The sequence below is a fragment of the Panicum virgatum genome, chromosome 8N (assembly GCF_016808335.1).
Source record: "Panicum virgatum strain AP13 chromosome 8N, P.virgatum_v5, whole genome shotgun sequence".
In the NCBI taxonomy this organism is placed as follows: domain Eukaryota; kingdom Viridiplantae; phylum Streptophyta; class Magnoliopsida; order Poales; family Poaceae; genus Panicum; species Panicum virgatum.
In genome coordinates this window covers 4,998,296-5,069,949 of record NC_053152.1, presented here as the reverse complement: position 1 = coordinate 5,069,949, position 71,654 = coordinate 4,998,296, and the positions used below count along the sequence as shown (strand labels likewise).

At 44.3% G+C, this 71,654-nt stretch overlaps 3 protein-coding genes and 1 pseudogene across 4 annotated transcripts; 2 read left to right on the top strand and 2 right to left on the bottom strand.

The window, feature by feature from the left end:
• Positions 1–30,166: 30,166 nt before the first annotated feature.
• On the top strand, positions 30,167–41,996 carry LOC120684616 (fatty acid amide hydrolase-like). Of its 2 annotated transcripts, none has more exons than XM_039966499.1 (17): positions 30,167–30,500; positions 30,602–30,711; positions 30,798–30,858; positions 30,969–31,174; positions 31,716–31,839; positions 39,192–39,269; positions 39,535–39,795; positions 39,905–39,980; positions 40,071–40,142; positions 40,260–40,302; positions 40,425–40,496; positions 40,573–40,653; positions 40,779–40,882; positions 40,985–41,077; positions 41,195–41,263; positions 41,402–41,466; positions 41,570–41,996. In XM_039966499.1, the coding sequence occupies exons 1-17, from the start codon at positions 30,401–30,403 to the stop codon at positions 41,791–41,793; spliced, it is 1,839 nt and encodes a 612-aa protein (XP_039822433.1). In that variant the 5' UTR covers positions 30,167–30,400; the 3' UTR covers positions 41,794–41,996. The 2 variants fall into 2 exon arrangements, with proteins under 2 accessions (XP_039822433.1, XP_039822432.1); XM_039966498.1 differs by having other exon boundaries at positions 30,168–30,500; positions 40,422–40,496.
• Positions 41,997–44,197: 2,201 nt separating this feature from the next.
• Positions 44,198–45,385, bottom strand: LOC120684700 (annotated as a pseudogene).
• An 8,934-nt stretch (positions 45,386–54,319) lies between these two features.
• Positions 54,320–56,631, top strand: LOC120685446 (V-type proton ATPase 16 kDa proteolipid subunit). Its single transcript, XM_039967370.1, has 3 exons — positions 54,320–54,573; positions 54,882–55,167; positions 56,185–56,631. The coding sequence occupies exons 1-3, from the start codon at positions 54,495–54,497 to the stop codon at positions 56,315–56,317; spliced, it is 498 nt and encodes a 165-aa protein (XP_039823304.1). The 5' UTR covers positions 54,320–54,494; the 3' UTR covers positions 56,318–56,631.
• Positions 56,632–57,288: 657 nt separating this feature from the next.
• Positions 57,289–62,515, bottom strand: LOC120686031 (long chain acyl-CoA synthetase 9, chloroplastic-like). The gene is made up of 12 exons (XM_039968189.1): positions 62,288–62,515; positions 61,133–61,638; positions 60,724–60,804; positions 60,191–60,463; positions 59,848–59,979; positions 59,593–59,766; positions 59,269–59,498; positions 58,976–59,093; positions 58,481–58,612; positions 58,266–58,400; positions 57,988–58,194; positions 57,289–57,766 (listed from the first exon to the last, which is right to left on the bottom strand). Exons 2-12 carry the CDS (start codon positions 61,577–61,579, stop codon positions 57,602–57,604), a joined length of 2,094 nt encoding a protein of 697 aa, XP_039824123.1. The 5' UTR covers positions 61,580–61,638; positions 62,288–62,515; the 3' UTR covers positions 57,289–57,601.
• Between the last annotated feature and the right edge of the window lie 9,139 nt (positions 62,516–71,654).

Below are 71,654 nucleotides of genomic sequence, written 5' to 3'. Positions count from 1 at the left end.
AATACCTGGGTGTTACAAGCAACAGGGCAAGTGGGCGTTTTGGGGACAAAAGATGGTTGCTTCGTTGGAGAGCAAGTAGGCTACATACTATGACAAAACAAATGCCAAAATAATAACGGTAGCATTAGATATAGCATCTCTCCGTTGAAATATAATTATTTAATTAATTACATCATTTCTATCGTTTAGATGTCCAGCTTAATTATACTCAAAGCAATGCTAAAACAAAAGGAACAAATTTATATCACAGGTGCAATAATGTAATCCGTGCAAAAAAAGATGCAAAAACAAAAGAATAATTCATAGCGCAGGGATCATTATTCAAATTTGGCCGGCCATAGGCTCAGCTATCATCCTCAAAATATTATTGTAATAGACTTCTATATCTAGTGCTACCGGCCAGTCTGATTATTTTATAAAAGAAGTACATATTTATAAATAATGTTATAGAAAATTAGCACATATTCTGTCCATAGACAAGAATGTTAAAATTGTCAAATATGTAGAGTGCACACATGCTTGCTGTTCCCTTGCAACACAAGGCTACCTAGCAAGTAAATATAAAGAATTAGCATGTGTTCTACGTCACCTCTATTTTGTTTAAGAAAATATCCAGTCCATTCGTACGTAGTTAGCTAGTTTTTTCTTAAAGAAATCGTGTGCTTTAAACGTTCAAAATCCAGTTTTAGCTACAGTGCATCAAGAGTGGTACTTATTAGACAAATGATTCTTTGCTAAATTCGAACGGAAAGGTTAAGGGTTAGCTTCTCGTCCTTTTGCTTGTCTACAGCGCATGGCATTGATCCCTGCTTCTCTAATGTGGTCCTAGCTAGATCTTGATGCTGAGCCTTCGACCACACTGGGTGCACGCGTGGAATCAGTTCTTTCTTCATTGGCTATCTTCGGAAATTAATATAATTTTAAGTTTGCTCATGGTGTACATGCATGCATCGTCATCGCTGGCTAGGAAATATTGGGGATATTAATTATTAGGTTATGAATATCGGCATGGTCTACGGAATGATGACACGTGCATCTTGTGCTTCCAGTTGCCTGAGATCATTGATCACTTGCTTGTGGGCTGTCCCTTTTCACGGGAGATCTGGTTCAGAGCGCTACGAGACGAATAAACGATGAAGAACAACAAGATCAACCACAAGAGACACAAAAATTTAACGTGGAAAACCCCTCCAATGTGGAAGGGAAAAAACCACAGGCGCCAGCCAGCAAATCTTCACTATATCGGGTTCGGGTGTGTGTTTTACAATGCCTATCGCTCCGGCCCAAGCCTCTGGCGATGGGCCTCCGCTTCGCTCCGTCGGAAGCCGGCCTTTTCTTGTGCAATAAATTTGGATTACAATATAACACTACGGTCGCTGGGCTGGGAACTGGTCGCTCCCTCCATGCACACGAACAATCTTTCAGATTGGTGGCCGGCTGCAAGGAAAGGTATTCCAAAGACTGGTCGTAACTGTTTTGATTCCATGGTGGTTCTCGTTTGTTGGCTTCTTTGGAAAGAAAGGAACAACAGGACCTTCGATCGGCCGGGTGCAGACTATTCAGAATGTGGTAGCGAGGGTAGCTGATGAAATTGTTCTTTGGGTTCAGGCAGGTTTTAGGCGTTTAGATGTTGCTGCTAGTGCTTTAGGCCGGATCCCAGGTCGCAACACATTTGATATGTAATCGTTCAGTGTGCTAAGACCGGGGTTGGTTCCACTTCTCTGTAATTAACCCTTTGTAACTATTTTTGCTTCCCCTCTTAATGAAAAATGTGCTCAAGCACGGTCGCGAAAAAAAATCTTGTGACAACTGTCTAACGACTTGACTGGATATATGATTGTAATCTTTTCTCGGGTTGTTGTAATCTTTTTTTAGGGTCAACGAGGGAGAGCGTCCACACTCGAAACATTTCATTGTGGCCCCTAACAGCCCGAATAATAAACCTAGTTTTACACTATTTGTCTATCATAAGGCGAATTGTGACATAACCGCATAAAACAACACATCCTAGCTCAAGAACTCAACCATGGCATAACCATTGATACAAGAACAACAACTACAACTCACACCATAGGGCATTGAGTTTGGATGCAGCGAGCCTATAATAACTTGATGTGCGGAGGTGGGCTCAGGCACAACGCTTTCACTGCACATCAGTCGTCGCTTTGAGGTACCAGCCAAGTGTTTGGGGGGGGGGGGGGAACTGTAGTGACGACGCCTCCAAGGAGGTCAACGGCGCCAAGGATCTCACCGTCATCAAGGCTGGCTATATTGTCACAAGGCTTTCGCCAGCGACTCTACTGTCCATGTACCTCATTGCTTGAGCCCTTAGCAGCTCGCGCATTGCAGCGAGGCACACCACCATGACCATTGCCGTGCCCGCTATTTGAATCCATGATTATTTGCACAAGCAGCAAGGTGTAGCATCTTGATTTGTAGCCATGGTGCCGCCCGACCGCCTTCTCAGAGGGGGTAAGTTGTACAACAAACTCTAATATATATGTTCTGTTCGGCTGACTGTGGCTGGTGGCTGATACTGATTTGTTATGGGAGAAAAATACTGCTATCTTATTGGTGGTTGGTGACTGATGGTGATTTGTTGTGATAGAAAAGTACTACTGGCTGGCTGATTCGAACAACCATAATGTAGGCTGACGGGCTGAGCAGGTTCCAGCCCTATTTTTAGCACGTAGGCACACACGAGACAACGTGTGTTGCTTTCTCCATTCCTCCTCACGGCTGATCATGAAGAGCATGCATGTAATATACTACCAATTCCACTTCCTGAAAACAACAACTATGTTGTCACTAAAGTCATAAGAAGAGCACAGGGGAATTATTTTATTTTTCTGATGATAAAGAAACACCTTTAATTTACAATATGTGTTCATTTTTAGTTTGCCAAAAATACCTGGAAAATATTTTTGGTAAAAAATTATTGGGAAATAGAATTTTAAAACTTTTGGAAATTTTCCAGTTCATTGCATTGGCACCTTAAAATAAATCTATACTATAAAGTAAGTGGTTCACTTGTCAGATCCAGAGGTTTGACGAAAATAAGTGGTGACCCATTTTTTAATAGAAGGAAATGATTTCACCAAAATGCTAGTACTTTTTACACCAGCAATTTCCTATACCCAACTCTTGTACCCACGTATTACTTTCCTTTAGCACACATTTTACATTATTTTGCACATGTATTCACCGATAATTGCATCATTATTTATTTTCGAAGGATAATAATTGACATCACTGTTTTATGGAAGGAAAAGAAAGATATGTATTATTTTCTGAAAGAAAATATTTGCTTGTTGGAAGAAAAATTAAATGCTCGTACATTGACACTAGCTAGAAAGGAAAAGGTACATATTACTCCCATCAAGTATTGTCAAAGTCCAGACATCCCTAAACTATTTTTTGGTTCAATTTACCCCCTAAACTATAACATTTGGTCTAATTTACACTTAATAAGATTTATCTTTTTTATTTATCCATGCACAAGTGAAGTCTCAAGTTGAAATTTTGCAGGATGATAGTGGACATTGTATCCTAGTGGGATGCATCAATATTAGAAGACAGAAATTAAAGACTATAGGACTAGGTTTAATAAGGATTAGGTTCTCATTTGGTACAGTAACCTCACGCCTCCCAGGTTTAATAAGGGAAGGGTAGAAAATTTTTGTTTATTTTTAACAAAGAAGGGTATGGGAGGAAAAGCAAAAAAAATGCAAGTTAGTTGCTGAATCTGATAACAACAATTATGAGGAAGGGTATTTTTAACCTGAACATGGCTTGGGGTAATGTAAATTAAATGTTCAATGAAATTGCCTAATGAGATGCATGAATTTGCCTCTGCTAAAAAAGAATTATTGCCTAAGTAAGAACACATAATAGTATTCTAGTAATAAAGGTGGAGAAAAAACATACTGCATTGGATGATAACACATCACGACTTGTGTTTATTTGCTCTTGGCATAGTAATTGGTGCATGTTTGGAAAAAAAACTGCACATTAGCAAATGAAAAAGTTAGTGATGGTGGGGGAGCCAATGCAACCTTCAGCAGAAAAAATACCTACTGTAACTCATACTATTGCCTATCTAGAATAATATTATTGCCTACTCTCTACCTATATTATTGCCAAAGTAAAGAACCAGATATGCTTATATCATAAAAATGTAGGATCTAGCACAAATGTTAAATATGTGTGCTGGTAGATAAGAATCATATAATGATGCACGAAACACTAGAATCGCATTTGCTAAATTAGGAAATGATTGCTTACCAAAAGCTATAAAAATGCTACAAGAAATAATTATAATTGTTAGTGAAAATATAGTAACATACTGTTTTGAACAAAAAAATGGATTAAATTGCTTGCGCACCTAATAGCCATGACGGGATATGCGCCAAAGAGCTGCAATTCGTTCATCAGTGCATCGCTGTGGAGGTTGTGACGGATAGAGCTGCTCACCAGCCTAAGAGCTGTAATCTGCAATAGTTGAAGGAAACTAGTTGCTAGCTCATTGTCTCGTGCATAAAAAATGGAGAGGGGGATTCGAAATGATGGAAAGTGGGCTGCGAGAGAAATAGAGAGAAAAATGGAATAAAATTAGTTTCGCACCTCATGCACTTGAAAAATCCGCACAAGAGGAACCTCTGATCCTCCGCACCAGCCGCCTCGATCCTTCCTCTTTTCCAGCTGGATACCAGCAAAACAATAATCTGATTAGAGAACTTGTAACAGTGGAAAAATATTATGGCATGAGAGTTAAAAATTGCTTAAAGACTTGCATTATTCTGTCTAGTTGTTAACATATTGTTGCCTGAATACATATATTGAGTTACATATCTAAAAAAAATCAGAAGAATTGCCCAGATAAAATACACCGAGTTTGCCATATTCTTAACCATTATTACCTTGATAAAATACACTAAGTTGCCTACTGGAAAAGTGCTGAAATGCTTCTAGTAATTGATAAATTGCCTATAGAAAAGTACTGAAAATGCTTCTACTATTTGACAAAAATGCAAATTGTAAAGTAATGAAATTCTTATGACGATGAACCCAATGCAGATGATTGGGGACGCGTGTGTCGTGAACCCACCCCTACCACCCCCGAGTTCCTGAATCTGCACTTCCACTCCCTCTCCCCTGCCGATAATAGGTTGATGAAATCCAAATTTTGGCATAGGTTTATCCCGTGTGCAAATCGATTTTGGAAGCACTCCATGAGCTACTGAAACCTTTTAATGATATCTTTTACTAATTCCATGTTTTCAACCAATCACCAGCCTTTTAAAATTCTGGTATAATATCATAAGCAATATGTCATAAGCATTTTGATTAGTGTTCATTATGCATTTTAGTGACAATAGTAGGGCATCTCATAAGTTTAATCAGACTTCCTTACATGTATCATCAACAACTTTATATGTGGGAGGAGCACACATATGCAATCCACAGACCCTCTAAAACTAACACAGTCAGCTCAAAAAAAGTGGGAACTAGAAAGCAAATGCATCTGTTACTCGAATGGGTCACTGACCAGTGACCACAAGGATAGAAATTGTAGCATTGCATCCAGTTAAATATATGTGAATGTAGATCAGAATCATATAATAGCATAGATTACATCCAATTCTAAAAAAAGTGAAGAAAAGCTGAATCATGGACGGTGCCACCACTTGTAAAAAAAATGCAACCTATTGGTTTTGCTTTGCTGGTAAATACAATGGAGTGATAATGACATCCAGTCACCGACCATGAGTCCATGAGGTCTAAGATAACATCTAAAATCCTGGGCGGCCATAACCATTAGACTAATCTCCATCTAAATGGAGGGGCACCAAATCCTATAGGTACAGCCCCAACCTGCTCAATGAAATGGTTTCGAGAACCCAGGGCTTTTGGGTTGCCTACATTGCAGCATACACACCCCCCACACACACACCAACCGTTCCGAACAACGGGCAACATTACAGATTAAAAACCGAATAAAGGAAGAACAGCTGAATCGAAAAAGCCCAAGTTGCCCACCTAGATGCAGTGTCGGGATCCAATCAAAAATCGATGGGGAGAGTAGCGATGCAAAGAAGTGATGTGGGTAGCTCACCTGCGATTCCAGCTCCTGACGAGAACCAACTAATCCTCGCGATGTGCTTTGCTGATGGATGCGAAAATCGCCAGGGGTAAGCACGAGTTTCCCCTCCCCATGAACATCTCCAAAAGCACACAGAAAAGTTCCAAAATCAAAACCTCGATTAGAAAAACAGAGGGAGTGGATTTTCATGTGCGTGGATCGGGAACATGGGAGAGGGGAGAGAACACACCTTGTACGGATAGCCACCAGCCGAGGACGAGGAAGCCCCCTAGTGCTGGGATACGCTGATCCGCACCTAGAGGTGGCAGATCCCCCCCCCCCCCCCCCCCCCCCCGCGACTGCGGTCGATGGTGGGATGGCCGCTGCTCGGCAAGCCCACTCAACCCAACTGGAAGCAAGCGCGGCCAGGGGGTGTGAGGTTTGGCGGGGGGACAACGATGACTTGGGAGCGTGCAGATCGAGATGGGGGAGGAGCGTCCGGTGACCTGACGAAGACCGGCAGCACGACCAGCGACGAGCTAGCATCCATGGCGGCCTAGGGTTTCTAGGGTAGGTGGTGAGGTAGAGAGCCAGGTAAGAGATAAGGAAGAGAGAGAGAGAGAGAGAGAGAGAGAGAGGAGGGAGGAGGCTGTGGTCCGCGACAGCGGCTGGAGCTAGCCGAGAAATGGGGGTGGGGCGGCGCCGCGGCGGGAGGAGGGAGGAGCGAGCGAACCTAGAGAGAGAAAGGCGGAGACGAAATGAATCAGCGGGAGGTGGGAGGAGAGGATCGGTGGAAATGAAGCGGCACGTGTCCAAAGTTTTGAATACTGTGCGGCAGTGCGGGAGGAGGTGCGTCATGTGATTAATGATGGACGATGGATCGAGCCAGTCGTTTCGGTGAACAAAATTATGGCCGGCTGAAAAGAAATCATTACCAAAAGTTTTTGTTATTGGAACAATTGTAAATTGTTCTGAACAAAAAAAAACTATTGTTCCAACAACAAATTTGACTGGATCATATATGTAGACATATTAATTGGGCTGATTTTTGGCCCAAAACACGAAATCGTGGCTGGAATTGGAGCTTGGGGGCTGGTGCGTGCTTATCAATTGGATCGTAGTAACGCGCGTTACCTCCAACACGACCCTTTGGTAAAGCCTGAAGAAGCTGTATCAAATGGGCTCCACATTTGTAAATCAATGCGCATAAAATTGTTGAAAGTACATAACCATGAGTGCATGTACATATGGATGGCCAGCAGCCCAGCACACACGTATAGGTCTAAGAATAAAATCATAGTCGTGTACCCTTTAGGGTTTTGGACCCTCGTTCTACAGGCGCTTTTGGCCGGACCTTAAGAACGACATGTACCAGCTTTTCTGCGCTTTCCACGATGGGTCTCTGGACCTGGACCGTTCTCTTGCCCAAAAAGGATGGGGTACGCACTGCTAATGGCTTCCAACCGATCTCCCTGCAAAATTGCCCAATGAAACTCTTTTCGAAAGTCATGGTTAACCGACTCAAGCCCCATATCGCCTCATTGGTGGACGCTGATCAAACTAGCTTTGTTCATGGGAGGAGCATTGCTGAAAATTTCGTCTACGCTGCCGACGTTCTTAGTTGCTGCCACAAACGCAAGGTTCCCACGGCTGTACTCAAACTTGATTTCAAGAAAGCCTTTGACTCTGGTCCAGCCTGGATGCAATTCTGCATGCTCGAGGTTTGATACCTGTTGGAGGAACTGGGTCTCCAACATTCTTTCCAGCGGCAAAACTGCTGTCATGTTGAATGGGGTGCCGGGGTGTTGGATCACTTGCCGTCGTGGGTTGCGACAGGGTGATCCTCTCGCACCCTTTTAATTCATAATTGTAGCGGATGTGCTACAACGCCTAATCCAACAGGCATCGGCAGAAGGGGAGTTGTGTCACCCGGTTGACAACTCCCTACCGTGTCCCGTCTTATAGTATGCGGACGACATGCTAATTCTCGCTAAAGGTGACGTCCACTCCATGCATGTCCTGAAGAAAATCCTTGACAACTTTTCTCTTGCAACTGGCCTCACCATCAACTTCCACAAATCCACTTTCGTCCCAATGAATGTGGATGGTCCAACCGCTACTACAATGGCCACGACACTTGGTTGCGCCTTGTCCACATTCCCCCAAACCTACCTTGGGTTGCCTTTATCACCACACAAGTTGAGAGTCTCTGATTATCAACCTCTCCTCACCTCTTTCGACTGCTACCTGGCTGGCTGGAAAGCTCGTTTGCTGAGTATAGGTGGACGCATGGGTTTGGTCAACGCCGTGCTTGGGAGCCTCCCCATCTACTTCATGTCCTCAACTCTGCTTCCAAAAACGGTCACGGATCTGCTGGACGCCAAGAGACGTGCTTTCTTCTGGACTGGGGAGGATAAATGCAATGGAGCTAACTGCCTGGTGGCTTGAGACCGTGTGTGCCAAAGTCGCACGGCTGGTGGGCTTGGGATCAAAAACTTGGAGGACATGAACCATTGCCTATTGCTGAAGTTCGTCCACAAACTCCAAGAAGCCCACCCCTTACCTTGGAAAAGGTGGCTCATCTCACATGCTGGCCCCAACTTCATTTGTGCCCCGGACTCATACCTGGCTAAGCTGGTCCTTGCTGAGTTGCCACGATACAGGGCCCTAACAAAAGTGCAGGTGGGCGACGGTACCACTGTCTCCTTCTGGCACGATAGATGGCTGATGGACACATCCTTGGCTAATAGCTTCCTTGCTCTCTACTCCTACAACACCGACGACACGGTTACCGCTCATGCGGTGGTTGCTGGTGGACTTCGGCAGCATCTGCGCCCCCGACTCACGCGTGCGGCCGCTGCTGACTGCACGGTGCTCTCCGACTGCCTAACCCAAGTCACCTTGACGGGGTCAGGATGTTCGGGTGCTTGCAACAGGAAAACCACAACTTTTTTACTTCGCGTGCAGTGGTGCCTACCACATGCTTCATGACTCAGGGACTATATCTGACGTGGTTCGCATTTGGGGTATTCGGCTACCGACGAAAGTCAAGTTCTTTGCTTGGCTGTTACACCATGGCCGGCTCAATACCCGTGCCCACCTTTTCCACAGAAACATCAAACCCCGCGAGGAATATAATCATGGTGCGAGCATTGCCCCAACATCCTGGAAACGGACGTGCACGTCCTTTGCGAGTGTCCCAAGGCCCAAGCTATTTGGAGCCAGCTACGTTTCGCTGTACAGGAATTCTCCTTGAGACGGCCTTGGGATTTCACTCTTGCTTTCCCCCTCCCTAAGCGATTCGGGCTGATATGATGATCCTAATCATCTGGCACATATGGAAAGCTCGCAATGCCATGATTTTCGATCATCAAGACTCCACCCCCTCGGATGTACTTCGCCGTGTCGACACTGACATTGATGCTTGGAGCTGCCGATATATACAAGAAGTTGGCTGCTGAGCTTCATGCATGCCTGTTAGTTGCTCATCATGTATTCACCGGCCCCCTCGGTATGCGAGGCTCTGCTTGTAACTGAGCTCACAAGTTTCAATGAAATAATAGGTGAGATCTCCCCCCGATATATTAAAAAAAAAGAATAAAATCATAGTAAACTCACGTGGCCTCGTAAAATTGTACAACGACCACAGAGCTGATGGCATCATACATACAGTTATTATTATTCCATTTCTTTTCCACCAGCACACACACACTTGGTACTTGGTAGTACATATTTCAGAAGTTATTAGAACTTAGAAGCATCCCAACATGACTGAAGAAGCTAATTAAGCACCTGGGGGTGGTAGAAAAGGCCCAAGCTGATGCATGAGGACCAGGACATGCGTGACGAACTCCCCTCCGGTGCTGAGATGCTCGGCATGGAAGTCGCCTCCGCAACGAGGCGCGATGTACGTAGTAGAGCATCTCCAGCCACACAGCGGCGATGAGACCCCAGCGGCGGCCACAGGGCATGGAAGCCAGCTCGTCGGCCACCGCACAGGCACAAGGCACCCGAGAATTGAGAGCTTCTATATTGTCTTTCAGAAGTTGCAGCTGAGTTACCTGTTGGTGGCGACTGCTGGAGGCAGAATTGTTGGCTGAGTGATGATGCTGTCCTTTGTTTGCTTCATCATGCACCATCTTGTTGATTGCCTCGTTGCTTGGAAGGACGACCTTACCTCCAAGAGCTTTCTCCATGCCCTCCATAGTCGTCTTATGCATGAGCTTGGAGTTGGTTGTGAGCATCACCCTGCACTCAAAGATGAGGTACATGATGTAGTTGGATAGCTTCACGGCTATCTCCTTGTTCACCGGATCAGATTCATCATGTTTTTCAGCTTGGTTGTCGAGGCGGTAGCACATGTCTGTTGCAATGTGCCAGGTCAGGACGCTTGTTGGGAAATCCACGCCGTGGATGCTCTCGTGAATTGCAGTAGTCCTGGTTGGAGATGGAGTTGATGAAGAGAAGAATTCTAACGTCAGAACTAACTGGCCACGGGAGCTGGCAAAGGACCAATCTTTCTTGAGGCTTCCAAATTCTAGCAGCTTGTCGAGGACAAGCATCATGAGATCTTCTGTGATCCCTGTCACTGCTTTGTCGCCGAGGAGCTTGACCCAGAGCTTGCGGATCCACATTATTGGCACAAACGACCTCTTTGCTTGAGCTTCTATATTGTATGCTTCCATCAGGTTGTACTGGGCCAGAACTTGAGACCACTGCTTCCTACGCCCTGGAAGGCGCTGTATGCATTTGTCTGCACCAGATTCAGAGTGTGAAATAATGGACATGGTTAGAGACACGATCTCCAGGACGATTGCCCCTACGAGCAAAACGTAGGACACGACGACATCAACCCTGTTGTAGAGTTGGTGCTTGTCGGTGAACACGAAGAGCAGTAGAGCACCAGCGTCGCCGACATCGCAAGGGATGGGAAGAGCAAGGCCGACAGGAAAAGGAGAAAAAAGATTCTGTCTTGGGTGTCGCTGCACGAGAGGCATCCGATTTCTTTGAGGGCGTCGATCCAGAAGCCTCGAAGCCCACCCTTGGTGTAGAGGTTGTCGTAGCAATCGGAAAGAAGTGCGGCGACGTAGCGGTAGGCCCCGATGCGGTGTGAATAGGACCTGAAAGCCTTGAGCAGTTCTGGCAGAGCATCGGCACCTGCAATGGTGTTCAGATCATTGGCCAGAGCATCCGATACCAATGTCTTCTTTGCCTCTAGAGCTGGAGGTCGCCTCCCATGGGCATCAAGCATCTTCTTGATTCTTCTTTCTAGTTCATCCTCTGGGGTTTTGAGCCCACACTCACAATAGTTCGACCTTCGCCTGCCACGGTGGCGGCGTAGATTTTCAGTGAAACCAAGGAGTTCTTTCGAAGGCCCTCCGGCCTCGGCGCCTCGCCGAGAAGAGGCACCAGGACCAGGTGCGCTCGCCGTACTTGAAGAGGCCACAGAGGAACATGAGCGCCGTGGCGGCCAGGAGCCGCCGGTCTGGCCAGGACGACCTGGAGACGACGTAGCCGGCGGCCGCCGCCTGGGTGACCAGCACCAGCAGGTGGCGCCGCCACAGCTCTTTGTCCTCCATGGCGAAGGCGGTGATGGTGTCCTGGCCGCCCAGGTGGAGGAGCACGAAGGGCGCCCAGAAGAGGAGGAGCTGGTGGCGCGGCGCGCTCGCGCCGACGGCGAGGTGGCCGAGGGCGAAGATGGCGATCGGGTCAGCCATCGTGTAGGCCAGCCATAGGAGCAAGATAGGGATGCGCGATACGCAGTGGCGCCGCATGTCAGCTGCCAAGAAGAGGAAGACTTGAAGGCCAAAGCTTACGAGTATCAGGGATTGGATCTCCCAATCGTTCCAGAGCTCCTTGATATCCTCCAAACTGACCCAAAAGCAAAATATAGTCAAAACGGTTCACATTACTGCTGCAATTGGACATGTCATTATGCCTGTATATATAGAGATAGATTGAGGTCACAGTCTATATATAACTAGATACAGATTAGTCCTACTCTTTCTGTCTTATTACACCCATGTATCTAAAACAACACAAAACTTAGAAACTAACTCTCGGTTGAGTGGGATCACAGTGTATAACTAGATAGAGATTATTCCTACTATTAGGGCGCTCAGATGCCACCTCATGGCAGTGGGTCTTGTGTGTAAGACAATTTTATCCTACTTCTTCCATCCTAAATTATAGGTCGTTTTGACTTTTTCAGATACATAGATTGTGCTATGTACCTAAATATATGCTATAACTAGATATACTAGCCTATCAACCCGTGCTCCCGCACAGGGTAATCAGAATTAATATAAAAATAAGGCTTATAGCTAATAATTATATTTATCTATCTTACACTCTCTATCATCTATTAAATATTCTAACACATGCTCCAAAATATATGTTTATCATTATCTAGTTACAATAGATTTCATATTGCATCACACCTTCATGTGCGTTTGATCTATATATTTAACTGAACCATTTTGTTTGTGAATTGATATTCTTATCTCTTCCATCATATATGAATACATGGTGATACATATCATGGGTAGTATTTTATATAAACAATAATATAAATAATATATTAATAATGATAAAAATAGTAATTTAGAATCTTATATTGGTGCATTTTAATATTTTATTATAATTATATAATTTAGATTCAAATTTAGGGTTTATTTTAAATTTTAATAATGATATAATTGGATATCTTATATGCAAATTTAGGGGGTTATTTGTATTATTTTTATAATAGCATAGGTGGGTAATTTACATGAAGATTAGGGGGTTACTTTAGGTTTTTTATAATGGCAGAGGTGGGTAATTTAGATACATGTTTAGGGGCAATTTTAGTCCATTTGCATAATAGCAGAGATAGGTAATTTATTAGAAAAGATAACAGATCCAATGGCTATTATGATTAGAGTTGTCGGATTGAGGGCCGGATGTTTCTGATTTTTGTGAGAATTTTTATGATTTCTCTATTTTTTTAGAGTGTCCACTTAGGATCCTAGGTTGCTTCACGTGGAGTCTCAAAAAGTGTATCCAATTAATAATAGTAAGATGATAAAAATTATTATATATCTAGATTTATCAAAACGATCTATAAATTAGAACAGAGTGAGTATCTCTCAACACATTGTCCAAATTTTATATGCAGCACACATGGCAGCACCTCACTATCCAAAGTTTATATGGAGCACAATGCCAGCAACCTTCTCTCTCCATGGGTGGCCGGAGTGTATGTGGTGAAGGCTTGAGAAATGTGCGAGCTAGCACACCATCTTTATTTTTTCCTTGCCCACTCTCTCTGGGCCACATATGCAGCAATCCTAGTTAGCTGGCTATATATGTAGCCAGCCATTGGAGACGCCATTAGACCATGGGTCTAAAGTTACAAAGAACTGACAGAAACTCTTGGCTTAATATAACCATATATATGAAAGTGATCACTTGTCCTTACCCCCCCGCATGGCGATCCAGTTTTGGGACGCACTATTTTTTGTCTAGAAATTAGTTCGATCTGCTGCTAAATTTATACGAAGAAGATTGCCAACTAAAGCATATATTCAGCCAACTTAAATATTTCAGCATGCAGGGTGAGATATAGCTAGCTATATGATATGCAGATATATTTTTTTTTGAAAAGGGAAATTTTGTTGATTTCAAGCACAATACATCAAGGTGATACATTGTCTTGAAATTTTCCCGACCTCTGCCTAACCGACACACAGCCTAAAAGAGTTTGACAAAGAGCCTTCGACACCAATGACTGTCAATCCTAAGTACTAGACCGCCACCCATGTGCCCGGGCAAAAAAAAAATCCTTGGCCACCTGTTCTAAGAAATGAGATGCCGCTACAATCTTGTCCTGCAAAGTATGTTTCTGAAAAATAGCCCACGTACGGAGCCAGTGCGTTGTTGAGTAAATCACCTGCAAAAAGGAAGATTTTTTGTTATCGAACACCACAGCATTTCTGCATAGCCAAACAGACCAACACAAGGCTGCCGCGCCCAGAAGTACTAGTGGCTTATATTCTTTAGGAATTCTATTGAGCCAGCTCCCAAACATACTAGGCATATTGTGAGGTTTTGGTATGTCCCAGACCGCATAGATCGAAGCCCATACCATTCTCGTGAATCGGCAGTCAGAAAACAGATGTTGTATCATTTCATTTTCATGACAGAAATAACACTGTTGGTTCCCCTGCCAATTCCGTTTTGCAAGATTATCTTTTGTAAGAATAACGCCTTGTCTAAGATACCAGAGGAAAATTTTTATCTTGAGTGGGGATTTTAATTTCCATATTCTTGTATTTAGGTTAGGAGTGTTCTGATTGATTAATCCCAGATAATGTGATTTTACAGAAAAGACACATTTGTGGTCTAAGTTCCATTTGAAGCCATTCCTTTGTTGGCTTAGAACGATAGTTGATAGACGCGAGATAAGATTGTTCCACATTACCAACTTATTGCCAATTAGATCTCTACGTCAGGAGAGGTTCGGGATCTGTGTACTTAGTACGTCAGCCACCGTATCTTGCTTCTTTCTGACAATATTATAAAGTTGTGGGTATTGATCCCGTAAAGGACTATTTCCTAACCAAGTGTCTTCCTAGAATCTTACTTGAGACCCATCATTTATTATGAAAGTTCCGAATCTTTAAAAAAATCACGTTTTACCTTCATCAGGCTCGCCTAGAAATGTGAATCTCCGCTCTTCTATTGGACCTGTACCAAAGGTTTAGATCCTAGGTATTTATTGCGTAAGATCTGCTGCCATGTACCATCTATTGTTAACAGACGGTATAGCCACTTACTGAGCAAAGCTATATTTTTTAATTCCAAATTGTGAATCTCTAGTCCCCCTTTATCCTTTGGTCGGCACAGGATGTCCCACCTTGCTAGCTGATACTTTCTTTTATGTTCACCACTTTGCCAAAAAAATCTAGATCGAAAATAGTCCAACTTTTTACGAACCCCCTTTTGGGATTTTGAAGAAGGACATCATGTATATGGGCAAACTGCTAAGAACAGAATTAATGAGTGTTAAATGACCTCTAGTTGAAAGATGTTTACATTTCCAACTACTATGACATTTTTCAAACCGTTCTTGGATCTTCAGTCAATCACTATTAAACAATTTCCTATAATGAATCCGAATACCTAAGTATCGGATTGGAAAAGAACCTGGGTTACAGCCAAACAGTTCCATGTACTGAATTTCGTAATTCTTCGCTTCTCCAAAACAGAAAATTTCACTCTTATGGAAATTAATTTTGAGGCCGGATAGCTGCTCAAAAGCACAAAGAATTAATAGTCTTCATGTTATGAGCGCGCTCCAAGTTATGGTCCATAAAGAGGATTGTATCATCAGTATATTGTAGTATAGATAGCCCATCATCTACCAAATGAGGCACCACACCACTCAGCAAACCTTCTGATTTTGCTCTCTTAATGAAAAGAGTGAGCATATCGGCTACTAGATTGAAAAGGATGGGTGAGAGTGGGTCACCTTGCCTAAGTCCATTCTTTGTCTGAAAATATGGACCCACCTCATTGTTGACGTTTATTGCTACACATCCACCTGAGATGAAAGACTTAATCCAGTCAATCCACTTGTGTGAAAAGCCTTTCAACCGAAGCGTCTGAAATAGGAAATTCCACCAAACTTTATCGTAGGCCTTTTCGAAATCTATTTTGAAGATTTCCCACTTTGATTCTTGCGATGTAATCCGTGAACCGTCTCATGCAAGATCACAACTCTTTCTAAAATGTTTCAGCTGCGCATAAAAGCTGTCTGTGAAGGGCTAATTATGTTATCTGCGACTGAGTTCACTCGAATTGTCGCCACTTTCGTGAAAATTTTGAAACTCACATTCAGGAGGCAGAGTGGCCTATATTGTTGAATTTTGTTGGATTCTTGTGTTTTTGGCAATAACGTAATGACACCAAAATTTAGGCTGAAGAAATGAATATCACCGTTATGCAGATCATGGAACATTTGCATAAGGTCTCCTTTGATGACGTCACAAAATTGCTGATAGAATTCAGCTGGGAAGCCGTCTGGACTTGGCGCTTTGTTATGATCCATATCAAAGATTGCATCCCGAATCTCCTTTTCAGTGAAAGGGGCTATGAGGAATGCATTTTCTCCATGACGGCCACAAAGTCGAGTTTGTGATCCCTGATTGCATCTGAGATGTATCTATATTTAGCCAAGTCTGAAAGACCTCTGCTATTCCAGTAGAATCCTTTCACGGGGAAACACTTTTATTTAGTTTTTGGGTCTTTTTCCGCACCTTGGCTTTTTTAGCTGATGATTTAGACTTACGCCCGGTCGCCTTAAGATCACAGATTCTCGTGCCTAGGTCCGGGTCATCCAAATCCACATCAGTTAAGTCCTTGATTAAGTGGGAAAGGAACTTGTTATCATATGCAGATATGAATAGTAGTTATATATCAGACGAAGGCAAATGCCGCCAGATGAAAGAGAAACAATCATATTATGCAGTGTGGTGTTAACTCCATGGTACATGCATGCTCCGAGAGTTTTGGCGTAAATTTCTAATAGAATAAACATTAAACAATAAATGATAATATGGTAGCACCTTACAATAATAAAAAGTATTTTGACAAACAGAATGAATGCGAGAATTGTTTAATCATGTTATTATTACCTATAGTTTTCCATCAAATTTCCCCCTCCAACTTGGTCAACATTTCTTATTGGCCTCATTGTTGCAATCAAGTATATGAATAAAGCATGCCACATAAGCATGTGTGGTGTTGTGTTGTGCCTTACTGCACGCACATTTAAATATACACACACTGAGAGTAAATGCCAAGTTTTCGGTACCAGCAGATGCTTTCTTACATGGAGAGCAACAGGGCAAGTGGGCGTTTTGGGGACAAAAGATGGTTGCTTCGTTGGAGAGCAAGTCGGCATCTCAGCATGTGTAGGCTGCATACTATGACAAAACAAATGCCAAAATAATAACGGTAGCATTAGATATAGCATCTCTCCGTTGAAACATAATTATTTAATTAATTACATCATTTCTATCGTTTAGATGTCCAGCTTAATTATACTCAAAGCAATGCTAAAACTGTTAAGAGTAAAAGTGAATGGAATGATTGATAGTCTTTATTGATGGTCTGCCACACGATACGCTATAAGGACCTCGCTGATCGATTGGTCGCAGCACCAACATTTTGGGTTGATACGGAGACAGCACTTGGCGCAGGCAGTGTGACCGTTGTTGCACTGAAAGCATATCAATGATCACGCTGCATGTGCCAAGTGCTGCGTCCACATCAATCGTAAATGTTGGTGCTGCGAACAGCCGATCGGTGAAGTCCTTGTACCGCACCGTGTCGCAGACTTCATGTTAGCCCTCGAAAGGCAGTGTCATCACCGCAGGATCGAGGTTAACGACATATGCATTTTCCGAAATAAATTTTTTTTCTTCCAAATGGTGTTTGGATATTGAGCCTGAAACAAAGTGTGTGAACCATGATTGCATCCCATGGCGCCGACCTGGGACGAAGAGTGTTCGCCTCAAACTGAAGAGTGTCAAAATAATTAGGGAATAGAAATAGTGAGTATTAGTATATTTTTCATTGCAGATTTATGAATTTATTCAGTTTTTTTTCGAATGAGGTGAGTATGTGGATAGTAGAAATTTTTAGAATGATTTTAGAGAGTTTGCATTGTAGATCATAGGCACTTACCAGCAAGTCTGAAATGTAAACAAATTAGTGTTGCTATTGGGGCATTAGTCACATCGTGTTGGCTATGTCACAACTTTTTCTAGGCCCTTGATTATGTAGATAGGGCCAGGCCAGGAGCGACGAAGAATAAGAGTTTAGGCAAAGTTGTGACATTAGCACGGCACACAGTGATGATTAATGCCTCAATAGCAACTCTAGTGATGATTAATGCCTCAATAGCAACTCTAGTTTATTTACATTTTCCGACTTACTGGTAAGTGCCTGTGAAACTTGAATATGAGGATATAATGATTTATGTGTATTTATTGTAATTGTAAGAGTAATTAATATTTCTTGTATATGTTTTTAATGTTAATTGTAGGATTAATTAATATTTTCGCTGTATGTAAGAGTAATTAATGTTTTCTTGTTAACGATGATGTAATGAGCTGTAAGTAATGTTTACTTCTTAGAAATGCCTTTGCAACATGATGCTTTCGAGCTGTGCGTCCGCTCCGGTGGCGGTACGCAATATATTGAAGCGCACTGGACATTCGCTTGAGTTCCGTCTTGAAGAGCGAGTTGGTCTTGTTAATAGTCGTATTCATCATTGGATTAAGAAGGCTTTTCATTACTTCTCACTTGCAAAAGAAGGTCACAAAATTCACCATGAATTTAATGTCGAGTTGCATGGTACTGATGATGATCGTGAGTTGATGTCTCAATATAATGCTAGACGTGAAGAGTCGAATATGGCAGAATATGACCATTCCATGTCGAGACTTCGTGAGGTAGTTCCCGAGGTATTGGTCAGAAAGTCTCGTAAGTAGTTTGTATTAGCTTGGTAGCATGTAACTTGATCTGCATTTAAATTTGGACAATGTAAAATCAAGTTCAGTGATGGATATTCAGACTTTTGGTATTTCATTATTTAATTCGTATAAATGGCTTTGCAGCATGATGCATCCTTCATTATGTAAATTTTTAGTGTGAAATGTGCTAAATAATATTAAAAAAACTTTGAAGCTATTATCCATTGAATTAAATTGCTTATCGAACGAAAAAATATTATTGTAGATGGATCGACAATGGATGTACGGCGACCGGTGCACATTGGCGTGGATTAACGATGTAAAGTCTTTTCTCGATGCTGCTGAGGCCCACAAGTCATCGAAAGGTTTCATGTTCTGTCCATGCCGCATTTGCAGAAATAATAATGAGTTCTCAAAAAGACACACTCTACATGTCCAGTTTTTTTGAAAAAGGGTTTCATGCATAACTATACTCTTTGGACCAAGCACGGTGAACCTGGAGTTCCGATGGAAGACAATGAAGGAGATAATGATGATGATAACAACATCCCGGACTGGGCTCACTTGTATGAAGCGGGTGTCTTTGAAGATGAATCAATGCATGAGGCTGAAGAAAATGTAGCAGAAGGACAACCACCTGATGAACTAGATCAGGTTTTAGTCGATGCACACAGAGACAGTGAAACTGTGAAGGAGTCAAAGAAGTTTGAGAAAATATTGGAAGATCACAGAAAAATATTGTATCCAGATTGCAAGCAGAGGCTTAAAAAGTTTGGTACCACAATGAAAATATTGTAGTGGGAGGCAGTCAATGGTGTAACCGATAAGGGATTTGAGGAGCTACTAGGAACTGTAAAGAATATGCTTCCAGAGGGAACGAACTGCCCCTTACAACATACGAAGCAAAAAGGATTGTTTGCCCTCTTGGGTTGGACGTACAGAAGATTCACGCATGTCCTAACAAGTGTATCCTCTATCGCGGTAAATACGAGGAACTGGATGCCTATCCTATCTGTGACGCAAAGCGTTATAAGATCAGGCAAAATAATCCTGGTGATGTTGACGGGGAACCTGCCAAGAAAAAAATTCCCGCTAAGGTGATGTGATATTTCCCGATAATACCACGACTGAAGCGCTTGTTCAGAAACAAAACAAAACAAACGCTAAGTTGATGCAGTGGCACAAAGAAGAGCGTAAGCAAGATCAGATGATGAGACACCCTGTAGATGGGTCCCAGTGGAGAAACGTGGATAGACAATTCCCAGATTTTGACAGCGACCCAAGGAACATAAGGTTTGATTTAAGTACGGACAGAATGAATCCATTCGGCGAGTGGGGCAGCAGTTACAGTACATGGCCTGTGACCCTTTGTATGTTCAACCTTCCTTCTTGGCTATGCATGAAGCGGAAGTATATATTGATGCCGGTGCTTATTCTAGGCCCGAAACAACCTAACAACAATATTGATGTGTATCTAAGACCATTGGTTGATGAACTTTTATTGTTGTGTAAAAGAGAAGGTGTACATGTGTGGGACGAGTACAAATAGGAGAATTTCGACCTCCGAGCATTGCTTTTCATAACCATTCAACGATTGGCTTGCACTTCGCAACCTGTCAGGACAGTCGAATAAGGGATATCTGGTCTGCACCCATTGTTTAGATGAAACCGATAGCTTTTATCTGAAAAATTATCGGAAGGTCGTGTATATGGGCCATCGTTGATTTCTTCCCGTGAAGCACCCCTTCAGAAGGAAAGGGAAATATTTCAAAGGGAACTGAAAACTCGTGCTGAGCCTATATTCCGTGACGGAAAGCGTGTTTTCTCGATGATAAAAGATGTTCATGTAGTGTTTGGAAAGGGTCGCGGCAACCAACAAATTTCGAATGATGAAAACGGACATGCGCCAATGTGGAAGAAGTCAATATTATGGGAGCTATCGTATTGGGAAGTCTTGGAGGTACGCAACGCAATTGACGTGCAGCACCTGATGAAGAATCTTTGCGTAAACCTAGGATAAGTGTGGGTCAACTGGCTCCGAATAAGGATGAGAGCGATGAAGATCAGGTCGACTAATATTTTTACAAATTTGTTGAAAAAACTAATGTGCATGGCAACTTATAAATATTTTATGAATTCCGAGTGCGTTATCATGTATTAGAAGTATAATATTTTAAGTGTATATAAATATAATATATGTGGCATTTCCTATGCTAGATACGAATATGAATACGCCAACATCCACGAATACGAATAAGAACACAAATACGCAAACATTCATGAATACGAATTAATTGAAGATTAAAAAGAAAAAAAACAGAAATGAAATCAAACAAAAAAATAAAAAAAACACTAAGTACCGGTTGGTGTTACCAACTAGTACTAAATGGCCGCTCTAGGGACTGCTGCGTGGCAGGCAGTTTAGTACCGGTTAGTGTTACCAACCGGTACTAAATGTGTCTTTTAGTACCAGACGGCCTGACTGGTACTAAGTGCCGCCACACTTAGTACCGACCAGGCGGTATCGGGCGGGGAACCGGTATTAACCGGGGGTTCCCGCCCGGTACTAATGACCGGTTTTCTAGCAGTGTAAGTTCCTCTTTAAATTTTCTTTTTGTAGTGATCGAGACCGAGCTAGCTGATGTACAGTTAATTGAAGACAAAACCATTCCTACAAACCAAGGATGATGATGATGTTGATGATGATGACGACGACGACGACGACGATGGAGAAGGGGAACGAGCACATGGGTGGTGCCGCGCATCATCGAAAGCTTATTAATCTGCATTAGGAGTGAGGTGCAGCCTAGGACATATGTATTGCCAGCAAACCAAGGATAAAAAACATGGTCGATCAATAGTTTCTTTAGTCCCAAGACCATATTTTTTCCCACAAAAAGTAGGAGAGTTTCGTGATGTTTTTTTCTATTATATGTCATGCAAAATTGCAAAAGGATAAAAAAGGAAGTAACTAATCATTCTGCTAAGTTAGTGTAGCTTTTTCTCTTGGCTCGGTGGACAACAAAGCTCCTTTGTAAACTTCCCTTTTGCATCGATAGAGACAAGAGCTAGACCTGGTACATCATTAACGATAAAATCAATTTATGCCATCCAACATGATGATGTGGACGGGAAAGGGAACGCAAGGTGCTGCCTCAGATCAGCCATAGCTTCATTTGCATTACGAGCCAAGTGCAGCCAAGGACACCTATATTGCTGGCAACATTTAGCATGCAGGTAAGTAAAGAAAAGCGCTATAGTTTCTTGAACCCCAAGTTCATAGTTTCCAAAAACTTGGAGAATGTCCTACCACATTGTTTGTTATTAAAAAAATTAAATATAAAAAGCGAAAGGCTACGATTACTAATGATTTTGTCGAGTGGATGTCATAGCTTTCATATTTAGATTGAATGTGTTGTGCTGTGTGTGCAATTTGTTCGTATAATCACTAATACAGAAATGAGCTTTGATCTTTAACATTAGTCACGGCTGTTGTTGGAACTGGGATTAAGGAAGACTTTAGTTCCGAGTCCAATGGCTACGGGCGTCAGAGAGCTTTAGTCCGGGTTGGTGGCTCCAACCCGGACTAAAAAGTCTTCATAGGTTAGTTTAAAAAAAAGCATCTTATTCAAAGTCACATATGCTGTGTAGGTGGGGTGGCGCATAGCTTCTGTGCCATCTCACCTACAGAATATATGTGACTCTAATTGGGATGCTATCCTTTTAAACTAACCCATGGAAAATCCTTTAGTCCGGGTTGGTTACATCAACCGGGACTAAAGGGTCGGGTTGGTGTTAGCAACTGGGACTAAAGGTTTAAACTTTTAGTTCCGATTGGAGCCATCAACCGGAACTAAAGATAGACTTTTAGTTCTAGTTGGTGCCTCCAACTAGAACTAATGAGCCCCCTGCCCCTAGCTATTGAATCCGGGACTAAAGCCTTCACTAGTCCTGAGTCATGCAGCAGCCGGGACTAATGTCAAAGATCATTTCTGTACCAGTGTCAACTGTCAAGCGACAATTGAAAATCGCACAAACATAATTATCTATATCTGAAAATTATGAAACCGTTTTGGCTCGTGCCTCCAACATAGCAGGGTCTGTTTGATCTTCAACAATACATGCCGAGGAACCTTGCATGCCATTGGTGTTTCGGCAGATCTTCGCAGCAGCATGCATCTATCCTCTCAACCTTGGCCATACCTCCATCAACATTAAGTTACATCATCCCCGCCGGAGGAGTGCATCTGAACTATCACCAAGGGATTCCGGGCGAGTCTTGACCTCAGATATTTCCAACTCCGAAGTAAGTTTTGTGACAAAATCAAGAACTGGAACAGGGCCCTGCACTACCGGAATCGCTTGTTTGCCGAGTACCTAGGGCACTCGGCAAAGGCCTAAATGCACTCGGCAAAGGTTTTGCCGAGTGCCACCCACGACATACCTCACATGGCAACCAAATACTCGGCTAGCTTTGCCGAGTCTTTTCTATCAAGCACTCGGCAATCTTTGCCGAGTGTCCTCAAAAAAAAAAGCTAGTGACACGACCAGATGACGGTGATGGCACATTTGCCGAGTGCCGTAATGGGAAGGCATTTGGCAATGATTCAAACTTTACCGAGGGCCGCATAGATAACACTAGGCAAACCTTGGTTCCAGGCAGTGTGTAGCGGATGGTCCGCCAATGTGTAGTGGCAGTCCGTTGGCAGTTCTTTTCGGATGTCCGAACCTTTTGAGAGGCGGGCGGCCCGCCGATGGACAGCGGACGGTCCGCCGGTGCACCCTTTGCCGAATGTTTTGGTCAGAGCACTCAGCAAATATGGAACCTTTGTCGAGTGCCTTGGTAAGTGCATTCGGCAAATCCTGGTTTCAGCGAGCACAGAAAAGCTTTTTTGTCTGAGTGTTTTGGTAAAGACACTCGGCAAAGTCCCAGTTTACCGAGTGTTACACATGGCAGAGCGTCCAATTTTTTTCTGTTTTTATCATTCGGTCACTTATATGGTTCCAACATAGCAGGGTCTGTTTTGAAAATCACACAAACGTAATTGTCTATATGAAAATTATGAAAGTGTTTTGGCTCGTGCCTCCAACATAGCAGGGTCTGTTTGATCTTCAAAAATACATGCTGTGGAACCTGCGTACCTGCCATTTTGTCTCGGCAGATCTTCGCAGCAGCATGCATCTATCCTCTGAACCTTGGCCATACCTCCATCAACGTTAAGTTTCATCATCCCCGCCGGAGGAGTGCATCTGAACTCACCAAGGGATTCCGGCGAGTCTTGTCCTCAGATATTTCCAACTCCGACATAAGTTTTGTGACAAAATCATGAACTGAAACAGGGCCCTGGTAGTCAGATTCATGTATTGCCTTGCGCCATGCATGCCGTCCATATATTCTTTGTAGATCATACATGTTAAAATGAAAAGATCGTTTACTCAATATAAGCTTGAAGAATGCTAATGTCATATATGTCGCTTCTTTAACTAGAAGAGTTGGAGATTAAGATCAAGCAAGTTATAGTCATCAGAATTTATGGTGGATATGGAATCAGAGACAAAAAGATGATGGATATGCAAATGATTAAGTTTGCTCCACTAACATGCCCAAAAAAAATTGTTTGCTCCACTAACATTAAAAGCTCCACTATTTAAAAAGATGGCTTGAAATCCCATCTTTTCAAAAAGTAAGATAAGTAAAGTTTGCTCCACTAATATTAAAAGCTTATATCGTTAGACACGTGTACAAAGCATCGAGTTCAATGCTTTCTTTTATTATGACCTAAATTGAAAATTACAATCAGAATGCTTAGTGAAACCTAAGGAAACAATTATGGAAATTAAGCGATGAGTTAGTCTCTTACTATAAGGGAACCTTGAAGAATGATAAAGAGTGGAGCAGTGTTGGAAACCTAAGGAAACATTTAACTAACCCAAAGAACTGTACAGAATAGGACGATCGGTAGGCCGCACAAAGGGAGCTACAAATGACAAACTTGAGTAGTAATATACTTTCCTTGATCTCGATACAAATTTTTTCAAAAGTTAATGCTACTCCGTCCACTCACGAAGTTTATAGTTCACTTTAGACTAAGGCGTTGTACATGATTTTTCAATACCTTTGTAAGGTACAACTAAATCCCAAAAAAAAACCGAAACCAGTTTGTTTACAGTGAGAAACCATCACATACCCAAAAAAAAAAAAACTGAAACCAGTTTGTTTACAGTGAGAAACCATCACATAGCATGGGCCGCGTGGTCGGCCGAAATGGCTTACAGGCCGTCAATACTTTGGAGAAGGCAGTGATGGGCTGTTCTCTGCAGACTGCAGACATAGCTAATGGACTGCATGAAAATGGATCTTCGTAGGAGAAAGGAACTGGCCCTGCTTGTTCTCACCTATTGGGCCAAATCTGTTTCTGGGTCTTGATATCTCCAATAAGGACCAGCACGCATTGCAATGAACGTTTTTCCAAGTCATGCGCTGAAAGTGTGCTGGTTGAGTCTATCTATTAATCACTTGTTCGCAGTTGAATGATTAACTTGTGTAATAGGGTGGGGCTCAATGCTTTACAATATTCTTCTATTGAAGCATCAGTGCGGCACTGTCTAAGTATCTTCCATTGTACATGCCTTTAATAGCTAGTAGTACTTCTTACATTTGCGCCATCCACAGTTCCATCCTTTGCCCATCTTCGATCTTTTCCTGTCCCTGCTTCCAATTTCACTGATTACTTGCAGTTTAAGTGCTGCAGGTTTGCACCAAATCAAGTTAAATATTTTCTTAAAAAAAGTTCTCCCTATTTTCGCTTGTCACTCTCAAAGTAGATATACTCCCTCTATATTGTAAAGTAAGTCGTTTCGGACATTGACACGGTCTTCAAAAATAACTTTGGCTATTATTTTTTCTAAAAAAATTATAAATATAATCAATATATACTTTTACGAAACTAAATTTACATATGAATCTACTTACATCGCTTTCATATTTTTAAACTCGATCCAAAAGAATATATTATCTTAATACAATAGTGTTAAAAGAAGCCACTACGTTCGCCGATAGGGTCTAAAAATTACCACGTTAATCAAAAAAAAGAGAAGAAGTACACCGTTGGATTTTATGAAGATCTAACGGTCCATATTATTCTAGAGAATTCATATATGATATAAAAATCTATTGGATAAAAAATTGGTATTTCCTATTAGACTTGGACTCTATTGCTTTTGTGACGTAAAAAGGTGTATTGGTACTAGGACTCCATCTTTTCATAGGTACGGATCCTAAAACATGCCTTTGTAGAAATATATATAATGAATCCCCTAATTCAGAGAGAACAAGACAAGAAGCTAAGGGAAATATCAGAGTAGAAACCCTGGAGTAGTTATTTTCAGATGGTATAAGCTCATCACGTGCAAAGTCAAAAATAAAAGGTCATACAGCCCATAATACAATTCGAAGTTCACCTCTCAATAACTCTAGACAACTTTGGGAAATAAAGTATTGTTTTAAAAACAGACTCAATGTCGGATAGGATACAGACTGATAGATTCACAAGCCTATGTAAAAATTCTACACACATTGCGATAGAAAAACATAACAATCCTACTACATGCTACTCGCCACCATAATCAACTTTCAGCAAATAATTAACCAAATGCTCTGATTGAAGAAAAGATTATAAAGCATGAGTCTACTTCTATCAGTGAAGTTAAAAGTTGTCTTCCTCCTCAATGCAATACAATGATATACTTGCCACAACGTTCGTCCAAAGAATCTAGAAATTCTCACGTTAATCGGAAAAGAATAAGGATCTATACCGTTAGATTTTATAAAGATCTAACGGTGTAGACTAGGCTAAAGAGTCCATGTCTAATATGTCATGTTGAACACAATTAATAGATAACTATATTTATAATTTAAAAGTAAAGAATATCAGTAGTTGATTTCTATGTCATTGTTTTAAAAACAAGCTCAATGTCGGATTGGATACAGACTGGTAGATTCACAAGCATATGTAAAAATTCTACATGCAGTGCGACAAAATAAACATAACAATCCTACTACATGTTACTCGCCACCATAATCACCTCTCAGCAAATAATTCATCAAATGCTCTGATCAAAGAAAAGATTATAAAGCGTGAGTCTACGTCTATGAGTGAAGTCAAAAGTTGTCTTCCTCCTCAATGCAACATGATGATATACTTGCCACAATGTTCGTCCAAAGAATTTATAATTTCTCACATTAATCAAAAAAGGATAAGGATCTACACCGTTAGATTTAGCCTAAAGAGTCTATATCCAATATGCCATGTTGAACACAATTAATAACTATATTCATAATTCAAAAGTAAAGAAGATCAGTAGTTGATCTCTATGCCATTGATTTTATGGATCAGATTATGACGGTGCAAAATCTATTTGTCTTAGGTTTTTCTTATGGTAATTTCTGTCTTAGGTTTTCAATCACAACATATTTGCCGAGATCCTTTGTAACAATATTCAACATAATTAAATTTTTTTCAGTTCTTGATTAGTTTTGGATAGAGATATTGAGATAGGACTATACAAATACAATATTATGTTCAATTTGATTTCGTAAAGATTTACTTTATTGACTATCTCTTCGTCGAATGCGACCAAATAAGGCCAATGAATCTTGATCCTATAGTCGGGTGTGTTGCAGTGTCATCCTCAAGTAAGGAGAGTCAGAATTAGTAGTAAAACATAGAAGCAATTGCCTTCCATATTTTCTTTTGATGAAACAGGAGTCACCAATCATTGTTGTGTTCTTCAACGTCGAACAACAACAGGCTGCTAGCAAAGCAACATGCAGCCGCATACGAAGAAGTGGCTTGACAATATCAAATAAGGAATAATTGCACAATCATCAAAATATAGAAGAGAAGAGTGGTGCATGTTAAGAAGTGTTTTGATCTAGAAAGAGATGAGTGAGTGCTCTGCATGAAAAAAAAATCGACCTGTGAAGGGCAAGACCTCCCTCATGACATTGTGTTGCTATTGTAGGAAGAAGACCTCCTCACACAAGTAAAAAAAACCCGAACCCCTACCCTACCCGTACATAGAGGCACCCCTTAGACTTTGAACTTTGAAGTGGGACGGACGAGGGAATTTTTTTTCAATGCATAGATAAACTGCGCCACCCCCGACCAACCAATTTGCCTAGGCAAAGGTCAAACCTGGGCTGGCCGGGTGCGAGGCGCACGACAGACCAATTGGTCTACCATCGTGCTTTACATGGAGAGCGCAACAATTGCCGGTGTATGTAGATTTGGGCTACAACAATAAAAATTCAGTTGTGCAACCATGTTACTAGATCGGGTATCATCCTGCCCTAACATTTTGGTTCCGCTAAGGCATGGTCATCGCTATAGGCAAGTAGCAACGAGAAGCAGCAAAAACACCAATATCTTGCTGTGGACATTAGGGATGCATCCTCGATTACTACGCTATAGTGGGGCGGAACTTTGGAAGGAGTTGGCTGGATCCCATTAATTAAAAGAGCCAGGCTCTTACTGACAGCACCCTGGAGGAAGCACAGATTGCAGCCAAGTCCACAACATCCATCCTCCACAGGTGACAAATTGCGTACAAGACTCTAACAAACAACAAATTCGAAACTAAGGTTCTTGGATCTTGACGCAAAGCTCCAGCTCGCCGCACCACTTCCAGTTCCGCTGTAGTCGGAGAAGAAGAACGACAGGTAGGAGAGAAGCTCAACTAAGATGCCCGACGAGACCTCCAATATTTGTAGCTGCAAGATATCTCCCCTCTGGTAAGCATTGGCCGCCATCATCTTGACCTTGGAAGAGAATGAAACCGGCATCGCTGAACAAATTGACAACCCAGAAAAAGTCCATAACTGCCACATCAAGCAGCAACCAAGATAAGAGCCCCATAGAAGTTAAATCCAAGCCCCCGTCTTTCAGAAGAAAGGAGCAAACTAACCTACTAGGGCGAGCCCTGTTGAATACCTCGACGAAACCGCCATGGAGGACCAAAACCTTTACAACTACCTCGCCAAAGCCAACACCTGATCCACTACCATCAACATCGAGGAAGGCCCCGAAGCACTTTATTTGCCACTTCTTAGCCCCATCCAGCACGCCATCAACAATGAGCTCAACCAAGACGAAGCACGCCATCGACAATGAGCTCGCCCAAGACGAAGCAGAGGGCCAAAAGGTCCACCCGACACCAAAGAGACGCTGTGGAGAAGGGAGGTAAATCCTAAAGCCTATGTAGTAGCTATACAAATGGATCTACACGTCGATTCACTGGATCCCCACTTCCTCCGTTGCCGAAGCCCGGAGCGGCCATCGGAGGCGGGGAGCCGGCGAAATCAGCAGCGGACCAGGGAAATCGCCTTTTCGCCTCTCTTTGGACTGTAGCAGGGAAAGGGGAATAGGAAGCTCCTTAGGAATTAAAGTTGAAAAACGAACAAGCACAAAAGGAGATGACTATACCTTGCTTGCACAACAACAAATTTGTTGTCCGCCGGCATATAGGCTACAGAAAAGATGCAACTTGAAGAAAAAGGACATATATATAGAGCTCCAACAATTGGAGACAAGATAGATTTGAATATGACCAGAACTAAATAGATGCATCTACTACACGTTAAGGTTTGGATTCAAACTTCAAAAGTAAATTTTAATGATTTTTGGTGTATACATTGAGCCATTTACCTATATCTGTCGCTTAACAAAAAAACTAAGGATAATTTGCCACCATAACTAAAATATTTCAACAAAAATGTACAGTACCAGTCAAATATAAAAAGCAATATGTATTCCTTTTAAAAGGTAAAAGCTTTATATTACTTTCAATATATAACAAAAATGTATTTTTAAATGAGGTATTCTAAAAAATATGCCATATAATAGGACAATGGAAAAAAACAGATGGTGTCATGGTCTAGGATATCATGAGTAAAAATTTAAAATGACATGGCAAACAAAACTATTTGCTTAAATTTCCTTTTGAATAAAGTACAAAAGTTACGCCTTATGTTTCAAATTAGTGGTCACTTTAGTTTTGTTCCAAGTCAAACTTCTCTAATTTAATTTACCAAATTTGTATAAATATTATGATAATTCTCATGATAATAATACATATACTATCATTACATATTTATGGTGAAACTAATTTAGTAACGTAGGCATTGCTATTTTTGAAACAAAGTGAGTAGGATAATAAACCGAGCTACCCGCGCTATTTGCGCGGGACACCTCGCTAGTTTATTTATAACCAAAGAGTAAAATGTTTGATTTAAGACAAACTCAAAACGACTTCCTTTTCAATATGGAGAGAGTATTACTGAAATGACTGACACTCTATCTATTAAATGACTTGGAAAAACAACCGTGAAAAGAAAAGGAGCATATATATTGTATGGCATGCTACGGGGAATTAATAATACCGGATGACGATAATTTAAACCGAGGTGACCTTTTCGGGGGCTCACTTTGTCCTTGAAAAAGTGGGCCCGGGACAATTACCTGTAAATCGCATTGAAGCAAAACACTGCTGCCCACATAGTTAAAGATTCAGCAACTAACCCCGGACCCATCGTGAAGAGCTGCGACGAGCAGCTACCGCAGTCTACAGCTCACCTCCGCACCCATCCCCCCCGGCAAAACCGTAGTATTTGCTCAACAGCAGCTAAGCAGCAGGCAGCTCACGATCTTGGCATTGCCAGTAGGAAGGCAGGCAAAGCTTTCAGACAACGTCACCATTCTTCCTGCTAGCAGCTGATCTGCCCCGTTCTCGTCCATCCATGGGGCTCTTCAGCTCGCCGGCCAAGGTCTACAAGCCGGCGGCCGAGGTCGACCTCGGCCCGGGCAGCGACGAGCACTACATCAGCCCCAACGTCAGAGGTCAGTCCTGAATTCAGTTCAGAATTCAGAGTTTGTCGGCATTCGGAGCAATCCAGGGCTTGACGCAACATTGTTCCTCCGATCACACACCACATGCACAGCTCCTCGCGTCGCCGGGCTGCTGGTGAAGTTGCTGGCTTGGGTGCTGGAGACGCCCGTCCTCGGCTGGATCGTGCTGGCAGTCCTCAAGAGGGACAACCTCGTCTACAAGGTCGCCTGCTCAAACCTCTAGCTAGCAACTCTGCTCCGAATCATCCAAGCTTAGCCTCAAACTTGCCATCGACATGATCCCTGCAGCTCGTCTCCGACGCCGAGATCCCGGAGCCGCCACTGTTCACCGCCACCCACACCTGGCGAGGTGGTTCTGAGTTCTGATCGGGCCGAGCCAGTGAATTCACATTCAGAAGAAAGACTTCGCTCTCTTTTGTTCGTTACAGTCTGATGAAACGGTTGTGCATGCCGATGCAGACATCCCCGAGCAGAACGTCAGGCGGGCGAAGCCGGGGTTGTCGCCGGCGGAGCGCGTGCAGGAGGCCGTCGGCTGCCTCCCAGCTCGCCTGCCGGAGCCGGCTGCGGCGCTCGCTGTCCCTGGTGGCCCGGCGTCGGGGTTCAGGCGCTGGACGGTCCGGGACTTCCACAGGGCCTACAGCTCGGGACAGACGACCCCTGCCATGGTAAACAAAGTCTCTCTGCTTTTAACCGAACATGGCAGTGGATAATTCTGGAGTTCATCAGGTGGGGATCCTCTCCCCCCCGTTGACAGTCAAAAAAAAAAAAATTCTGGAGTTCAGAGCGTTTTGGATCAGGCATCGAGTTTGCATTCCTCTGCTGTAATGTCTGTTCATGCATGCCAGCAGTTAAAACCTTTTTTTGGGAGGCAGTAAAACCATTTCTCATCCATGCATGACAAACAGAATGCTGAATGCAGCGACAGAATTTAGGTGGCCGCTAGCAGTTGCTGGTCCTCAATCCCAGCGATCAGTGCTGGTCGAAATTATTGGATCCAGGCATTAATATTACTCCAAAATCCTTAAAGAAAAAAACATTCAGAAAAAAACAGTCCTTAAAAAAGGAACTGAAATTCATAAGCAATGTACTAGTTGTTTGTTCAGTGTAATAAGTTGACACCCCCACAGTTGCAAGTTTTTTCGGTCCTTTCAAAAAAAAAAGATTCATGAGCAACGACAATCCGATCCTGTTTCCCGGCGCATCCAGGTGGCGCGGAGGTTCCTGGCGGCGGCGAAAGAATGCTCGGATCTGAAGATGGCCATGTTCATCAGCTGCGACGCCGCCGACGTGATGCGGCAGGCCGAGGACTCCACCCGCAGATACCAGCAAGGTACATCACTAATCCAACACCTTCTCCTCGTCGTGGTCATGGTGCTCAATGTAGCAATTACCATAGAAATTCACCAGACAGCAACTAGCCAACAGTATTTTTCTCTTATAACAAATCAGCACTAGCTATTAGCCACAGCCAGCCGAACAAAATTGCCATTCCGCTTAGGCTTCATCATGGGCAACACCAGAGCAGCTGAGCAGGTCTGGCTTCTAGAAACTGTCCCAGATCGAAACCGGCTCCGTTTTTACTGCACGAACAGTTGTAGCTTGGCCGTGCGTGGCGCAGCTGTACGTCAGCAAAAAAAAAAGTTCGTAGTGCGGGCCAGTGAGGCGTGACGGCGCTGCCTGGGGCCTGCCATGGCAGCAGTACGTCAGCGAGTAATGCAGCACCAGCTCGACGAACAGTGGCATGCCGGCGGCGGCGGCTTTACAGGGAAAGACGCCGCCGGGGCCTGCCTGCCTGGCTGCCATGGAGATGGAGCCCCGCTTCTGAATCGTCTCCTCTCGTCTGGTGTCTGTTTGAAAAAAGTGAGAGGGACCGAACCCGGAGATCAGAGGAAGGTGGATGAGAGCCGATTAAAATTTCTTCAAAATTTGAATCGTCGGCCTATGTCCCAAAATCGCCCAAGTCCTCAAGCGTTCTGACCAAAGTTTGGAGTAGCTATTAAAAAGCTAAACCAACACAAAAGGCCTCGAACGAGCGAGCGAAACCACGAAGCAAATCGGAAGCGAATCGGAAAAATTGCAGAACTGATCTGCCTGGACCGGTCTGACCGGTGCATAGGACCGGTCTGACCGGTCGAGTCTGTTCAAAAACTTGTTACCTTGGACCTGGTGACTCGCTCGTTGAGATCACCTAGCATCTGTTGAGGTGGATGGCGACGCTGAATGTGTCGCGGTGCTTCCCGTGTCGAAGTCGCCTCCTTCTCAACCAAAGCTGGTGCCTCCTCAGGTGCAGCTGGTGAAGTCTGAGTCACCTCCTCGATCAGCCCCCGTGAAGTAGACGTAGTCGGATCGGGGCCATCATCATCGTCCGAGCTCGTGGCGGAGGCAACTGGGTCCACAGCACGCGTGGTAGCCTCAGCCTCGCCCTCCGCAGCTTCTTCCTCCTCATCTTCAAAGATGGAGGTGCCGAGCTCATCATCTCCTGCAACTTCAAAGACAGAAGAATTGCACGGTGTAGTCTCGTCGAAAGTGACTTCACAAGTCTCTCTGATGATGTTAGTATCAATAATCAGCACACGGTATGCTCTAGAGTGAGAAGCATAACCGAGAAAAACACCGTCAGACGAGCGAGACTCAAACTTATCAAGATTTCCATCTTTCAGCACAAAGCACCGGCAACCGAAAACTCTGAGATGGTCAACACGGTGCTGGCGTCCAAACCGCAACTCATAAGAAGTCCTGTGCATGAAAGCACGCAAGAAAATGCGGTTGGACACGTAACAAGCGGTGTTAACCACCTCAGCCCAGTATTTGCGAGGAGTCCTATGCTCATCGAGCATCGTCCTCGCCATCTCAACCAGCGTCCGATTCTTCCGCTCTACAACTCCATTCTGCTGTGGAGTGTAGGGAGAAGAATACTGGTGTTCAAACCCTCGATCACTGCAAAAGGCGTCAAAACGAGCGTTTTTGAATTCTGTGCCATTGTCACTGCGGACCGCTCTCATGGCCAGGGGTAACTCAGTTTTCAACCTCAAGATCAAGTCTCGAACAAGCTCGAAAGCCTCATCCTTAGTTCTCATGAAAAAGACCCAAAAATAGCGAGAAAAGTCGTCCACAATCACAAGAACGTACCACTTCCCACCAACAGACATCACCCGAGAAGGACCGACAGTGTCCATATGTAGCAACTCTCTAGGGTGAGAGGCCATCACCTGATTAACAGGCGGATGTGAAGTGGCAATCATCTTCTCGTGGCGACACGGATGGCAAACAAGGTCCTTTTCAAACTTCAATTTGGGAAATCCTCGGATCAAACCAAGTGAGCTCAGTCTCGACAACAAGTCAAAGCTCAAATGTCCAAGTCTCCTATGCCACTTCCATAGATCAGAAGAAGGACCAGCCATCAAGCAATGAGAAGGGCCGAAAGGAGTTCCAGAGAAGTCAACCAAGAAAACCCGATCGCGAGGTGTAATCTGGCAAAACAAATCTCCCCTGGAATCCAAAACATGCGAGCAACCCTTCTTGAAGCGAACCTCAAACCCCTCATCAAGAAGTTGCGAAACAGATAGCAAATTAAAGCCAAGATTCGAAACCAAAGAAACTTCTCTCAGGGTAAAGCGATCAGAAACTCGAACATCGTCAAGTCCACGTACCTTTCCTCTTCCATTATCCCCGAACACAATGTACTCCTTTGAGCGCATCGGGGTGAGGCTGGAGAACCATTTGTCATTTCCGGTCATGTGGCGCGAACAACCGGAGTCCATGATCCACCTATTCTCCAAGCCTCCGACCTGCACATTAGTAGTGAGACAAAGGGTGAGCAAATGTCTCAACAATGGGGTTAGCAAAGTGAGAAGCGAACCAGTGTCGAGCCATTTGCTCTACAGAAGGGTTAGCAAAACCTGACAAAGCGTATCCCCCGTCCCGTCTACCGCGTGACTGACGAACACCACCGCGAGGAAAGCATGGAACCTCAAAACCTCCTCCAAAGCCTCGGTCCCGTGGTCCATAGCCGTACTGAAAACAACCAGGAGCACGACCGGCAAAGCGACCACCCGCTGGACCATGCACCGTCTCCCTGACCTCCACCTACTCGGCGCGCCCTAGCGTCTTGCCTACCACCACGCCGAGAAGGACCATGCACCCGAGCAGAGTACATATCCGCGTTCCGTCTCTTCTGCTCTCTCCTCACAGCCCACTTCCTCCTGAAGCAAAACTCCTCCAGGTGACCTTCCCTATCACAGAACTCGCAGTGGTACCTCACCTCACACTTGGGAGGTGGAGGCCTAGCCTGCGGACGGGGAGGAGCAGCCCTCTTCTTATGGACAACCTAGGCTGTGGCAACAGGAAGCGTGTCGAGGGGATTCCTCAGCTCATTGGGCTTTGGAACCCAAACCTACTTCTGCGGAGGTGCTTTCGGTGGTTCTTTAAGCACACAATCCGTGGGGTTAACAAGCGAAGGCTGCGTGCTCGTGCTAGTAGTGTTTCCAGCAGCCTTGCCAATCTTAACATACAACCTGTCAAAGTCTGACTTCGTGTATGTGTAACCGACCCCAAACCCATCACCACGCTTGAACTACTTAATCATCATGCCCAACTGCGGCTCACTGCTAGAAACCCAACTCAGAATCGCCCTAAGATAGGTATTCTCATTCTCCAAATTGGCTTTCTCTACCGCAAGACTATCCAGATCAGCAATCAAACCAGGGCAAACAGAGCAGTCAATAGGTGGGTTAGACTCTACGACCTTAGTCTTTCCAAAAGACTTGATCAAAGCGTTCTTCTCCTCTAGCTCCGACCAAAGCGTGGGACAAAGCTTGCAAGCGCCAAGCAAAGCAGGCCTAGATCTAAGCTCCTCTAGTTCACAAACAATAGTAGCAAACTTGGACTGCAAAGAAGTTAGATCAGACTTGAAGATAGGACACTCATCGCATTCAAGTACATTACTAACAATGGGAGCGTCCTTGACAAGTTCAAGCTCATGCTTGGCCTTGGCTAGCTCGTGAGACACGTCAGAAAGCGAAGTCTTAGCAACATCTAAGTTTCGATGTTCTCATCATGTTTGGCACGGAGAGCAACAAGATCATTCATGTGAGATATGCAGCCAGCGCACTCACCCTCACTAGATTTCTCCCTAGCACAAGCCAGCTCAGCCCTAAGCTTTCTACGCTCTCTAGCTGCTTCCTTAAGCAGCCTCTTCTGTTTGTCAAGAGCGGCGTACAACTCCCTAACCTCTGTATCAAGCAGGTCGATCGTGGAGTTTACTTCTGAATCGCTCTCGGATCCAGGAGAAGAACCAGAGTGCGTCGGTATAGCATGTCCACCCGAAGATGCACGAGCACCATCGGCTTCACCCGCCATGGTGCAGAAGCTCTTGCGCCGACCGGCCGCCAAGCAAAGGCCGATGAAGCCGGTGGCTTTCTTGTCCCGCTTCTTCTTCTTGTTGTTGTCGTCGTCGGAGGTCGGTGAAGAAGAGCGGTCAGTGTCGGAGCTCTTGTCGAGGTCACTGAGCTGCGCCAGGAAAGCCTTCTCCCGCTTCTTGGCCTTGTACTGGAAGCGCTTCTTGAGCGACTCCTTGTCGAAGCGTCCTCCCCGGTCACGACCGCGGTGCTTGTGGCGCCGACGCTCCTTGTTGGAGCCTCCCTCGTCGCGGTGGCGGTAGTAGTCGAAGGAGTTGTTCTGGCCACCGCCGGACTTCTTGGGGCAATCGGTGATGAAGTGGTTCAGATCGCCGCAGTTGTAGCACCCGGGATTCTTCTTCCTCTGCCTGTTGTGGTAGACGCGCTGGAACTTGCTGATGAGGAGGCACAAGTTATCGTCGCCCAGCGTCTCCAGCTGCTCATCTGAAACAGAAGGCAAAGAGGCAAGAGAAAAGCCAAGAGCAGAGCTAGCGTTAGAGATCGATCCACCTGGGCCAGTCACAAGAGCAACGCTCTTGTAAGGAGGGGCACCATTGAGCTTGGCTCGTGTCTAGTTATCCACCTCTGTGGCCTTGAGCTTGCTGAAAAGCTCGTTCACCGTCAGAGTCTCATAGCCAGCAGACTCAATGATGGTGTTCACATTGAGATCCCACACAGAGCGATCAAGTGCGTAGAGCAACTTGAGGGCCTTCTCGTGCTCTGTGTACTTAAGGGCACCAGCAGATCTATTCGCATTGACTTTGTTCACAATCGACTGAAAACGACTGAATATCAAGTCAATGCTCTCACCCGGCTCCTGTGTGAAGTTCTCGTACTTACGCCGGTGAGTCTCGAACAGTCTGGCCTTCACCTGAGGTGTACCCTCGTGGTAGTTCTCAAGGCACGTCCAAATTTTGTGGGCTTCCTGAAAACTCTGAACGCGTGAGAACTCCGCACGAGAAACGCCAGCGAACAAGGCATTGACGGCCTTGGCGTTAGCCTCGTGCTGGGTCACCTGGAGAGGCGTGGTCCGAACAGCCAGCATCTCGTAAAGCTAGTTCGTGGTAATTTCCCAGACCTCGGCTACCATGCTCTGCAGGAAGGCTCTCATGCGAACCTTTCAGTAGACATAATCCTCGCCGGAAAACACCGGGATCTTACCAAGACTCGCCATGGTCGCCGAGTGATTTTCGAACTGGTTAAGGTACTGAAAACCTCAACCAAGCTCTGATACCAATTGAGGGACCGAAGCCGGCGACCAGAGGGGGTGAATGGGAGCCGATCAAAATTTCTTCGAAATTCTAATCGTCGGCCTATGTCCCAAAATCTACCAAAGTTTGGAGTAGCTATTGAAAAGCTAAACCAACACAAAAGGTCTCGAACGAGCGAGCGAAACCACAAAGCAAATCGGAAGCAAATCGGAAAAACTGCAGAACTGATCTGCCTGGACCGGTCTGACCGGTGCACAGGACCGGTCTGACCGGTCGACTCTGTTCAAAAACTAACAGACCGGTCTGACCGGTCTTGCCTACCGGTCTGACCGGTGGCACCTAGAAAACCCCGAAAACTTGGATTCAAACGATGAATCTCAACCAAACGACCACGAAAATCGATGAAACTTGGGGGATTACTTCGCCCCTACCCCGTGAACATATCCCCAAGAGATCTCGTCCTAAAGATCAAAGAATCTCGAGAATTCGAGGGGAGATCAAGAAGGATTGGGGTTTTCTCAAAAACTCAAGAAATCCAATTCAAAAGAGCTCGTGATTCCAGAGGGTTTGGGACAGGATCAGAAGCACGAGAATCACAACAAAGAGCTCATAGAATCCTAGCAATCATGTGCACCAAAAACGAAATAGAAATCCATCACACAAGGGCACAAAAACTAGGGAATTGGATTGATTCAAAAGGCGAGAGGGCACAAGGAGGATGGGGCCTCCTTTCCCAATCAAATCCATTACAAAGTCTCACAAATCCATAATCAAAACCTACTCTAAAGAGACGAACAGAGGGAGGGAGACACAGGGGCGGCGGCCTGGAGAATTAATGAGTCCACGAACAGAATACAAAAGCCGCAATAAACCTAACACAAGTGAAGGGGTATTTATACCCGCGGGACCGGTCAGACCGGTACGCTGGACCGGTCAGACCGGTTGGCCTGCAGCACCCCCTGTACATGATCTCATCCGACGACCGAGGTTCTTTTTTCGAAACGAAGTCTTCTCCGCGATGCCGCCATCTTGATAAAGATCAGGTCCGCGGTTTTGAGGGGTCTGCGAAACCCGGGTCGATGGCCGGTTTTGAGAAAATAGCCAAAATCTCACGCACGGGAAGATTCCCGCCTCCACGCCGTGGCCCTAGACGCCGTTCCCGCCTCGGCCTTCTGACGGCCCTAGACGCCGCCCGACGCCCGCCACCTCCTCGCCCGCAGTGAGGCCCTAGACGCCGTCGACGCCCGTCGCCTCCGTCAGTCCCGGTACCGACGCCCGTCACCTCCACGACTTGGCGTCTTCAACCGCCGTCCGCCTCCTTGGTTTTGTGGCGCAAACCAAGAAACCCGTCTTCCGTCGCCGCTTGCGCCCTCGATCCAGGAGTGGACGCCACAGCTGCCACCCGGTCCGAGCTCCGGTCCCGGCTGCCCTTCACCGCCGTCCACCGCACGGTCCATCGGCCACAGCACCTCCACGGCAGCTCTCCGTCGACACTCGACGCTCGTGTACCTGCAATCCAAAGACCAAGCGCACGATCACACTGCACGGTTGACAATTCACTCATCACAGGCAGGATAGAGTACTCTCGTTCCTCAACAAGTAAAGAAGAACACATGCCGGGTTCTGAAAAAGCGACTAGTTGTATTGTACCTGGTCTGAGTTTCATTTTTTTAACATAATCGGCAACTCTTTTGTCTGGTTAGTTAAAAAAAAGTTCAGAGTTTAGATGGTGACACACACGCAACAGTCAACTTGTTGATGGTTTTTCATGAAAACGGCATGGCTCAGCTCCGAATCCGTGCTGAATCAGCTTGGCTCGTATGGTCCTGGATCCCTGAGACGGGCATTCATGACGGACTGGGACGGAGTCCTTGTCCATGCTGGCCGGGCTTCTTGCGTTGCTCGCTGCTGATCTGCTGGGAAATGAAGGCGACCGGCGAGAGATCGCATCTCTCCTTGTCACTGTATCCAGATGCGTTGCATTGCAGTGCATTGCATCGTTCGTGTTCAGAGTTATTGGTCGACAGAATCACACAGATGATTGATTGGATGCTTCGTCTTCGTGGCTGCTGCAGGGGCGCCGCTGTCCGCCATGGACGGAGTGCTGGTCGCCGTCAAGGACGAGCTCGACTGCCTGCCCTACCCGACCACCGGTAAGACGATCGATAACTAAAATAAACACGTGGTCGCCATTGTAATTCAACACAACCGCGTTGAATTACAATTAGTAGTAGGTAAAAAATGTAGTCAGTACAGTTTACGGACAGTGTCCGTACGGACGAGGGCCACTGTCATTCCGCGAGCTCAGGCCCGTGTCAGTGATCTACGGACCATGTCAGAATCATTCACTGTCGTTGCGTGCACCGCGGCGGCGATGACGCGGACGCGTGTGGGGATTTTTTTTTTGTGCGCTTGCAGGCGGGACGCGGTGGCTGGGGGCGGCGCGGCGGTGCGCGGCGGACGCGGCGTGCGTGGCGGCGCTGCGGGCGTGCGGCGCCGTCCTCGCCGGCAAGGCCAACATGCACGAGCTCGGCGCCGGGACCAGCGGCATCAACCCGCACCACGGCTCCACGCGGAACCCCCACGACCCCGGCAGGGTGGCCGGCGGGTCCTCGGGCGGGTCCGCCGCCGCCGTCTGCGCCGGGCTCTGCCCCGTCGCCCTCGGCGCCGACGGAGGCGGTAAGATGATCTCTCGTCGCCGTCGTGGAAGCTCAGCTCAACCACCTCGACATGTACAGAGTTTGTCTTTGTCCTGGATGCTGACGCTCTCGCCGTCGCGTCCCCCCAGGGTCCGTGCGCATGCCGGCGGCGCTCTGCGGCGTCGTCGGGTTCAAGCCGACCGCCGGCCGCCTCTCCAACTCCGGGTGCGCATCCATGACCCATCCTCAGAGGCAGATCAGCCAACCGGCAAAAAGAATCTCTCGTCAGAACTCACAAAGCCGACACTGTTCCAGGCTGCTTCCTCTGAACTGGACCGTCGGCATGCCGGGGATCCTAGCAGCCACCGTCGAGGACGCGCTCATCGCGTCGGTGCCGCCGCCACATTCGTCACCAAATACTCATCATAAAACCAAAACTAATCTTCTCTTACTGCACATGAAAAAGTACTGAACACATCCGTTACCTTGTCTCTGTTGTTTCAGTTACGCGGCCATCGTTGATCAGTCCAAACCAAGCCCTCTGCAGGTGATCAACAGAAGCCTAGCTCTTTGCTCTTCTTCTTCTTCTTCTTTCTGCCGACGTCTGTTTGTTCTCAGTGAGAACTGACCGGCTGATGATTTGTCGTGCGATCTCCTCCGCTGCAGCAGCCTGAACTGAACCTGCCGTTGCTGATGTGCACGAGGTCCATGGCCAACATCAGACTGGCCAGATATGGAAAGGTCAGTCTCTGAATTTCGATCGAGAATGTTTCTGTTACCGTCCCTGAGCATTGGACTGAAAGTGTGCTAGAAACAGTGGTTCGACGACAGTTCGGAGGACATCCGGAGCCTCTGCGGCAAGGCTCTTCGGATGCTGCACGCGCGGTACGGTTGGGAGGTAAGGGTTTTCAGCAGGATATATATCGGTGTCAAGTTCAAGGCACCGATTTCTCGACAACGAACAATGATCTCGGAAAGAAAAATCTTTCTTCCCTGAAACATTTTTTTTTCGCATCGCGAAAGACCGTGGAGGTGACTGTCCCTGAGATTGAGGAGATGCGGCTGGCGCACTACGTGACGATGGGCTCGGAGTGCACGGCCTCCCTCGCCAAGTATCTCGACAACATGTAAGTAAGCAGTTGTTGTCAGGTCGTCAACCAGTCGTCGGTACGCCATTAGCAGTGAAGTGATTCATCAGTGATGGATGCTTGTGTGTGTGCTGGATGCAGGGACAGGTCCGAGATCGGGTGGGACGTGCGGATCGGCCTCAGCGCCTACGGGTCCTTCAGCAGCAGGGACTACCTCAACGCGCAGCGCCTCCGGTAAGTACTCCGATCCAAATTATTAGTCGTTTTAACTTTTTTAGATACATCGATTTTGCTATAATCCATCACATGAACAACAACAGTGTACTTGAAATCTGATGCTCTGATTCGCAGGAGCCGTCAGATGTACTTCCACGAGAGGATCTTCGAGGCGGCCGACGCGATCGTCACGCCGATGACAGGGTACGCAAGAGCAAGTGATCATCATCATTATTCGAGCTTTGCAACTGTCATCAGATCATACTGAAAATTGCTGCTTGCTTGTAACTGACATGAATGACTGTTGCTTCTGGTGATCGAACTGACCGACCGACCGTGCAGGGTGACCGCGTACCCGCTGCAGGACGACGCGCTGCGCACGGGAGAGCTCGACTACATCAATGGAGGTAACGCGACGACCGAAATGATTCAGGAGCTCTGCTGTCAGCTCAGGCGGCTCGATCTCTGCTCTGACTGACGACCGGGAAATTCATTCTTGCGTGGATGCAGCTGCGCTGGTGCGGTACTCGATCGCGGGCAACTTCCTGGGGCTGCCGGCGATCACCGTGCCGGTGGGGCACGACCGGGGAGGGCTCCCCGTGGGGCTGCAGCTCGTCGGCCGGCCATGGTCGGAGGCCACGCTGCTGCACCTCGCCCACGCCGTGCAGGAGGCCTGCTGGGAGCGCCGCCTGCCGCCCAAGGTGCACTTCGACCTTCTCCTCGCCAAACACTGACAAAAGCCTTGGCCCAAGGTGCTCTTCAGGGTTTGGATGATTCCAGAAGAGATTTAGTTGGACATGGAGATTTAGTCATTTAGGGTCCAACTCCAACATATTGGAGATCATGAGATTGGTGCTACTAGACTCACTATGAAAAGCAGTATTTTCAATATATTTTATTATTATTATTATTATTATGGGCAAAGTCCGTTTTTCAACCCTGAACTATCACGATAGTCCGATTTTGGCCCTTGAACTACGAAATCGGACATCCTACACATCCAACTAACAAAACCGTTTGAAAAACAACCATAGCTCAGCCAAAGACGGTTTTGCTACAGTAAATTTCTAAATTTCTGGAATTTCACACCTCTCTCAATTAAATAATAAAGAAAGCATAGTTAATATTGTCTAAAAATCATGATATTTTTTTGGGAGGTAGATCAAAAGACAAGGAATTTATTTTGTCTAGATGTGATACATTAAACATAATAAAATTTGAATTATAAAATTTTAAAAAGGGTAGAATTCAAAATTTCTTGAATTTTGGGTTAGCTAAACCTTTGATAAAAATAAAATAAAAATATGATAATTCATAATTTTTATTTAGTTTAATTAGGTATTTTTTATTGGCCCAAGTTTTTATGAAAGTTTTTGAATTCCTTCGCAATGCACAAATTTGAATCAAATTTGATTCCTCAAATTTTAATTTATGAATTTTCTATAGAATTTGGGTCAATAAAAAGTACCTAACTAAACTAAATAAAAAATTATGAATTATCATATTTTTAATGCATTTTTATCATAGGTTTAGCTGACCTAAAATTCAAGGAATTTTGAATTCTACCTATTTTTAAAATTTTATAATTCAAATTCCTTTATGTCTATTGTAGCACATCTAGCCAAAATAGATTCCTTGTCTTTTGATCTACCTCCCAAAAACATATCATGAGTTTTAGACAATATTAACTATGCTTTCTTTATTATTTAATTGAGAGAGGTGTGAAATTCTAGAATTTCGGAAATTTTACTGTAGCAAACCGCATTTGGCTGAGCCAGGGTTGTTTTTCAAACGGTTTCGTTAGTTGGAGGTGTAGAATGTCCAGTTTCGTAGTTCAAGGGCCAAAATCAGACTATCGTAATAGTTCAGGGTTGAAAAACAGACTTTACCCTAATAAAAACTAGCTTAAAATACCCAATGCCTAATTAAAAATCACCCACCAATGCCATTATGAAAAATTAAATATAAAGTACCATTTAACTATTTATCAGTTACAAACATATACTATTAATAAAAATTGAAGCAAAAAAAATCAATCAAAATAAAACAAAATAAGAATAATTATATGCATAATATAATTAAGGCTCAACAAATTAAATTGTTATCATAAGTAGATCATATTTGAATTGTTTTAACCGATAATAAGACATAATTTACAATGATGAATATGGTGATGTACGGTAAACAATAGTATAATCTTTAAGTAATGATACAACGACATGTAAAATTTTAAATTTTGAATACTAGCCGCGCAAATGCGCGGACTGCACGCCTAGTTATATGTGTATATGAATTGAAAATTTTATGATGGTCTTCTAAAATTCTATTTTCTGCTTCATACTAAAAATTATAGTAGCTCACATCCCACATCCCTTCTCACCCACGGCCTACATGCTCATGGTCAAGCAGCCAGTGAGCCCCCTTATCACTCTATTCCCCAATTTTCCTAGGCAAGACAACAACCTAGCTCCTTGATTCGGCGATTCTGACGGGCGGCGGCGAGAGCGCCCCCACGAGACCAGGCAGACGGACGAAGATATGCACTCATCCACCAAGTGGGTAGAGGCTCAGCGAGAGGTGGCCGAGACAGTGCTAGCGTGCGCGGCGCTGCCGCTTCACCCAGTAGTCTGTGCCTCGTGGGATGTGGGTGAGCAAGTAAATGCAGATCTGATCCAAATCAAGCAAGCTTGAGCACAAGATAAGCTGATTAGTAATAGTTAAATATCTTTTTGAAAATTATCATTGCAACTTCTAAAATTTGGTACGAAAATTTCTTTTCCATCTCTTAAAATTTTGAATATCACCTTCTAGATTGTGGTTCCGGCACTGTTTCCGTCGCTTCTGCATGCTCTAGCTAGCTAGTGGCCTAGTGCCACGTAGCAAATTAATTAGTCACCTCGCTCGTGCGACCAAGCTGCGGACCTTCACTCTGACGTCACGAGAAGCAAAATCAGCGAGCAGCCGGCAGGTGGCTCGGACGGCCCACAGTTGTGGTACTCTAAATTCATTCTTTAAAATAAATATTTTTATCTGGTCATCAAATTTTTTTCTCTGTATCTAATTTTTTCGCATCCATCCATCCTCTATACCTCTACTCTATATCAACTATCGGAAAATAGGCCCACATGTCAGATATATTTAATACTTTCTCCCAACCCCCGTTCTTCCCCTCCCACTCTCTCTTCCTCCTCCCTCCCTTGCTCCCTCCGACGGCCTCCACCCACCGCGCACCGCTCGGGCCGGTAGCGCCCGCGACAGTAGCGCCTAGCCGCCACTGTTCCCGCCGACCGAGGCCGTCTTGCCGACGGAGAACGTCGAACTGCGGCTGGGACGGCTCGGCGCGCTGAATGTCGACGACCGCCGCGACGGCGGGCGGAGCGGGCGGGATGGTGGCAGCCGCGGCTGTGACACTGTGGGCCATCGAGTGGATGGTGAAGTTGGCGAGCAGGAGCATGAGGGAGACCATGAGCGTCGGCGTGCCGGCGAAGATGTGCTGCAAGAGCCAGACGAAGGAGGTGTGCATCTCGTCCTGGACGTGCGCCAGCATACCCTGCAGGTCGTCGCAGAGCAACGTGTCGCGCATCTACGGCAGCGCGAAGCTCTGCAGCTCCCGCACGATGAGCACCATCGAGGAGAAGGCGCGGCCCACGGACTCCCCAGTGGAGCCCAGCAGACCCTCGTCCCACCGCGGCTGCTGCACCACCACCTGACGCTGCTGGTGCGCCTGCTACTTCTTCCGCTTCAGCACCCACAGTGATGGCGGCAGCCCGATGTTGCGGCAAGGGCGGAACCGCGGCAGGAGCGACGCCCTGCGCGCACAGCGGGAGCCGCCGGCGCGCGCGGTGGGAGCGGCCTCGGGCGGCGGCGGCTATGCCGGCCTCCTCCCTCATCCATCCATGGCTGCGGCGGCGGATCCACGCCAGCACCACCTCCTCCCTCCTCCTCCGTCCCCCTACATCCTGAGCCAGCGAGCGGCGGGCCTGGCGGCAGAGCTCCCTCCCCAACATCCCGAGCCGGCGAGCGGCGGGCCTGGCGGCGGAGCTCTGCGCCGCCGTGGGTGGGCCAAGCTCACGTCCCTCCCCGCACCGGCCACTGCGCAGCCCTCCTCCCTACCCGCGCCGGCCACCGCGCAGCTCTCCTCCTCCTCCTCTGTCTCTCTAGCGGCGGGCGTGGGCGAGCGGCCCCTGCCGGGGCGTCCAGCGGCGCACGCGCGAACCTCGTCCTCTCGCGCGAGCCACGGCCATGGCGAGCCCCCATGCAGCGGCACGCATCCCTTGAAGCTTGTGGCCTCGCGGCCACCGCGCTCGCCTCGAGCTCCGTCCCCATGGCGATGGCGGAGCAGGAAAGGGGTGCGCGGCGGGGCGCAGGCGAACGCGCGGCGGAGTGCAGGCGAACGCGCGGCGGGCCGGACGCGGACGCGCTGCTGGGCGGAGGTTCGGACATGCAGCCGTTGCGAGTGGGCCCGAAGTAGAGGTAGCGCACGCCCTCTATCGCGGTAGATTTGGCGGATGTGGAGCGATCCTTTGTTTTAGCGCTCGCGATGCTGAGGAATGTTGAGTACTCTATCCTACCTGTGATGAGTGAATTATCAACCGTGCGGTGTGATCGTGCGCTTGGTCTTCGGATTGTAGGTACACAGGCGTCGAGTGTCGACAGAGAGTTAACGTGGAGGAGCTCGGGCCGGGCGGCAGCTGTGGCGTCTATTCCTGGATCGAGGGCGCAAGCGGCGACGGAAGGCGGGTTTCTTGGTTTGTGCCACAAAACCAAGCAGGCGGATGGCGGTTGAAGACGCCAAGTCGTGGAGGCACGGGCGTCGGTCTCGGGACTGACGGAGGCGACGGGCGTCGACGGCATCTAGGGCCTCGCTGCGGGCGAGGAGGTGACGGGCGTCGGGCGGCGTCTAGGGCCATCAGAAGGCCGAGGCGGGAACGGCATCTAGAGCCACGGCGTGGAGGCGGGAATCTTTCCGCGCGAGGAGTTTTGGCGGTTTTCTCAAAACCGGCCATCTACCCGGGTTTCACGGACCTTCCAAAACCGTGGACCAGATCTTCATCAATATGGCGGCATTGTGGAGAAGACTTCGTTCGGAAGAAAGAACCTCAGCCGTCAGATGGGATCATGTACAGGGGGTTACTGTAGACCATCCTGTCTGACCGGTCCATGGAACCGGTCTGACCGGTCTCCGCGGGTATAAATACCCCTTCACTTGTATTAGGTCATGCGGCTTTTGAATCTCATCCGTGGATTGCTTGTTCCTCCAGGCCGCCGCCCCTGTGTCTCTCTCCCTCCGTTCTTCTCTTTTGGCTTGTCTTTGTCTTTCTCTTAGTTTTAGCTTGGTTAGTTGCATTGTGCATATGCATTGTACATGTTTGCATTTTGCATTGCTTCACTACACTGGCATTCTTGTATACACTGTTATGATCTTCTAGTGCTTGCTAGTGTAGTTTCTTAGACTTGATCATGTATAGCTTGCTCCATAGTATATGTCATATCATCTGAGTTAAGCTTTTTGATTTGAAAATCTGAAAACATTGTCACCCTGTTTTGGCTACTAGCATGATAGGATGTGTTGATATGCTTTGCTATCTTATTCATGCTATTGTAGCCTTTCGTTCAGCAATTCATACTTGAAATGATCTAAATTTTATAAAATTGCTTGAACTGTTATTGAAATGGATTGAAAAGATCCAGGTGGGATTGCTTGCCGCACTGATCGAGCTTTCGGGACGGCTCACTTTGCACTTGTGAGAACCCGGGCAAGGCTGTGCATGACTGAAACGAGTGCCTTAAGCTTCTGATTGTCTTTGGCATAGGCTTGGCCTCGTTGCTAAGTAAAGCATGACAAGCTTTCAACCCCTGGCATTAAGAATTGCTTGATATAAATTTGATCGAAAAATGAATGTTTGCAACATGCTTTTGGCTGGTTTGGATCACCTGTATGAGTATGATTAGCACTGCTTTTCATTCCCTACTTGTTAGTGCTAGATCTTGGGTGATGCTTTTATTTCTCCTAAACTGAACTTGCCTAGCTCTAGACTGATTTGATATACCCTGTTGAGCTAGATGCAGGTCATGTTTATGGATGCACACGTGCTTGTGACTAGATGTTGCTCATCTCATTGTATCCCTGAATGCTTTCACTTACACCTCTTGCATTGCATTCATTGCATAGCATCTGTTCAGGGAGAGTTTCAGCTTCAGGGGGAGCTTTAGGTGTTTTTAGACTTGATGTGTGCATGTGCCAACAAGGGGGAGAATTTGGGAGAAGTGATAGAACAAGGGGGAGTGATCGAACAAGGGAGTGATCGAATAAGGGGGAGACTTGTTTGATTTTTGAAAAACTTGTTGTGCACAGGGCTTTGAGAGTGCATCATTTAGGGAGAGTTGCACTTGTGAGAGGGAAAAGTTTTGCTTGGGGAGTGTCTGCTTTGTTTCTGGCTCTTGAGTTTTCCTCGTTTTCCTGCCTCTTCCAGCATGACTGCGTCGAGCGTTACCTCTGTCTTTGAGGAGTCATGTTTTGGCTTTTGATCGATTGCGTCGAGCCGTTGCCCTTGTCTTAGGGAATCGATCTGTGCTTGAGTAAGTGACTATTTTTGACTTTCTGAGCTTTTTGTCACTTGCTTGAGTTCTTCACTTTCTTGTTTCTATTTTATCACTTCTCTGTTTTCAGGTGGTGTGTTGACAATGCACTCATCAAGGGGGAGATTGAGGAATGTTGAGTACTCTATCCTGCCTGTGATGAGTGAATTGTCAACCGTGCGGTGTGATCGTGCGCTTGGTCTTTGGATTGCAAGTACACGGGCGTCGAGTGTCGACGGAGAGTTGCCGTGGAGGAGCTCGGGCCGGGCGGCAGCTATGGCGTCCATTCCTGGATCGAGGGCGCAAGCGGCGACGGAAGGCGGGTTTCTTGGTTTGCACCACAAAACCAAGCAGGTGGACGGCAGTTGAAGACGCCAAGTCGTGGAGGCACGGGCGTCGGTCTCGGGACTGACGGAGGCGACGGGCGTCGACGGTGTCTAGGGCCTCGCTGCGGGTGAGGAGGTGATGGGCGTCGGGCGGCGTCTATGGCCGTCAGAAGGCCGAGGCGGGAACGGCGTCTAGAGCCACGGCGTGGAGGCGGGAATCTTCCCGCGCGAGGAGTTTTGGCGGTTTTCTCAAAACCGGCCATCTACCCGGGTTTCACGAACCTTCCAAAACTGTGGACCGGATCTTCATCAAGATGGCGGCATCGTGGAGAAGACTTCGTTCCGAAGAAAGAACCTCAGCCGTCAGATGGGATCTTGTACAGGGGGTTACTGCAGACCAACCGGTCTGACCGGTCCCTGGCACCGGTCTGACCGGTCTAACCAACCGGTCTGACCGGTCCATGGAACCGGTTTGACCGGTCTCCGCGGGTATAAATACCTCTTCACTTGTATTAGGTCGTGCGGCTTTTGTATCTCGTCTGTGGATTGCTTGTTACTCCAGGCCGCCCCCCTGTGTCTCTCTCCCCCCGTTCTTCTCTTTAGAGTAGGATTTGATTATGGATTTGATTGGGAAAGGAGGCCCCATCCTTCTTGTGCCCTCTGGGCTTTTGAATCAATCCAATCCCATCCCTCTTGTGCTCGTTTGTGATGGATTTTCTTTTCGTTCTTGGTGCACATGATCGCGATGGTTCGTAGAGCTCTTTGTAGTGATTCCCGTACCTCTAGACTCGTGCCAAACCCTATGGAACCACGAGTTCCTACGAATTGAAGTTTTTGAGTTCTTGAGAAACCCCCAATCCTTCTTGATCTTCCCTTAAATTCTCAAGTTTCTTTGATCTTTTGGGAAAGATCTCTTGGGGATATGTTCGCAGGTTAGTTGCGGAGGTATCCTCCAAGTTTTACTGGATTTGGACTTCGTTTGCTCGAGATTCTTCTTTTGAAGTCTTGTTCACGGGTTTTTCTGGGTGGCACCGGTCAGACCGGACGGCTAGACAGGTCAGACCGGTCAAGACCTGTTCAGGCCACGACCGGTCAGACCGGTCCGTTGCATCGGTCAGACCGGTGCAGGCAGTTGAGTTCTGCGATTTGCATCGTATTGACTCTTTTGCTTTCGCGTAGCTTCCTAGGGCTTTTCGCAAGGAGATAGCTTTTCCATAGCTACTCTCGCATCCTAGGTTCAAGGGCTTGTGGTGATTTTTGGGATATAGGTCGACGGATCGATTTCGAGAGAAATTTTGATCTTTTCCCATTCACCCCCTCTGGTCGCCGGTTTCGGTCCCTCAGATGTAGTACGCCACTGCGGCGGTTTTGACGCTAAACTTTTACTGCAGTATCGGATAGAGTAAGGGATGGTGTATCCACTGCGGGGCAGCCTAAGGGTGGAAGATAAGCAGGGAGGGATAATTTTTAAAAAAGCTACTTTTGGCGTGTTTGCATGCAATGTTAGGTAGTGAGTTTTTTTTTCGGCGGTGAGCTAGCTGAGAGCATGTGATGACTATTTCGAATTTTTAGCGATCCATTGCTTCCTTTGGTACATTTTTTGGCATTTGTATTCTCGCTCCTAATTTATATTGCAATTGTAATTTTACCCTCTTTTTCCTATTAACTTTATAATTTTGCTATTACTATTCACAAGTCAACACGATTTTACCTATAGTCAACGCTATTTTACTCCTAGTCAACAGTCAAAACAGAGGCAAAATCACATTGATTTGTGAATAGCAACAGTAAAATCACAAAATTAAAGAATATGAAAGTATAATCACAAGCACTACAAATTAGGGTAAAAACACCACTCTTTTTTTAGCGCTTGCCTACATTGAACTGTTTCAGTACACTAGTCTTGTTTGGTTTCCTAGAATTCTAAGAATAATAACACTTTGACCACTAATTACTGTACTAAATGAAGGCAGTTTATAATACCAACTCCAGAACCCTGCGCTAGGAACTCTGACGAATCTAATGAAACATTTGACTGCATGATTAGAGGATGATTATTGTGGCATTACTGTAGCTAATTATTGATTAATTACTGTTATTAGATTCGACACGAAAAGTTACAATTATTTCTGAAGAGGTTTTATAAATAGACTTCTATTAGCTCTTGATACGGATCCTAGAAGACGCATTCTATGAACTCGAATGCATCCAAACAAGACCACTGTGAGGCCCATGAGAATCTGGCCATCCTTGTGGAATGATGAATAGCGCATGCAGCCCATGGTCCAGACCTGGCGCGAACTGAAATGGGCTGTGATTGTGGTCAGTTTAGACCACCTGTTTCCTTAATTCTTACTAACAATTCTGATACTTACAATTCAGGCTGCGAGTACGCCGTAACAGCATATTCTGATACTTGCAATTCAGGCACCTCTTTGAATAAATTTTTATGGATCAGTGGGAATTTCTTTGGCCATTCTAATAGCCCCATTCAATAAAAGTGTATTTCCTCCTTATTGAAATTGATGTTGGTTTAAGCTTTGGCATTATCATCAAAATGTATTTGATTCTACAACTTATGTAGATAACTTTAGCTCATGGTTGTCCTTTCCCCGTTCCTTTCCCTTTGCTACAGTAAGGAGCTCAGGCGACGGGCGATTTCGGTGCCCCCGGTCTCGATTCACCGCTTCCCCCTCCTCTCCGGCGCCCTCGTCGGTGCCGGTCTGCCGGAGAGGGAGGGGAAGCTCAATCGGCCGGTGGGCTTGTTTAGTTTCCCTGTCTTAGCGTAGTTAGCAGCTAGGGTTAGGGTTAGGGTGGAGTGGCGCCTCGACGATGTGCGCTGCTTCTTTTGCTGCTCTGGGGCGCCGGCGGAGTTGAAGGCCACGGTGGTGCTGGCAGGTGCATCGGCGACACTTGCTTCTTCCTCTTCACTGGCGGTCCGTGGAGCTTTTGGTGTCTCCGCTGTTTCTTCTCCGGCTCCGGCGATGACAGCGTGAGTTTGTATCTCCTGGTCTTTTGCGAAAGGGTGGGAGCTCCGGTCACCCCTCTGGGTGTGTGGCTTGTCCCCGTTGCTGGGTTCCTTGGCGGCGGTGGACTTTTATTCCGGTCGTCGGTCCTCTGGCCGGCGACGGCGGATTTCTTCTTCCTCCCCCTTTCTGTCAAGGTGACAGCCGATACTCGTTCATCGGATTTGATTCGCTTGGCGGAGTTCTGGGCGATGTCTCTTGCGGTGCTTCTAAGGTTTGGAGTCCCTTGCCAGGTGGGGAGGTGGATCTGGACCGATGCGGTGGTGGTGACGACGAACTGGAGACCGGAGATGAGGAAGATGACGATGCGTCCTGAGGACTCATTTGTAATTTTTCTTTTCTTTGGGGGCCAGTTTGTAAAAGGGGGTGTACTGTGCTGATGTTTATCTTTAATATATCTTCTCTTTCGCAAAAAAAAGAGATAACTTTAGCTCATAACTAATGTTTTATCATGCACTTCTCATTTTCAATCTCACCTAAGAGCATCTCCAAGAGTTTGCCAAAATCTACTTGACAAATTTTGTGATTTGCCAACTCCCAAAACCATAAGCCAAGTAAAAAAACAACCCTTTTCCAATAGTTTGGCAATTTTACCTTTCCAATATCTGATTTGTGGACCCTCGAATTTTTTTTGATGGCTTGTTTTTTTCCCGCAAACTCTTTCCCTCTTCCGTTGTGCATGGCATGAGGCTCGAGGCTGGTCTCGCGCTCGCTCCATGGCGGAACTGCATGGTGCACTATGGAAGTGCAGATCATGGAATTATCGACAGTACCCGGCACTAGGCACGTGATGCACCCAGAAGAAGTGCAGAACTGCATTGTTATTCCTCACACGCTAGGGTCGCAATGTTCCGTGCAACGAGTTGTAGTGATGGGTCATGTCGTCTGCAGTGCACCCTTTGAAGCCAGAGTCCGTTGTTGTGCGCAGATGTTGCAGTCCCACACAAAGCAAGCAGGCAAAGCAGCACAACAGCAGCACGGCGATGCCTCAGATGCGCGCGCAAATATGCGCGTGGAAGACCCAGATTTAGCAACTTTGGAAATGATGCCAAGTGCGATGCCTAACTGTTGGAGACCTATTTTTCTCATTTTTCCAAAGAAATAAAGATGGGGAATCAATTTGCCAAAATGTTGGAGATGCTCTAAGGAACTTATAAAGAGCCAGGATTAAATAAGACATAAGGGTTTATTTGTTCTACTTTCTTAAGCCTCGTACTCAAGTCTAAAACTACATCTATTTAGATCATAGGAGAGTAGTAGTAGTAGCATTTCTTGGACTAGCATTTGTTTGACAAAAAAAATTCATAAAGCTTACCAAAAGCGTGCATAATGAAATCACATTTCGAGACAAATGTACTCATATACTTTTTAGTGGTCCAAAACTTGAAATGTAAAATGTAACGTGAAACCAATGTTTAAAATGTTTGACTTAGATCCAGAGGGGCGATATTAGGAAAAACACTCAAACATATACTAAAAAGTGAGGGGGAGCGGGACACTCAAACTCATACTAAAAAGTGAGGGACGATATTTAGGAAAAACACTCAAACACATACTAAAAAGCAAGTAATTGTTTCTATGATGGAACTACAAGATTGTTAACTATTCACAACATTCTTTTTAGAAGACGCCTATGGTTTTTTAATAGAGTAAATTTCACCGGCGGTCCCAAGTTCTCACCCTAGTCTCGGCACCCATAAAATGCACATAATGGTGCTTAAACTTGTCCCGCGCTTCCAACCCGGTCCTTAAATTTGTCCGGAGTTCTCATTCCGGCCCTGATACCCTCAAAATGGATGTAACTGTCCGTACATATCCCATGCTTTTATCCCAATTCTTAAACTTGTTCTGCACTCTCAGGTTCATATGCTTCTAAAATGCAATGTTTATTTAGAAAATATTTTTTGCAAATTGTTTCAAATTCATTTAGATTTCAACTCAAGTTTGATTCCTCCTCAAAGTGGATCAAAAGTTTTATGGATAATTTTTTGGATTTGCTAGGAGTTTTTAGAGACAAGGATAAATGATTCTAGCATTATTTTTAATTCCTAAAATAAAATCAACTATTAAATAAAGTAGTAAAATAAGAACTCTAAACATCAATAAGTATTGTATCTAAGATGATTGCTTCATGAAATTTTAAGTGAGATTAGAACTTGATTTGAAATCCTAAACATTTGAAACAATCCACAAAAATGTATTTTGAAAGTATATGAACCTATTGCGGACCATTATGTGTATTTTGAGAGTACAGGGATCGGGATAAGAAATCGGAACAAGTTTAATGATGTGGATGAGAGTGCGGACAAGTTCAAAGGACCATTATGTCCATTTTAAGAGTACTGAGAACTCAGAACAAGTTTAAGTACCGATGGTGAATTTACTCTTTTTAATATATTCGTAACAAATTTTGTTGGGATCTAAGTTGAGGTTAATTTGGTAAAACTGTTAAGAATGTACCTGAAAAAAATGTTACGAATGAAAGCACAAGCCGATCGATCGAGCACAAGAACTAACTTAACTAAATTTGTAGCTGATGAATACTAATCAACAATAAAGAAAACTAATCCAAGACCTTATTAGCTAACAAGAAAGGCTTGTGGTGGATACCTAGACACCCAGAGACGAGGAAGGGCGTAGCAAGTGACGAAATGCTTCGGGATGTTAAAAATAAACATAGATCCGGAGATTCCTAAATAGGTCAAACTTTTGAACTGCCTGCTGCATCCATGAGCAGGCAAGAGACAAACTGTGAACTAAAACATCTTATGTTTGGCGCGTGTTGATACCTCAATCCAACTTGCCGGTGTTTGTTGCTGTGTTTTTTTTCTTTTTCTTGGTTATAGGCTCCCGATGACATAACTTTTGTTATTTTTTGTACTATAATAATGAAATGCACTCGTCGAATGCTGTTTGTTCAAAAAAAATAACTTTATTATGCTTTATATGTAGTGCTAGTAATACTTGATAATATGAGAATGTGTATGCAATTCAAAGATTTGCTTATGCAGATGCACCACTGTATATAGGACACAAAGTTTTTGATTCCGAAAGAAGAATCAATTGCTCACTCATCGTGTGCCCATCATTGGCGGGGGCGGGAAAAAACTCAGAAATTCACGCTATCAGTCAGATCATGGCATGATTGAAGTTTTTTTTTGATGAAATGGCATGGTTGAAGTTGAAGAACACGAGAGACAGCCTTTGCTCGACGGCTCTACCCGGCCAGAATGGTCGCGTCCACGTAGCCAGGCCACAGGGGCAAAATGGGAAACCCGTGGTGGGCCCGTCGTCGCTCTCGCGTCTGGAGATTTTCAGATCAGATCGGCCCGGGGTGGGGGAAGTCGCCACAAAAAGAAACCAGGCTCCGCTCGAGAGAGATCGCATCTGCCTGCCTGCCCACCTTCCCTTCCCTTCCTCCCCACCCCACCCCGGCGACGCGGCCGCCCCGAGACCGAGCAACCCCACCGAGAGGGAGAGGAGCCGAGGAACAGGGAGAGCAAGATGTCGTCGGCGTTCAGCGGCGATGAGACGGCCCCCTTCTTCGGCTTCCTCGGCGCCGCCGCCGCCCTCATCTTCTCATGTGCGTTCCCCGTCCCCATCCTCCCCTTTCCTATTCGCGCGATCAAGCGGTTCCCTACCGAAAGCTGCGGTTTTTCCTTAGGAAAGCTTAGATTTTTCGCCATTCGTTGCCCGATCTATCGTCGGGGCGCCATGGCCCGGCTCGATCTGGCCGAGCTCTGGCCTCCGATCCTAGGCGTGCCGGCGCTGGATCCACTAGATTCGGCCCGATCGGGGGCGGGATTCAAGAAAGCGATGGGCTTTCTGGGTGAGGCGGTTGCTGTTGCTGCTGCTGACGCCGTTGTTGCTGGTCTGCTTGATCCGGCGCAGGCATGGGTGCGGCGTACGGGACGGCGAAGAGCGGCGTCGGCGTGGCGTCCATGGGTGTGATGCGGCCGGAGCTCGTGATGAAGTCCATCGTGCCCGTGGTCATGGCTGGTGTGCTCGGTATCTACGGCCTCATCATCGCCGTCATCATCAGTACCGGGATCAACCCCAAGGCCAAGCCCTACTACCTCTTCGATGGGTACGCCCATCTCTCGTCCGGGCTTGCTTGTGGCCTCGCTGGGCTTGCCGCTGGCATGGCCATTGGCATCGTTGGTGATGCTGGTGTCAGGTAAAAAGATCTCAACTTACTTTATGTTTGTAGCAACTGTTATACATCAATATCTCTTAAGCTGATTTTGCTACTGTCCGTTACTTTTATTAATGCCTGAGAGAGTAACATATAGATCCTGTCCATAAATGTTGATACTGTGTATATTGAGTGCTATAGGGTTAATTGCACTAAGAATGCGAATGTATAATGGTGTTGCTCACTTTCTCTATCACCATTCAAGTCATTAGAATCAAAATCCATTTATCACAGGCACTTTTTAGCATTTCAAGTTATAGATCTTTATTGGCCTAATGCATTTAGTCCTTTTGATGGAATTGACACAAATGGTACCACTTTTACAATATTCCTTTGACTTCGACTATGTCCTGTCACTTTAATGATGGTATGTAGATAATGCTATGCATCGTGCTCCTGTTATGTTTTGATACTACACTTTTTGAAACACTCTTTTTTACCTGAGAAAAATAGTGTTCATTAGAAAAACATACGCCACAGGTTCCTCTACATGTTAAGTTCTCATGTAAATCATAGTTGTGTAGTGGGTGCACAAGGATCATTGCATATTACCTATGGTTGAAAAGTTTGGAGTCCACTGGCATGGCATGTTATGTTACTTCACTTAAGTATGATCAACCTTAAGTTATACACTTACATGAACACACGCTTGGATAAATTCCCAGGTTAATCTGTGCATATTTATACACTTCATATTCCTTCTACCAATGCATTTATAGTGAATCTGGAAGAGATTGGTAATTCATTTTTTGGATATTCATAAAAAAGTTAATATATAATTATTATGTGGATACAATTATTCTGTGAGTTAAATTAATTCAGTTAGAATGTCTTTGCCCTTAACCATTTCATCCTATTACTCCTCTTTGGTTTATACAGTCCATTCAATAACTTGTGGCTTTCACCTGGATGTTAGCTGATGTTTCTCTTTGCATGGAGGCTTTATGTGCTTGCTTGGAAATTGAAATGTTGTTTTGACTTCTGTGTCACTGATTTCAGGGCAAATGCACAACAGCCAAAGCTCTTTGTGGGCATGATCCTCATTCTCATTTTCGCAGAAGCGCTTGCTCTCTATGGTCTCATCGTGGGCATCATCCTCTCATCCCGTGCTGGCCAATCCCGTGCGGATTAGGCGCTTGCTGCTACCATTCTATAACTACTGCTGTGTTTATTACATGCTGTTTTGAGAGAAACTTGAACTCGAGGTTCTTGTCTAGTTTATTCATGTTACCATGTATCAATGAAACATTTGTAGCTGAAGGAAGGTGGCACTTCCAGTCATGTTCGATTTGGTGGTGTCAAGACGTTATTTTTTTGGGTTACGGCTGGATGGATGCTCCTGGGTTAAGTGGATTTAATTTTATCCTTGGTGAATAAAGAACACGAAATTGTAGCCAAATAATAACGTGATAATTGATATATATATTTCTTCGCCCCATTACTGCATCCCTGGTTTGCAATGTCATCTATTGCTAGAACATTTCTGCTGTTATAGCTGATGGTTTGTTTCTGATGTTTATGAGCTGGATGGTTGATATGCTGTTTAAAGTACAAAAATCATCTCTGAATGTTTTTATTCAATTCCGCATGCTACTAGAGTTTACTAGCATTTGCAACTTGGGCCCTTTTTAGATCTCAAAATGCAAAATTTTTGTAAATCGCTTGTATGGTGTACTAAATGTAGTAGTCGAAAAATAAATCGCATTTTACAAATGGATTGTAGAATTTAATGAGCCTAATTAGGACATGACTGGATACTAAATTGCTACAGTAAACATGCTCTAATGATAGATTAATTAAGCTCATTAGATTTGTCTTGTAGTTTACAGACGAGATCTGTAATTAGTTTTGTGATTAGTCTACATTTAATACTTCAAATGTTAAAGATTTCCTTTAAAAATGCAAAATGAACTAAACAAGACTTTGTTCAAATTTACTGCATTCTGGAACAAGCTGATGCTGATATCTCAAGAATTGTGCACGGTTATCCATGTCAGTGTCCATGTCCTTGTTCGACATTGTAAACATTACGGGAATAATGGCAGTGAGTCCGTGTCAAAGTGTCCTTGTTCAACATTATAAAAATTACGGGAATCATGGCAGTGAAAAATTCAACAAAGATTCTACCATAGCGTGCTGCTAAGGAACAGTTGCTCTTAGGTGTGAAGGAATCCTCAATTCTGCTAATTATAAAAAAACAAAAAACAAAAACGCCGAGTATAGTTTCCTCCTGTCGTTCAGGGAAACACTGACATTATTGGCGACGGAATCACCTGCTCTCTTTCACTTTCAGGTCTAACCACCTTCAGCAGTTGTCTCCACAAAAACAGCGGTTCAAAACATACTACAACTGGAACATTTTGTTGTCGCGACCAACAAACACTTCATATCTTAAGAAAGGCTAGCAGCAGCGACACTAGCAGTACAACTGAGCAAGGTCCTTCTCGTATGCCTTCTTGATGATCTCCCTTTTGAGCTTGAGGGCGGCCGTAACGAGGCCTGACTCCGGCGTCCATGGCTCTGGTATGAGCTTGATTTTGGCTGGGATCTCAAACTTCTCCAGTCGCGCTTGCTTAGCAGCCTGAAGAAAAAAATGTATTTCTCAGAAAAATAAGGATAACGAGGTGATATCATATTATTAAATCTTCCATCTCTTCCATCAAATGCAATCATTACTGAACCATTAAATTGAACAAATAATTGTGTTGAGGGGGACCATGAACGAATTGTTAATCAAATCAGGCATGCAGTGTCGGAAGTCAAACAAACACAAATTAGCTGAGATGCAGGGAGAACTCAAACCTTTGCCAAAGATTGGAGTACTTCTTTGACAGTCTCTTGCTTCTGACACAACTCTGCAAAATCACTATATGTGATTCCTTGTTTTGAGGCCCAGCCTTTCAGCTCGCTGTGTACAGCTACAACAAGCGCGACACAGTAGCTGTGGAAGGGGTCAGCATGGATCATGATCTGGTCAACATATGGGCACACACTCAAAGCTGCCTCCACCTGTGATTGTATCATAAGTTAACAAGAGCTGACATTGACTTGTTTGATCAGAAAAAGGGAAGCTTGCCAACCTTTCCTAGAGATACATATTCACCGTGCTGAAGTTTGACAATGTCCTTCTTACGGTCAATGATTTCAATACAGCCATCTGGGTGCAGGCGCCCAATGTCACCAGAGTAGAACCACCGCATGCCTCTTTCATCATCCTTCATAAGATGCAGAGTGTTAAACAAAAAGTTACCACAATACGCTCTTTTCTGGGTACTGGGTATTATTGGAAACATACCTTGTAGACTTCATTTGTTTTTGCTTCATTTTTGAAGTAGCCTTTAGTTACATTTGGACCTCCAATAACTATTTCACCCCGAGGCATTGGTGAATCAGTTGTTAAGTATCCACCTTCGACCCAGTCTATCAACTATCATGTGGAAAAATGATTGCTGTTATGTAAGGAAAACTTGTATCTGAAGGAAAGGGAGAATAGGACAAGGGCTATAAAACAAGTAGGCAAGCAAAAAAAAAAAAATCAGCACATACGTTACTTTCATCTAATAACTTGATAATTGTCTTTAGCGTTGCCCTTCAAACATTCAGACACATGAGTCTATCAGCAATCTTTAGTAATGACATATATAAAAACATATTGCATTTATGGAAAATTTTCCAGACATAGCTCACTATTATCAACTGTACCCAATATGAAAATGATAGTTGCTGTCACAGGATATGGATCTTAACCAAATTAACATATGACTAGGATAGGAAAACATTTTTTCTATACCTTAATGTATGAACAAGGCAGAGGAGGACCAACACGGCCAACAGCCGTTTCATCATACTCTGAAAATGTTCCACCAGCACAAGTTTCAGTCAGGCCATATCCTTGCGATATTGGAGCCCTGCAATAGCATAAGTTATGCTGTAAATATTGATGAAACAGTCATATAATCATGCACAAGCTCTTGACTTCAAAGATTTTAATTTTAGTTTGGGAACCAAAAGTGGACAACAAATGAAATTGGCACTAACAACACAAATTGAGAATGACAAATATAAGGAATACTTGGATCTCACCCAAGACATATGTTGATAAATCTCTGCGTGTCCCCTGACAAAGGTGCGCCCCCTGCAAGGATAAAGCGAATCCTTCCTCCCAAGATTGCACGAACCTTCTGAAAGACAAGCATATCCCACAAGAGCTTCTCTAGTCCCCACGCACCGAACCAGCTTCCATTAACAGCAGCTAGACGGCGGCTGTAGGCAATATCAAATAGTTTCTTTGCTAACCCACCCTTTGCATCTACCTGAATTCATGTCGGTATAAGAAAAACAGAACTGTTGAGATAACATGAAAGAGAACGAAAAAGAAATGTATGAAGTACCAGTAAAGAGCATTACATTCTTTCGTACACCATCACGAACACGATCAAGTATAGCAGGCACAGCAGTCATTAGTGTTGGCTTCAGTACAGAAGCATCACCTTTTGTCTCCTTTTTTATTTTATTGGATGCATCAGTCAGGGTCAAAGGTGATCCATATCCTATTGAAGCCCCAACACCAGTTATGATTGCCTAAACATCCAATTTACATGGAGTGAATTAGAGTAAAAAACAACAATGTGGAATAGACCAACATGTCATGCCAATGCTTACCTCAGCTGCCAATTCAAGGATATGTGCTAGCGGAAGGTACGCCAGGTACACATCCTTCTTGCCAAGATCAGGCACAATGGTTGTAACAGCTGAAACTACAGCCAAGACATTGCGGTGGCTCATCATGACTCCCTGTGAAAAAAATTACAAACAAGAATGTTGACTCCATAAGAAGTTATAGACTATCGTAGGAAAACAAGCTTTGATATGTTTACACATCCTGAAGTGATCTAAAATGAGCACTAGAAAGAGAGATTTATTTCATATCTGCTGCAGAATCAAAATAAAAATATTGAAATGCTAGGATTATTTTTGAAGAAAAAATGCTAGGATTTGAACATACCTTAGGCATCCCTGTGCTGCCACTTGTATACATAACCACTGCCGTATCTGATGGGAGAGGTAAGCTTGCTTCAACAGGCCTTTCCAGTCCTAAGCTCTCTACCTCCTCAAATGACTTAACAGTCCAGCTAGTGCATTTTTCAGCCAAGGATACTTCAGTTGAGACACCTTCCTCATTAATGTAGATGACATGTTTCACAGTATCAAGTTGCCCACTTATATCAACCAGCTTTTTCAGTTCTTTCCGTCCGCAGACAACAGTAGTTACCTCAGTCTAAAGAGTCACACCAAGAATAAGATTAGCTAAAATTACAGCAGTCCCGCAACTGCAACTAATAGGTATGACATCATAAATATTTAAGGAATAATGTTTGAAATGAATGCCAGTATTTGATGACCATAAACAGAGAGAATGCTGTGGATAACAAAAATGAAAAATCAATTGTGTCAAGATATGTATAACTGTACAAGGGCTTGAGCATGGTATAAACAAGGACTTCGAATACATGGTCAGCATGGGGTGAAGTAACCAACCTCATTTAGTGAGTGACATAGCGCTCCCTCCCCCAAAGAGGCATAGATTGTGACAACTGTAATGTTTTGTCTGAAGCACGCCTTGCAAAGAGGGGGGAAAGAAGATTAACGATGTAGCAAATAATTTGCAGAGCTAAATATTAACTCAATGTAAATAACATATGTAAAATGTCGTGGCACAATTCATTTACCATAAAAAATATATGCAAAACAGCATAGTTGATTTCTATATGTGGTGATATCATTGAAGGAAACTAGTCATAACTTGTTAAATGTTCATATATATCTGTATCATTATCACTGTTCATTCTATAAGAAGTCTAACATTACTCTCTTTCTTCCCATGAGATCATTTAACATTCTATAGGAGGAAAACTGCAGAACATTGGTAGATGGGTAGAGAAGATACCTGCAACGCAATCTGCCACTCAGCCCGAGTATCAGCAAATATAGCAACATGCTCATCCTTGAGGTGCCCAGTTCTCAGTAGGCCAGACGAGAAGTTGCATACAGTCTTGAACGCATCAGCATAGCTTTTCCACTCATAATCTCCCAAATGGAGCTTCTCAAAGGATCTTCCATCGGGAGCCACCTCCAACTCCCTTGCAATTAGCTTCCTGGTGCCATACAGGGGCATGTAGGCGAACTGCTCACATGATTGCTCAAATAGCTCCGCAAGCGTGGAAACCCCCTCCCAGTGCGTTTCGATGGGCCTTTCAAATCTGTGGTTACGGACGGCGCAGCCGGGCTCTCCACCCACATCTACTGGTACTCCCCTCTTCTTCTCAGATTTCCTTTTGGTGAGCAGCAGAGACGCGACAAAAGGGAGAAGGAAACCAAAGAAATACGGGTTCATATTTCTAAAAATCTGCTTATATTGCTTCCAAACTATGGAGTGTCAAGAAGTGCTGAAACCTGCAATGATAGTTTCATGAGGTGAAGTTCTCAAGAAATGCTGGCCCCCCAACTGTGCCAATTAGGAAAGACCAAGACAAAAAGCTAAACAACAGTGGCAGCTATACGATTCATTTTGTCATGTACACCTACTCTGCGCTGCGCATGCCGATTAGCTAACTAGGCCCGCAGAACTTTGAATCCTGAAATCTTACAGAAAACAGCGAACTTCAGTTTTCAGAAGCAGCAACTGCAGTGCAAGTTGAGTTTCACCAGTGGAACTAAGTAGTAACTGCAAGGGGGATATTTTCTTTCATGGGGAAATCAAGTCAGCTAGACTTGCTCGATCGCAATTAACCACCAATTGACGGAATCTTGTCGGAGCAGGCAGCTAAATACAGGCGCTTTGACAGCTTTGTGATCTGGGCGATTCGAGTCCTACCATTTCGTCACACTACAACTGAAAATTCCAGTGAACTAAGCACAATGCCGTCCTATGCAACCAGAAATCTGATGAATGTAATCGTCGGGGGGCAGGGCCTGGAAACGCAGAACCGAACCGCAGGGGCGACTACAGCGAGCGAGCATACGATGTCCAACCCAGCTGACCCGAGCTATGGGATCCCAAGATTCAGTGCAAGGAAATGAACAGAAGACGCACGGAGCGTACCTGCGAGTGTGTGCAATGCAGCAGGGCGGCAAGCACGCAGGACGCGGAGCAGGCGGCGAGGGAAATAAGGCCGGTCCGGCGGGCGGAGGATCCAAAGACGCCGGCGCCGCCGAGGGCGGCCGGCCTCTTTCTTTTTCGGTACTCTCCGTCACCGCCTTGTCCTGTCCCGCTTTTGGAGTCAGGTTTTGGCTGGGCCTTGCTCGCGGGGTTTTGGGATCGCCGAGCCATCCCCCATCTGGGCTACTTTTTGTTAGGCTTTGCTCTGCTTTTGCCTTCCTCCTTGCTCCGTGGAAAACCCTCTTCGTCGTCGTCTTCTTCCTTGGTTCCGCCATTTCTTGTTTTATCCGACCCCAAATTATCTCGCCTTCAGTTCAGTCAGGGGAGGAAAGCTCTAAATTTGACCCCCACACACAAGCAGATGCCATCCAAAATGTGATCGGTATTGCTAGACCAGTCAGACCGGTTGGTGCCCAAAGAGACCCACTTCACTTCTACAAAACACAAGCAAGAGTCAAATTCAAGAGCAAAAACTAAAGGAAGCAAGTGCAGAGTTTTAAAAGTAATTTTGAATCAAGAAAAGCAAAATATGGCACTTGCTACACATGTAGAGAAAAAAGACATTTAGGTAAGGATTGTCCCAATGTAACATGCCCAAAATAAATCTTGTCCATTATAATTTTACTAAGCTTAGGAAATACAAAGTTGGTACTTATGCTACTAGAGTGATTGATTTTCCTCGAACTAGCATAAGAGCCATTTGGATTCCTAAGCATTTTGTGACTAACTTGGATAGACCCAATATAATTTGGGTACCAAAAGGTTGTTGCTGAGCTTTTAGGACTATGGAGATGCATTGGAAACTTGGTTTATGAAAAGAAATGACATGACTCTAGTAATAACCAAGTGCAAAGCTACATTGATGAAATTTCTACTCCAGTGACATCTCGGTAACATGTGCTAATTGTCCTACCCTAGTCACTGTTAGTTCTTTGTGAACAAGAGTGTATCACAAGTCATGTAGTTGTGAGACACTTGAAAGTGACTTTAGTTCAATTTCTAGTTATCCATTTCATTTGTGCCACATGCTGCTTCTAATGTCTCTCTAGTAGAGAAATTGTATTGTTTGAAGTGCACAGAACAAAGTTCATATCATCTGTGATCATCGAGGAAAAACATCTGAAACAACATTTGAGTTGGACTATCTCTGAACAGACCGGTTTGAAACATCCAAAGTGAACCAACTTAGCGTTGAAAGTGAGAAAAAGGTCTATTGAATATAATGTGAAGTATATTCTCACTCATGGCACAAGGTAGGGTACATACAAAGTGACAGTAAGCATTCTAAGCACATTGTCAATATTGAAATATCATTCGTATGCTTTGACCAAGTTTGTGAATAAGCATCCCCATGTCTTTAATTGGAGATAATGCTTAAACATTGATTTAGGGGGAGCTCCTTCTCAAATTTATGTCATCTTAGGACTAACAATTTCTTCTACTGAATTTGTAGTCTCATGCAAGAGAGTCAAAGACTCTCTCAACTTGGAGGATGCTGTTGACGCTGTTCTGGTCAACACACGAAAGTGCTAGCATGCACAGATCGCAAACAATCTTCACCAGCGAAGTCCCACGAGGACCGTTCAGACCGGCCATGCCTACCGATCAGACCGTTTGGAGCAGAGATACCGCGAAGACCTAAAACCTCAAGCTTGAATATCTAGGGTTGCCCTGAGGTCGGCAGGCCACTCAGAACGCCTTTCAAACACCGTAGAGACGCAAGAAGAACAGAATTAAGATTGGAAAAAGCTAGAGTTAGAGGAAAAGTAAAAAGTAGGTTGTATCGATTCGATTGTGGTTAGAAAACCCTCAATCGGTCATAGCCTTTATATTTATAGACCGGGGAGGTCATACCCCTTCACGAATAGGTTTACAAAAGGACTCTTAACCAAAACCCCAAACCTATCCGGATTATATAGGCTAGACCGGTCAAACCGGGTGGTCTCAGTATTTGCCAAATTTGGTTGTCAACGTATGCCCCCTACCTTTTTGGTGAGCTTTGCAAACGAAAAAGCAAGTACCAGAATATGCACATCGAATACATTGCCCTAAAAAATAATGCTAAGGGTGTACTCAAATATCGGCCACCTTTACCTTCAAGCGTCTTGCCACACGCTAGGTAGACGTTCTTCCATTCAATGCTTTGGGTAGACGTTCTCCTTGTAGTGTCTCCACCATATTTGAATTCCCGATGATTACCTTGATGATCTTATACGTTCCTTCCCAACTTGGCGACCACTTGCCAAATTTATTACTCTTTGTCCCCAGAGGCAAAATTTTCTTCTAAACCAGCTCACCAATCTAAAAACATTTACCTTTCACCTGCTTGTTGTAAGCTTTATCCACCCAAAACTTGTCTTTCTCAATCTCCTTCAAAGCCTTCAATCGCTTATCATTCACCTTATCAATATTATCCATAATCAAATCATGGTAATCAACGGTAGAAAGGTCATTTTGTTTAGCCAATTTATAGGCGTCCAGATTCACCTCAATAGGCAAAATATTCTCTTGACCATATACAAGCTCAAAAGGAGTAACCTTTGTAGTACCATGTCTAGATATACGATGAGCCCACAAAGTCTTGGATAAAATCTCATGCCACCTCTTGGAATTTTTTCTATCTTTTTTTGATAAGTTTGATCAAAATCTTATTACTAGACTTGGCCTGAGCATAGTATGGAGATGAATTGAGCAATCTAATCTTATAAGATATAGAAATGAAGAACCTTGATCCATCGTCAAAGTTTGAGGAATACCGAATCTATGAATAATATGTTCTGCAATAAACACAATTACCTCTCTATGTGTCATATTCTTCAAAGGAACCGCTTCAATCCATTTAGTGAAATAATCTGTAGCAACCAACACAAAGCGATGCCCCTTTGAAGAAGGGGGATTAATTTGTCCAATGAAGTCCAATTCCCATCCTCGGAATGACCATAGTTTAATTATAGGATACATCAGTGCAGCAGGCACCAACTATAAATCACCAAACCGCTGAAATTCTTCACACCTCTTATAGTACATGAAACAATCACCCAACATACTAGGCCAATAGAAATCGACTCTTCTAAGTAATTACTTCATCTTGGGAGCCGATTGATGTGTTCCACAAATGCCTTCATCAACTTCTCCCATAGCGACTCTAGCTTGATCCGAATCAAAACATTTCAGAAGTAAATCTTTGGCGGTTTGGCGATAAAGCTCATCATCAATCAAAATATATTTAAACGCTAAATGCTGAATGGATTGAAGCTTTAGTATTTTTTTTCAATTTTCATAGCCAAATCACTATTTTCAGTAGAAGCGTCGGTCAGACCGGTCTTACCGGTCGGACCGGTTCGTCCAGAACCTGCAACTCGGCATTAACACACATTGCCTTTCAATTGTGAAAGTACTTCTTCACAACTGCATAGCCGGATGCTTGCTGTACCAGAGTATTAACCTTCCCATTTTCTTCCCTTAGTATATGTCTTATAACAAATTCATCAAAGGAAGAAATAATCTCGAGGTATTTATCAAGATATGCATTTAAAGATCAATTATAACATTGGTATATCTTAGATACTTGGTGTACCACTAGAAGTGAATCACCAAAGGCTTCGATATGCTTCATGCCCATAAACTATAAAAATTCCAAGCCAAATAGAAGTGCCTCATATTCAACTTGATTATTAGTGCAACCATCCTCCAATCGGTTGGAGAACTCAAAAACAGCACCATTCGGAGATAAGAACAGCACCAATCCCTTAACCATTATCACAAACCAATCCATCACTACAAGAAATATGGTGATTTATGATGAAATTTTATGACATTTTTAAACAACATCACAATTGCACACAATCCATGATAATTTTCAGATTTTCATCATGAATTTGAAGGTATAGGCCCTAGGCCCAAAACTTAGTGGCGTTTTATTGAATTCGTCATAATTGAACCCATAAAACATGATGTTTTAACATTAATGTCAAAGAAATCATCATAGTTATTTTGACTATATATTTTGACATTCATAATTTTTTCTTCAAGTTTTTGCTTCTCTTATTCGATGCTTATTCAAGCTACGCTCTCATTCATGGTATGCTGGGCATTATTTTTTTAGTTAAATTATCAGTATGGCTTAAAAAGAAAATAAATGAGCAATGCACTCATTCATGGGATACTAGGCGTTATTTTTTTAGTTAGTATGGCTTAAAAAGAAAAAAAAAAGTAGTACAAGGGTGGAGGGGTTCAAACCCTGGTCATCAGGAACAGGGGATTCGAACCGGGGCCACCAAGACAAGAACCGAGCGCCCTACCAGTGCGCCAAACTTTGGTTTGTGAATGCCATGGGCAATAAATGTTTTTATATATTATTGTTTCTGAGCTAGGTTGGAGGAGCGTCGAAAAAAACATTCAAGTGCCGGATGCTGGACTCGAACCTGCAACTTTCCTCCAAAAATGAAGGAGCCTTACCACTACAACATCGATGGTTTTGATAAATTAAGCATTCCATTCTTGCTCTTATTGCTTCACGTCAAGTGAGATGAAGAACACAGATAGAGTTCATTTTCTCTTTTTAATCCAGTATTAAATTTTGTAACTAGTATTTTTTCCTCGTATGAACTTGAAATTTGATGGTTCTTTCTCCTAAATTTTTCTAAAGTCATGATTTTTCATTTTATGTGTGTTTGTTTGCATTTTCGGAACTTTTTCATATGGCTTGCTTTCTCCCATCTAAATGGAGAATAGAAAAATCATGTTTTTTACATAACAATTGCTAATGTAGCTTAATATTTTCTTATATTATAGCTAACATAAGGTTGTGTCTAAATGATAGGTGCATACGAGTTTGAAAATGTTATGTTGTATTCAAATTTCAAAGTTTGACTTGAGTTGTATGAAACAATGTGAGAGGTTTATCTATTTTGTGCACAATGTATACTCCAATTATCATAATCTTATGAAACTTTTTTGTAAAATTTATACATCCATAAAATGATTCTATGCCAATTTACAGAAGTTTTAGACAAAATTTAGGTATTATCATTATTATTTTATAATATGATTGTAAGTAGAAGTTTGAATAATTCCTAACAAGCATTTGAAATTTTTATCTACTTTTTGGATATGAGCTATATATAATAGAAGTACTTAAAATATATTTATTTGAAATTTTTTAAATATTATTTGAGATTCATGCTGTTCAAATTTAATTATTTTCAATAAACATTTAGAAATTCATTTAAACAACTAAAAATAGTAAATGAGCTCGAGAATTATTGAAACTTCTAAAACAAAAATTATATGTACTCTACTATATATCAAAAATATATTGATATATATAAAATAATTATTTCTATATGTTACTTCACGATGGTGTAATAAAATGAAAAATAAAAAAGAAGATGTTAAACGGACTGGAAAACCAAGCCAGGCCCGTTTCTTGTTAAGGTCCGGTTTCTCTCAGCCGTCCATTACCGGAGGCCGCGCGCTCCTCCTGTCCCCTTCCTCTGCTTCCCCTGACTATCGGCACCAAGGTCGTGAGGTCGTACCTGCCGGCCGCCGCATTCGTCAGCTTCTGGTGGCCAGTCGCCAGATCCGCCGCCCCTTGTCTCGGATCCGTCGTCTCTGGGCCCGGGGTGTCCTCCCTGTCGTCGGTGCTCCCCGAGGGTAGGTCTCGTGGATCTATCCACGGCAGAATGCGGCGGCGCATTGCTCCCGAGGGCGGGCGCGCGGAGCTCACAGCCCCCCTGACTCGCGGAGCTCCGACACAGGCGGCCTGAATCGTGGGCGGAGGCCCCCTTCCCTGGCTACGGAGCACGGGCCCTCTCTTGCGCGACAACCATGCTGGTGCGCGTCCCCCCTCCTATCCAGTCAGAGGACGGCAGCTTGTGCAGGTTCTTGCATCCTCCCCATCCTCTCCTTCCGTTTCCCATCCTCTCCTTCCGTTTCCCATCGCATCTAAACAATGGCGGACCTACGGCTGGGCAAGCCTGGGCAGGCGCCCAGGTTCCTGCTTGCCGCTACGTGCTTACTGCATGCTGCTAATCTTGCTTTCTCTTTTGGAGGTCTACTACTGCACTTGTATGTTTGTGTAAACTTGTTATCTGTTGCAATGTTCGCCCAGGCTCTACAAAAGTTCTAGGTCCGCCATTGCATCTAAGTCTGGTATATCATTGTCATTTTACTTTCACAAGTGTTCTTTACCTGCAACTATATCGTTGCCAAAGTATATCATTGTCATTTTATTTGCAGTGCCTTGTTCATAATAACAGGTGAAGTTATAGGTTGTATATTTCCTCTAACTAGGATTACTTGTTTCTTCTGTTATATTTCCTTGTATGTCAGTTCTCAATGCCTATTGCACGAAATCATGCTTCCCTGAATAGCTCTCATTGTTTCCAAGTTAAATCAAACGCCAGCCTTGAATGGAATTTAAGAAATGTGGATAATAATATACTATATCACATCAGTTATATAATTTGCAAGCATTGTGTCATACACAGTGGCATTTTTTCTTGCTGGTCCACTCAAATTTGAATTGTTGCCATTAGTGGCCAGCATGGCTTTCCTCTTTGTTTCAACAATTTGCATGCCATATATTCATTCAAATGTCTAACTGAATCTATGGAACAAGAATTTAAATCTTGCCTTTTCATTTTATCATATGATATCCAGTTTTCTAAGTTATAGTGTACCATTTTTCTTTTGAGGAGTCCATTTCCAAGCTCGACTTCTCTCAGTTTGATCTGATGGTCTCCTACTCAAGCTTGGCACTTGTATCAGGTAAAGTGCAGAAGGTCTATGAGGTTTGTATCAGGTAACATGCTTAGAATTTTTCTTATATATTTCCTCAAGACAAGTATTAGGGTAATATAGTTGATTTATTTGCTACATTGCATCAAAAATAATATAGGGATCTGTTTTGCTATATGCATGTGTTCAGCTCTGAATGTCTTGCATGAACTTTTTTAGCATGTCCTTTTTCCTGCACTGTCTCTGCTAAATGATACTAGTTTTGTTCCACAGTGCTTATGCTAGTAGCTACCTCATAATACCATATGAAATTTACCATGTACATGTGCATCTGAACTTTACAATATATATGTGCAGGTACAACATGGTTGTGGATGTGAATGAGATGGGCGTCAAGCATACATGCAGATTTTTGCTAGGACAGATTTCTGAGTCAAGTATACATGCAGCTGTGTTGGAGGCACCGCTTGAGTATTTGCTGTGTCAAAATGGACCGAGCAAAGCGTCGTGGTGGTATGTTAGCTTCTGGTGGGACTAAGATTTTGCAGGAACCAAACTTGTGTTTGCAATTCTGCTGAAACCTATCTTTTTTTCCTGATGCTACAATGGACGGCAATTGATGCTAGATGAAAACAAATGTATGTGATCTGTTGATTTAATGCCATGCTGAATGGAAACATGATTCTTGTCATGCTATTATTTTTGTGTTGGAATTTTTGTTTCGATAAATGGGTGGAAAAAATGGGATGAATTGGTGGGCTAAATTTTTATTTGGGCTGTGTATATAGTGCTGAATTTAGTTAGCTGGAAACTAATAGTGGGCTGAGAAATATTTGGCCCAAGTCTATGGACCATTCTCAATTGTGCCCATCCACAAATGGGCTGTGGTGCTGATGTCACCCACCACGTTAGCAACCATGTCATCGGCCACGTCAATTTACACGTCATAATTGCTATCCATGTCATTGCCAAGTCAACAGCCACGTCATCCTCCATGTCAGCAATGTATGATGTGGAAATTGAATCTTTGACGAAAATTATACTATTTGTGATGTTTATTTTCGTCATAGAGAATGGGCTTGGGCTGGGCTTCGGGGGCCCGGGAACATTCTATGACGGTTTCAAAACATCATGGATCAAGCAATTCATGACAAAAATTTAAGGAACGTCATGAGGTGTGATCTGTGAAGCTCAATACATGACGTTATTTGAGATCGTCATTGATACTGCTTTATGACTGTTTTTAGTGATATGTGACGAAATTTAATCGTCATGAATCACCGGATTTTTTGTAGTGCATCAAAATACAACTTCCATGGTGTGCAAGTAATATAGCCGACTTCGAAACCATGCTCATCATGAATCCGATGTTCAACAATAAAATCCGCTACGATTTGGTCTTTCATGGATCTCAAAGGTTCACAAGCCAAATTATATTCCACAAGTGAATAAGCCCGCTTGCCGATTCTCCCGCTCAAAATCGGCTTGTGCAACATATGTTTAATCACATCGGCTTGACAAACTACTATGCATGTACTAGATAATAAATAATGTCTCAACTTAGTACAAGCATATTACGAAGATAAGCATAACTTCTCAACAAAAATATACCTTGTTTATGCATCAATAAGACGTCGGCTTATGTACGTAACAATATACTCCTTTCCTTCAGTTTCTTAAGTCAAAACAACACCAATCACTTTGTCTTTAGCAGCAACATAAAGCCTAAAAGGAACCCCTCTCCTAGGCGCTTGGAGTATCGGCGGTGAAGACAAATAATATTTGATCTTCTCAAATGCCTCTTGCTGTCCGCCCCCCAAGTAAATTCGGCTTCATCTTTCAACCGAAGAAGAGGATTAAAAGCATTTATCTTTCCAGACAAGTTTGATATAAATCTTCGCAATAATTTTACTTTGCCTAGAATCTTCTGTAAATCTTTCTTGCATGTATGAGCCTCCACTTTCCTCATGACTTCAGCAGGCTTCGGATCAATCTCTATGCCGTTCTCATGAATAATAAAACCCAAGAATTTTTTACCCAACACACCAAAAGCACATTTGAGTGGATTCATTTTCAGACCATACCGACGCATCCTCTCAAGAGCAAGTCTCAAATCAGCCAAGTGATGACCCAATCCGACCGATTTAATCACAATATCATCAATATAAACTTTCAAGATAACACTAAGCAAATCATGAAATATTAAATTCATATCTCTTTGATAAGTAGCACCGGCATTTTTTAAACCGAAAGTCATGACAACCCACTCAAAGAAACCAACAAATCCCGGACATCTAAAGGCTGTTTTAGACGTATATTTGATTGTAACCTGCATTACCATCAACAAAACTAATAACACGATGCCAAGAAGCTTCATTGATTAACATATCAGCTATAGGTATAGGATACTCATCTTTTGGTGTAGCTTTGTTGAGATCTCTAAAATCAATGTAAACTCTAATCTTGCCCGAATCTTTCTTTTCAACAGTCACAATGTTAGAGATCCAATCTGCATAACGACAAGACCGAATAAATCCAGCATCTAATAAATGATTAATTTCTTCTTTTA

Coding starts and splice junctions, on each gene's coding strand:
- LOC120685446 (XM_039967370.1), top strand. CDS start 54,495: ATGTCGTCGGCGTTCAGCGGCGATGAGACGGCCCCCTTCTTCGGCTTC. Junction 54,574..54,881: donor CGCCGCCCTCATCTTCTCAT/GTGCGTTCCCCG, acceptor GATCCGGCGCAG/GCATGGGTGCGGCGTACGGG. Junction 55,168..56,184: donor GTTGGTGATGCTGGTGTCAG/GTAAAAAGATCT, acceptor CACTGATTTCAG/GGCAAATGCACAACAGCCAA.
- LOC120686031 (XM_039968189.1), bottom strand. CDS start 61,579: ATGAACCCGTATTTCTTTGGTTTCCTTCTCCCTTTTGTCGCGTCTCTG. Junction 59,499..59,592: donor GTGATGGTGTACGAAAGAAT/GTAATGCTCTTT, acceptor ACATGAATTCAG/GTAGATGCAAAGGGTGGGTT. Junction 57,767..57,987: donor TACTCCAATCTTTGGCAAAG/GTTTGAGTTCTC, acceptor TTTTTTCTTCAG/GCTGCTAAGCAAGCGCGACT.
- LOC120684616 (XM_039966498.1), top strand. CDS start 30,401: ATGGGGCTCTTCAGCTCGCCGGCCAAGGTCTACAAGCCGGCGGCCGAG. Junction 31,840..39,191: donor CACCCGCAGATACCAGCAAG/GTACATCACTAA, acceptor TGGCTGCTGCAG/GGGCGCCGCTGTCCGCCATG. Junction 40,303..40,421: donor CCAAACCAAGCCCTCTGCAG/GTGATCAACAGA, acceptor CCTCCGCTGCAG/CAGCCTGAACTGAACCTGCC.